General features: G+C 44.0%; 2 protein-coding genes across 2 annotated transcripts; both read right to left on the minus strand.

Moving 5' to 3' along the window:
- Positions 1-11763: 11763 nt before the first annotated feature.
- On the minus strand, positions 11764-14318 carry POU4F1 (POU class 4 homeobox 1). The gene is made up of 2 exons (XM_037378559.1): positions 13783-14318; positions 11764-12836 (listed from the first exon to the last, which is right to left on the minus strand). Exons 1-2 carry the CDS (start codon positions 13903-13905, stop codon positions 11787-11789), a joined length of 1173 nt encoding a protein of 390 aa, XP_037234456.1. The 5' UTR covers positions 13906-14318; the 3' UTR covers positions 11764-11786.
- Positions 14319-23556: 9238 nt separating this feature from the next.
- OBI1 (ORC ubiquitin ligase 1) lies at positions 23557-47213 on the minus strand. Its single transcript, XM_037377113.1, has 6 exons — positions 47060-47213; positions 42115-42250; positions 41061-41152; positions 39174-39422; positions 35848-35936; positions 23557-25905 (listed from the first exon to the last, which is right to left on the minus strand). The coding sequence occupies exons 1-6, from the start codon at positions 47129-47131 to the stop codon at positions 24402-24404; spliced, it is 2142 nt and encodes a 713-aa protein (XP_037233010.1). The 5' UTR covers positions 47132-47213; the 3' UTR covers positions 23557-24401.
- Positions 47214-71613: the final 24400 nt, after the last annotated feature.

Genomic DNA, 71613 nt, shown 5'->3' on the forward strand with positions numbered 1-71613 from the left:
CAGCTCTTTGGAGCGTTGCTTTTACTTGCTAATCACGAAGGGGCGCTTAAATAATTGAGAGTACGTTTAAGCATAAAGCAGCCAGTTTCTAATCTTTTCAGGGGAAAAGGGACTAATCTGCACCTGCTGTGAGAGCCCTTTTTTTATTTATTCTGTATATTACTTCCACTCCAAGCTGGACGTGATGGCTCCAATTACAGTTGAGACCTGCGGAATCCATACCCTCCCTTCTCGCAGCCCCTTTCTCTGCTCCTCTCTTCTCCGCGGGTATAAACTTTTCCTTGACAGAAAAGAGGGCGCGGGGGGGATCTTACCAGACAACATTTACCTGACATTATAATTTTTTATTTTTTTTTTAAAGAAAAGCTCTTCAGAATTCCCGAGCTCTCCAAATTTGCCTTCTTTCTATTGCCTCCACTGTATCGCATGCATGTTTGTAGAAAAGAGAAGCATACACTGGCTGCCACGGTGATCTGGATTATTTTTTGATAGGGTATAGCTCGAGAGTAGGGTTTTAAAGCAGATTTTCTCCTATTTAGCATTTGGGGGAAAATTGTTTAATACGCCTTTCTTCTTACTACCTATTTTCGCTGCCGAGTTCTTACATCGAGTAGAGGCTTCTCGGAGTATTGCCAAAGTTAATTCCAGATTTATATTTCTGTAACCTATTTAGGATGCAAAAAGAAAAAAAAATCCTGTCAAATTAAAGTGAGTCCTCCTGTCTTGCCTGCTCCCAGCAAATAACTTGCAGCACCTAATAAATCCAGATGGAGTTCCTCATATAGCCCGGTGCAGAAAATAATTATTGTCCTGGCTTGTTTCATGTCAGAGGCCTCTTCGGCTCATCTGTCATGAAACCAATTTCACTTTATTTACATCCATTTGCTAGTTTAATTACTGTGCTGATGAATAGCCTGAAGGAATTAAGTTACGAGTCTTTGGAAACCTAAAACGACAGATATATGGGTTACCTTTTAAATAGAGGAAGAAAATGACGGGTGGTGTGTGCACCAAAATTTAAAGGTAATAAGAGCCTTTCCCTAGCTAGGTGGAAATGCAGAATCAACTGACACTCAGCCCGTGCATTTACCTCTGTCTTGGTGCAAAGTATGGCTTAGAAAGGCTTTCATATTTTCTGCAGGTTAAATGCAATCTGTATTAAAACAAAGGTTCTGGAAGACGAGTGCCAGATTTAGATCTAAGCACAGATGCACTCATTATTTTTCCAGTCATCAAAAGGGGAAAAAAGGTCAGAAAATAAGTCTGTCCAGAAAATAAGACTGACTTCAACATAACCTATGCAACGTACCATACAACACAGTCAATAGGGTTACTATGCTGTGTCTGCAATCGCAGAAATTGTCTCAAACGCTTCTTCCCTCCAACTTCCCTCTCTGTGATGCGCTGTACCAACAGAGGGAATTTCAACCAGCTAGAGGATCTTGTGCTTTTTACGTAGACCTACGAAAAGCAAGAGTTTATCCCTGTGTTCCGTGTCCCTGCTCTAACCCACACCGTTCTCCCTTTCTCCGGGTGTTTTTCAACCATTTCCAGCACATTTCCAGTGCGTGCCACTTGCCCTGGAGGTCAGGAGTAGGAGATCTGCCCTACCCGCCTGCCTGCTCCCCACGGAGGGACCCTGCTGCAGGGTGCTGGCACACCGAAGCAGTCCTGTCCTCCCCCTCCTCCACCACTTCATAACTTTCCTGAGCTACTGGAGCTACTTCATAATAACCTAGAATTTCAAAACTTTATGCGGCATCTGCCTGAGCGAAAGGTCAGTCTCTTTAATGTTCCCCCTCATTCATCGCGAAAGGAAAGAAAAAAAAAAAAAAAAGAAGGAAAAAAATAATAATTTAAATCCAGCAGTCTCGGAATTAGCCTGGGAGTGTTGATTGCCCGGGCTGCGCCCCGACGTGGCACCTACCGACTGGTCAACGGTGTCCAGGAGGAGCCCGTGTGAGCATGTAAATTCTAGCCCTGAAAAAAAGTCACCCCAAACACCCCATCTTCCAAGGAAAGAGCAGAAACCAGAGCCGGGAGCCCGTGCATTTTCTCGGGCGCTAAACCCTGGCCTTAGGTACATCGGGACATCTTTTTTGTGCCTGAACCGCAGAAGTTCAGGCGGGCCCGCCGGTCCCGTTTTGAGGGCTGCCTCAAAAATTCGCCTACACAAGGGCTTTTACACCGCTTTCCTACACAGGCTACTTGTCCCCCTGCTCCCGGTGATTTTGCGAATCCCGTACTTTTGTGGATCTCAGGGGTTTAGTCACCTTGGGGCAAACCTCCCGTGGAGAAACGACGTGCTGCGATAGGCAATAGGGCACATGTAGGAGTGGTGAGGACGGTCAGAGCTCTGGCTGCCTGTCGGGGGGCCGATCCTTGGCTGGGTAGAACATGCCTTCCCATCGGAGGCGCCCTCCGCAAGGAAAAGGCTGAAGGGGCGGACAGAGATCCCCTTTGTCACAGAAGTTGAGCGGCACTTTAAAACCAAATCCTTTGCCGGGGGAAACGTGACACATTTCCCCCCCTCCTCCTTCACATCTCGCCACCGGCTGACCTGAGCTGGTTACACGAGGGTATAAAAGAGCAGATCAAAAGAGAATTACAGCTGTGTGTTCGAGGTACTCACGGTCTTTATATCTGAGAGAAATGAAAGGAGAAAGTATACAGCAAAATGGGGTGGGGTGTTAAAAGCTCCCTTCCCCCCGCCCCCCCCCGCCCCCCCCCGCCCCCCCCCCCCCCCCCGCTGCCTCTTTCCTCTTCCCTCTCTCCCTCTCTCCTCCTTTGATTAATAGATCCATGTGGCTAACGGCCTGACATATGGTGTGCGAAGCAGCTTGAGATGGTACCTCGGGCATACCCTACGGCCATTAACATATTACAGGCTTCTGTGCAGCCAGACAGACAGCCCTCACCCGCGCCGCGGCCCGCCGGAGCTCTCCCTGGTGCTGAAGCGCCGCCGCGCAGCCCCCGCGCCGCCCCCGCGCAGCCCCAGCGCAGCCCCAGCGCAGTCCCCGCGCCGCCCACGCGCAGCTCACACGCAGCCCGCCCGCGCCGTCTCCACCGCGGTAGAGTTCAAAAAGCAGGCGCACACGCGCGCACGGATTTGAAAGTCGTGCGCCGCTTTCGAACGGAGAGGTGGCAAGCGATACCGACAGCACTCCTGGCCCGTAAAGCAGGGATTCCTCTCGCTCTTTTTTTTTTTTAATCCAGAAAAAAAAAAGTATTGATATCTATAAAACCTTTACTACAGAGAACACAAAAACTGCCTCGTGTGGACACCAGTCGCATTGAAAATGCAGTGCCAGCTTGCAGAGCAGAAAAGACAGTTTTCTGCGAATAACCCAAAAGTTAGGTAACTCGCACCTGCAGCACCTGGCAGAGGGGGAGCGAGGTTACTCCCAGCCGTCTCGTTTGGAAGCGGGAACTACATAGTACACAATGCAGTGGCTGAGAATGCAGCAAAGCCTAAGGTTTATTTAATCCGTTCCAAGGGTTCTGACAGAGGCATAAATCACTCCCTGCACTTTGCCTTTTAGTCTCCTGTAGATAACTGCCCTAGCTCTTTTGAACTTTGTCCTGGCTGTTTTGTTGGGAAATAAATGCTAACATTGGATTAAACGTTTCAGGTAGCTTCATCTTCTGATTTCAGGAAAACAGTGTTAATAAGGAGCTTTGATGTTGTTTTGCTTTCAGACTGTATGCCTTAAGGCAGAAAAACGCATAAAGGTATCTGGGAAAGTAAATTGCCAGAAGCGAAGAGCACCCTTCCTTTCAAAATCCTGTAAGTACTCCTCTCTCCTACATCAAACTGATCCTATGTAGAGCAGCGCTGGCTGGTTTGAGATTCCCTGGCTTTTGCAAACATCTGTCATTTCAACGCACACACGAGGGTGCGTGCGCCTGTGTAACATGTTGTGTGCGGACTCGACTATCACCGGTTGTTAATGAAACTGAAGATTATAGGGGGAAATACGAAAGCCTCGATGCAATAGCTGTTGTTTGGTTTGTTTTTTTTTTTTTATTTCTTTTTCCTAATAAGAATATAAAATCCCGTGGGGAAAAGGATCCTAGAGGTTTGCGGTGAGGAGTAAAGCCAACGCAACGTGAGCAGAGAACTGTAGATCTGCACCACGCTGAAGCAGCCCAGAATAAAAGTTTCGCGTACTGTACATTTGGGGTCTTTCTAGCTATTCTGCCAGTAGCTTCCTCTATTCTTTCGTGAGCCCAGCACATCAGCATCGCGGACTCCTCGCACACAATCAATACATTTTGCATAACACGAGTCTCTCCCGCACGCTCTCTCCTCTTGCTCTCCCTGTTTTTGTTTGCCTCTCGTAGGCGGACGGGGTTTCTACAAGGGGGTTTTCTTTAAAGAAATCAGCGCCGGCCATGTAGAGTCTCAAAAGCAAGCCGCCGCGCCGTAGCTGCTGCTAGTCTCTGCTTCCTCGGGTCAGAAATTTCGCTGGAGCTCACCAAAGCAACCTTCCGAGCCTGCGGTTCGGTTTCAGACAGACACAGCTTGCCTCTCCCCAGCCTCTCCTTTCACCCCCCCCCCCCCACACACACCTCTCCCCCCCCCTTTCCTCTTACAGCCGTGCTTTAATAAAGTCACATAAGTGATTGAAATTAACATAAATCATTATTAGTTATTAGGATTTGCTCTAAATTACTCTGTGAATATAACACCAAACCCCATCTGCCACTCCTGCTCTAGCAGCAATAGATTGCAGATAAAATAAATGTCCTTACCCCATTAGAATGTTCCTGTCTCTGTAGCCAAAAGCCAAACAAAAGCAATAAATACAGAGCTTTTTTCTCTCCACTATTCAGCTGTGACTGTTTTCATCAGCTCTTCCTCTAGAAAAGCTCGATAGCTGCCTGAAAATATTGCATTTTATATCACCAAAGGGCGATTAATATTGCATTAACTGTATTTAACATTTTTTAAGCGCGAGTAATCTGAAATGAGTAAGTTTCTGTTACTAAATACAGGGGATGTCAGAGCTGGTGAAAACAGCTTAAAATATCTGTATAAACAGATTATTTGTTTCATACTTTGTATTTTTATAATGTTATGGTATAGTGTGCTCTGTTTGAAGTAGAAGAAGCCATGCTAATGGTCTGTTTAAAGTATTCTGACACTGTCTGGAGACATCCAAGTCTCTGCCTTCATTAAATGTTTATTGTCAACACTTCAGTGAAAAAAAGTCTTGTGTAAGTGAATTTCCACTGCTGGATGCTGTCAACACTTTGTTTTATTCTGATCCGCGTGTACAAAAGTTTGTACACATTATGCTGAAGTGAAGAGAGGCAGAGATTTAGTGAGCTATAATTAGTTACCAAACAAACTTTTGTTAGTCATTCGGTTTACATAATGACCATAATCAAGGGCTAAGTTATGTATATCGGCACCTTGTCTTCTTTCCACGCAGCCTGTGAAAAGATGCATTCACGTTGAGACGCTCTCCTCTTGTCAGGGAACGCCTTTTTTTAAAATAAACTAAAAAAAAAAAAAAAAAATAAAGAAAGAAAAACCAGACCCACGGCTTTTACGTATTTTAGCTCTGGCTTACACTTTTAAGTTGCTTTCTTTTACCCGGGCGAGGGCTGCACGCCCGCCCCTGCCCCTCTCCGCAGCGGGTGTTGGCAGCCCGAGCCGTGCGCTGCGGCGCGGCGCTGCGGGGCTCCGCTGCCAGCCGGGTTCGGCCCCCTGCCCCGGCACCGCAAACCGCAAACCGCTCCCGCCGCCAGCCGGAGGGTCGGTGTACGCTCCCGCGGGGGGACACTGCGCCGAGACTTCTACGACTCGCTGGTGAAGGTCGACGCGAAGTTACAATTTATCTTCAACGTACAGGGACAGTGTGTCTTTTTCTCATTATTTATTTAATTTTGATATAAAGTTTTTAAGTACTTCAGTCCTTCGAGTGACTAACGCCTTGCGACATCAAGTTTCTCGAAGTAATTCTCCACCTGTCTTCCCGATGTGTGTTTTGGGTTATGTGTTTGGGTGTTTGGTTTTGCTTCAAATAATTTTTGTTTGTTTTTTTGGTTTTGGTTTTGTTTTGTTTTAAAGAGATGTTTAACAACTTTCCCTCCCGAGTTAGAGATGCTTTGGTGTACTTGGGTGAGCAGGCTGGAGGAGTGAGAATGCAGTTCAGAGGAGGACCCTTGCTTTCCCAGAGGGGCTGTGACTCCGCCGAAGTCCAGGGACCGATTTGGGACGCAGATTTTGCATGCGCAGCTGCCCCTTGACGACCAGCCGCGGCAAGCAAGCTCCCAGGCAGGGTTTGACTGGTGACACGGCCATAGGTTTGGCCGGTGACACGGCCATAAATCCTCACCGCTACAGCAGACCCGGGCTCCCCGGGCCCGTCTGCCCGCGGAAACACCGCGCTGAGTCCGCCTTAAAGTTGCATCTGAAACTAGCGGGGGGGCCCCGCAGGGTGCTGCCTGCCCCCGCCTGCCCCCAGCCGCTGCCTGCCCGCCCGGTGCAGGCGCCAGTTGCTGCTGCTTTTAAGATTTATATGCGACATCTTCTTTTAAATTAACTTTTGAGCCCTTGGATTTCATTCATCCATACATACAACCACCCACCCACTGCCCACCTATCTGGCTTGCCATGATGCAAAAAGACTTGTCTGCAGTGTTACCACCACGGTCCCATCTCTGGGACCTATATATTCAGCTGACCTACATATCCATCCACTGCTTTTCTCCCAAACTGAGCCTCCTTCAGGTGCGAGGGGGTTGCAAAGGAGGAAAAAGGACATGCTCTCCAAAAGGGGAAGGGGAAGAGGGAAGGAGGGGAAGCGGGGGGGGGGGGGGGGTCGTGCAGCACGCCTCCCATCAAGCTGTCTTGACAACAATTACTAAAGTTTTTAATTAGCCTCTTGTTATAATTCATTTTATTAATTTTCTAAATCTCAGCCCATGAATTATTAACGGCGGCTCGGTAATTGTGTTTGCAGCAGCGCACGTGACGGCGGCGGCCCCGCCGCGCCGCGGCTGTCCCCGCGTGGGTCCCCTCCGAACCCGGGCTGGGGCAGGGGCCCAGGCAGCCGCGGTCTCCCATTTTTTATCAACTCTTAAATAACATAATTACCGATAATCAGACGCTCGTCTGGCAGGTGGAAACAGGTTCCCAAGCGGATTAGAATTCTGCTGCTGATCTTTTAAAAATCAATTAGGCTTTCCTCCGCTTTGGAATCAGCAGGTAAATATAATATAGCTTAAAAAAACCCCAAACAAACAAACAACAACAAAAAACACGCGCACACACACACACAAACAAAACAAAAAAAACCAACAAAAAACAAAAAACCCAAGCAAACCCCAGCGCCGGCTGAAGAGCGAGACATAAATAACTGGAGGGATTTAAAATCGTTTGGGAAATGCCAGAATAACACAGAGCTGCGGCGGCGATATCAAGCTTTATGCGCTCGAGTCCGTCAGAGTTAAAATAATTATCTTTCGACAAATCTATTTCTCTTCGGAGGAAAGGGGGGACGCGGGGAGGTGGGGAGGGAGGCACATAAACCATCGAATCTGTGCTGTAGGACACTTCATTCTCCTTCTGGGGAGCCTTTTTACTTGTTGAACCAGGACCGAATTAGTCTTAATATCACAGGAGAGTAAAAATCAATACGATTGTGGCAGCGGGTGTCTGTTATTCACTTATGATGGCCTAATCTAAGTTGAAAGCAATCGGAGAGCAAGTGTTAAGCAGAAATTCCGGGAGCCAGCCCGGGTCTTGCGGACTTAGGACTGGAAAATCACACCAGGAAAGCGGCGAGGTACCTCAGGTGCGGAGAAAAAGGCCATTCGAGGGACGGCAGCACCGAAGTGTCCTCGGCGAGGGTCACAGATGCTGAACTGGCTGAAGTTCAGGAGCCAACAGAAACGCCAGCCGCCTCCCGGCAGCGGCCTCGGCCCCTGTCACAAGAAGGAGGGGGAGACCTATATTTTTTGGGGTCACAAATTGCACTTCTGTATGCAGGAGGAGGCATACTGTTGGGGAATAAATGCGAATGTATTTTCTGCCTCTTCGTCTTTTCTCACTTTTTTTTTCCTCGGATGCAAAAGTTTTAACAGCCCTTGGGTTAGACCTTACAAAACCAAATAGAAACACTTTCCTTCCTTCCTTCCTTCCTTCCTTCCTTCCTTCCTTCCTTCCTTCCTTCCTTCCTTCCTTCCTTCCTTCCTTCCTTCCTTCCTTCCTTCGATATTTTTAATGAGGCATTTATTAAAAGGGCCTCCTGAGTATTTCGTGGTTTTACAAACTGTTCAGATTCATCCGACGGAACGCAGGACATTCCGGTTTTGCACAGTTTCCTACCATGAAAAATAGGAAACTCTGCAAAGCTTTTATTTTCACCATCTGTTTTATTAACATATTATTTTTTCTTTGTACTCGATAAGGATTGTACTTATTACAAAACAAACTCCTTAACTTTTCAATACATACATCGGTCATTACTGTATAATACAAATGTGATAGAACTTGTAACATTTCAGTCGTTTGGGGCAGATGAAAAAAACCCCAACATTTGTAATTATTTTTATTTCTTCATTCCTGACTCTCCAAAAATGATATCCGGTAATACTTTTCTATAAAATAATATTTTTACAAATGCATTTATTAAAAATTCTGATGACATTTCAAGTTAGTAACAACAGAAACAAGTCAATTTCTGGTGGACGAGATCTATGGTTTTTTTAAAAAATACCTTTAGTGCTTATTTTTTAACATCAACAGTTGTTTAAAATCACAGCTTTTTGAACGTATTATTCTTTTCTGAACATCACATGTCTTAATTCACAGATTTACCGGCGAAATTAAAAAGATTTGGCTAAAATATGTCTACAGAAGAAATAATCCCAGCTATTAAGTAACTTTTTACATTTGGCATCTGATCTGGTCACAGGTCATCAGAAAATAGAAAGAGGTTCTTTGATCACTTGAAGCAGTAGGTGGCATCCTATACGTTCCTAATGAACAATTGCATTTACAACATAAGGAGAGATCAGTTTAGGATTTTCATATTTATTAACCCAAAATAAAAATAAAGTATCTTGTTACATAATTAAGTGCAATTAGGCCAGTCAGAACAACATATAAACCTGAAACCACCCAAGCTTTTGTTCTTTATACATATTTTGTAGGTGCATAATCCTTTCCAGCAAACTGAAAAGAAATACTTCAGAAGTCCTTCTTAAAATTTTACTTTGATTTATATTCTGCAGTCATAGAATAAACTTCAAGAAACACACGCAGCTAATATATAGTTAATTTTATTCAGAGCACCGATTTTCACATAAGAGCTATCTCAAAGTAATGATTTCTGGATTTAGCAGAAAAATACATCTCTCACTATTTTCTTTTTGGTAGAATTAGTCGTATCGTCTAACGGCCATACCTTGAATTTACCAGCCGTCTCTCGGAAATATTTTATTTTTTTAAATGCACCCAATAATAATAACTATTCTGTTTTCACGTTTGTTTTATTTGTAAGTATGCTGGGACGCATCTCCCTGTTGTATTTTGGCGTACAGAAATATTTCTGATAGAAATAAAAGTAATAAAGACACAACCAAGGAGAAAGCTCAGCAAACATACATGGACAGGTAGATTATTCAGTGAGACATTTCGGATCCACACGTGGTAGCAGTTTAACCTTTTTGTGTGTGTGTGTGTGTGTGTGTGCATTAAAGAAAATATTTACAATCGTCTTTCTTCTCTTTTTTTTTTCTCCTCTTTCCCCCCCCCCCCCTCTTTTAAATCTAAATACAAGAACGTGACAAGAACGTTTGTGTTTTCGGTGAAAACAGGCAGTTAAACTGTGAAATTACACCATCCACAAAAGATTCTACCAGAAGCTAGTCTATTTAGTGCTCAGTTTCAAAATGCATAGAATGTTTGCGCTGCAAACAATGATACACAAAATAATAAAAATATTCGTAATAATACTAGTAATAATAATAATAATAAAATAAATAGATAAATAAATAAATAAATAATATCGAGACTTTATCACGGATCTTTCTATGCCATTTTTTTCCTTTTCTTCCTTTTTTTTTTTTTTTTTAGGTCAGTCTATTATTTGTTTTGATTTAAACGGAATGGTATTGTCTTTTCAGAAATTCCTTGTTACTTGGAAGCCTTAACAGTCGTTCGGTAAGAGCCAGAGCCAGCAATGGCTTCTGCTCGGAGCTGGCGCTTTTACCTAACGAGCGCTGAGAATTTTTTATTATTTTTTTTTCCAATCCGCGAGACCTATAATGCACCTTGATGAGTATTTGTAGTACCAGCATCGTTATTACGGAATAACATCATCGCTTCCAATCCGGGAGACTGTGATAGTGCAAATTGAAACCCCCCCCCACCTCCACGCACACACCCCCCAGAAGCCACCCTCTACCTAACGTTTATTATTTACAATAAACGACTTTTAAGCCCAAGCGGGGGTTTTGCATGTTTGTTCTCAACATGCAGAGCCCTCAGAAACAAATTCCAAACCCTGCACTGGTGATTCCTTTTGCCCACCGGGTGCAATAACCCCTCGCCCTCGGAGCAAACCAAGGCAGGACCTTTTTCCCACCGCAGACCGCTGCTAACCTAAATCCAGCAGATTTGGTAGGGAGGCCGCGGGGCATGCGGTGGGGAGCAGGGGCAGGGGGGAGGAGATAGTTAACTACAAGCCTTAATGAATCTGAACATAAGCTCTTGGAGAGCATCCCTGCTCAGGCAGGTTTGGCATCTGCCTCCAGACACATCTCTGCAGACAGAGGCAGGGACATGTCCTTCGACGTAGATGGAAACGTAAACCAGGCAGGCGAGGGAAGAGAAACAAGGGGCCGTGGAGTAACTTTTTGTTTTGTTTTGTTTTCCTTGAGCTAGCTAGGATGATTGAGGCAACAGCGGAGAGGGAAGGGACCGCTCCCCGAGCCCCGCCGGGCTGCGGCCGCCTGCCCCGGCCCCGGCCCCGCTCGCCCCGCTCCCCCAGCATAGACAAGACCCATCGCCAAAGCCTCGCAAAAAAACACACTCGAGGGGGAAAAAAAAATCCCAAACAAACAACAACAACAAAGAAACTCAACTAAACACTACGAAACCAACCAACAACAACAACAACAAAATCCCCAACAAACAAACCCCAAAACGAAGGCAACCAAAGAAAAAGAGCCCCACACACCAAACCACCGCCGTTTTCATTCATTACCAAGCCAGGGAAAAAGAAAGAAAAACCAGAAAGTAACGAAAAGAGACCCAAACCAAACGTGGCATCATCACCGACAGTTTCATCTTCCGGATTTGTTGGTCGGTTTTGTTTTCCTTCGTAAAGTTGTGACTTAGGTTTCTCGGTTTGTGGTTGTTGCTGTCACGGTATTTATTGGTGTGTGTCTGTGTGTGTTTACGCTTTAAGTTGCTTTCTCCCGCTTTCTGGCGGGGGGCGGGGGGGAAGGGGGGGCAGAGGGGGGATGGGGCCGCAAGAAGTGACCCCCACGGGTTTCTAGAGCGTTTTTACCTCCTCTCTCCTCCTTCTTCTCGTTGGTGTCCCGGTGTCTTTCTGGTTTAATAATTGATAGCGCACACCCCCCCTCCCGCACGTCCCCCCCTCCCCTCTCATCGAGTAGTTCGCGTTTAATTTCTACATCGTCCCTTGGTCCCCAGGAGCTTCCCACGGCGTCTCGGACGACGGCGGCGGTGCGTGGGCGTCCCCCGCGGCTCCGGCCCGGCCCCCCCGTGCCCCCGGTGCCAGGGCCGCCCCTCCCGCCCGCCCCTAGTAGGTGGCGGAAAATTTCATCCGTTTCTGCTTCTGTCTCTGGTTGCAAAACCAAACCCGCACCACGTTCTTTTTGAGGTCCAATTTCTCGGCGATGGCGGCGATCTTCTCGGAGGAGGGCCGGGGCTGGACGGCGAAGTAAGCCTCCAGGGAGCGCTTCTCCGGGGCGGCGATGGAAGTCCGCTTGCGCTTCTTCTCGCCCCCGTTGAAGAGCTCGGGCTTGTTCATTTTTTCCCGCTGGGCGCCCTCGGCCTCCTCCAGCCAGGCCTGCAGGATGGGTTTGAGGGCGATCATGTTGTTGTGGGAGAGGGTGAGGGACTCGAAGCGGCAGATGGTGCTCTGGCTGAGGGAGCCCACCCCCGGGATCTTCAGGTTGGCCAGCGCCGAGCCCACGTCGGCCTGGGTCACCCCCAGCTTGATGCGGCGCTGCTTGAAGCGCTCGGCGAAGGCCTCCAGCTCCCGCGGGTCCGTGTCCGAGTCGCAGATGGAGGCCAAGCCAGCCGCCCCCACCACCGCCGCCGCCGAGGCCACCTGCCCCGCGGCCCCGTGGTGCGCGGCCACCAGCCCCGGGTGCGGCAGCCCCGACGGCATGTTCATGGCGGCCGGGTGCGAGAGATGGCCCAGGCCGTGCATGTGCGAGTGCGGGTGGGCCGAGGTGGAGATGAGGCCGCCGCCGCCCCCGCCGCCGCCGCCGCCGCCCCCTCCGCCGCCGGCCCCGCCGCCGCCGCCTCCCGCCCCGTCGTGGCCGCCGCCGCCGCCTCCGCCGCCGCCGCCTCCGCCGGGCATGAGCGCCAGGGAGGGGGAGGTGATGTGGTCGAGGAGGTCGCCGGGCTCCAGCGCCTGGTGGTGGTGGTGGTGGTGGTGGTGGTGGTGCGCCAGGGGCACGGTGGAGGTGGAGGTGCAGGGCACGCTGTTCATGGTGTGGTAGGTGGCATCCGGCTTGAACGGGTGGCTCTTGCCCTGCGAGACGGCGATGTCGACGGCGGCCAGAGCCTCGGCCCGCGCCAGCAGCGTCTCATCGAGGCTGGCGAAGATATTGCTCTGCAGCTGCAAAGGGACACAAAACAGAGCGGGGTGCGGGGAGAGGAGGGCAGAGAGGGGGCAAAGCGAGGAGAGGGAAGGGGACAGCGGGGGCAGGTGTGGGGTTGCGGGAGCGCCGTGGGGAAGGAGGAGGAGGGGGGGGCAAGTCGGGGGAGGGGGAGCCCGGGAGGAGAGAAAGAGGTGGGCAAAGTTGGGGGGACCGTGCGGGGGGGAGCCGGCAGCAGTATGCGCGTGTAAGGGGTACGGGGGGCGGGGAGAGCCAAGTGAATGGGGGAAGCGGGGTACAGCAGGAGACAGAACAGGGAAGTGACAGAAAATAGGGGATGGGGTAGAATAAACAGAGGGGAAAGCGAGGAAGGGGAGTGAAAGAGGAAAAGAAGAAGCGAAGAGTGGAAAGGGCAGGAAGCCGGGGGGTGGGAGGGGGGGGGGGGGGGGGGGTGGGTGAAAACCGAAAAAGAGAGGACGAGGGCGTAAGGGGAACAAATAAATTAAAAAAAAAAAAAAAAAAGGAACGAAAGAAGAAGAGAAGGGAGGAGAAGAAATGGATCTGTAACTCTCAGCTGGGGAATTGTGTCAAACACAAGAGCACATAAAGCGCATTCCTTTTCAGAGGCCGAGTCATAAAAATTAATACAGAAAGTGGATGAAGTCGGAGACTCGTGTGAACACCGCTTTCAAAAAAGATCACAGGCGCTCAGATGATTGCAGAGGAAGACATGAAAAAAACATTAAGCGCCGCTTGTCAAAATGTGCCTCGCAGCGGTTTTTTTATTAATGCACATACACATACATGCAGTATACAGAAAGAAGAGAGAGAGAGAGAGAAAGTGTGTGTGAGAGAGAGAGAAAGAAAAGAAAGAAAAAAGAAAAGAAAGAAAGAGAGAAAGAAAGAAAGAAAAAGAGAAAGAAAGAAAAGAAAGGGAGAGGAGAGCTGCAGCTGCCTGTCCCTTACCGGAGGAGTTGGTAGACATGCTCTTCTTATTGCTTCCGAGCTGGAGTGTAGAGAGGGGTATTTGTGCTCAGGTAGGGTGGGATGCATGGCAAAATGCGGCTGTTTGCTGTTCATGGACATCATCTTGAAGGCTTGGCATGTAAATCCACAAACACTCCTAAAGTCAGGGGAAAAGTGCTCTCCGGGCGCTTCCCTCCCGCCGGGGGAAGCCGCGAACGGCGGCGGGTGGCGGTGGCGGAGCCAGTGGCGGCGGTGCCGCAGCAGACCCTGCCCCCGCCGCCGCCGCTGCCGCGGTGGCCGGGGCTGGGGTGGGTGGGTGAGCGGGCGGCGAGGCTCCCTCCGGCCCCCGCCGTCTCACTCCTCTGCCAGCCGCTGCCCGGCGCCGGGCGCGCTGCGCTGCGCTCTGCCCGCACCTGAGCCCCGCATCCCGTGGCTACCGCCGGGCGGGCTCTCGCGAGAGCGCGGCGGCTCCGGCTTTGACAGGCATCAGCTGTCTCCCCCCCTTCCTCCTCCTCCTCCTCCTCCTCCTCTTTTTCCTCCTCCTCCTCCTCCTCCTCCTTTTCCTCCCGCCGCCCCCGGTCCCTGCCTCCCCGCGCCTTGTTGCATCTCCCGCAGCCCTCGCCCGTCTCGCCGGGGCGGCGGCGGCGGGGCCGCTCTTATAGCGAGCGACGCCGAGCACCGGGCGGCTGCGGCACCTGTGGCTGCCACACGTGCGCGCTGCGCGGCCATCGGCGCGGCCCGGGGCGCCCCGACGGGGCGGGGATGGGCGGCGGGGCGCGGAGGCGGCGGGCGCCCGCGGGGCGGGGCCGGCCGGGGTGCGGGCGTGCGCCCCGTCCCTGCCCTGGGAGCGGCGGTGGGAGCCGGCCGCCCTCGGCACCGAAACACAACGGTGGGCTGCCCCTGCCGGGGGCGGGGGGCGCGGCGAGTCCGCGCCGAGGCCCCGCACCGCGGAAAGGGGCGTCCTCCGGCCGCACCCCGCTACTTTCGAGAATCACTTACACCGGCTCCTTGGGAAGAACCGCGGTGGCAGACATTTGTTTGAAGCACTCAGAGGCCATTGGCTGCCACAGCGTTCCGTTCCCCCCTGCCCCGGGCAGTTCCCCTGGAAATACTGTTGTGTCAGGCACCGCGGGTGACAGCCCACGGGGAGCGCGGGCTTCTGCACGGGAGGCTGCGACGGAGCCGGCATTGCCCCCCGGCTGCCCAGCCGGCCCTCCCTCCTGCTCCGCGGCAAAGCCCAACTTTCACTGGCGTGGTCTGAAGCAGAAAACATCCACCAACAGCGTGTTCTGTCTCTCTGCCTTTCTGTTTTTATCTGTCTCTCTCTTGCTTGCGCTCTCTTTCCGTCCCTCCTCTCCTTGCCCCATCTTTTTATTGCTACCCAGGTATCTCTTATGCAAGAAACGAGTCGATTTCACCTTATACAGCCTGAAAAAAAAAAAAAAAAAAAAAAAAAAAAGGAAAAGTAGTTTGAAAAATGTTTTTTTTCTTCATTCCCCCTTTCTTTCCCCGCACCCTCCACCCCCCGTCTTTTTGCCTGTCTCACTGTTTTCTCCTTTTTCTCTTTTCTGTGGTTTATTCTTTGAACACTTGTGTTTGAATCAAAAGGTTAAGGAGTGACTCTGGAGTTAATAACGCACGCTTGTTCTTATGAGTGGTTCGGGGTTACTGTCCCGCTTCAGAGCAGATATATATATATGTATATACATATTTTTAGCTGCTTGTGAAGTTGGAGGCAAAACTGTCGAAGGAGTGAATCTGCTGCTGTGCCTGTGGGATTAGTGTGCATCTCTGGGGAACGGCCCCGGTGAATTCCGTCCCCTGGGGCAGGCTGGGGCCGTCCCTCGGTGACCGAGCAGATGCTGCCTTGTTTGTTTCAGAGGCTGCAGGCAGGCAGGCGGCGGGGAGAGGCAGCGGGGTGTTTGGATCAGGGATGTGACAGCCTCGGAGTGCATCGGAATTGCTCTGTTTCTCCTGAACGCCTCTTATTTATGCGCATAAACACAGCCGAAAGGGCAGGCAGGCGCGCACACACACACAGAGCACACACCACGACCCCAGGTAAAGTCCACATTTGTCTTCATAAGCCCTTCCCCAGCTCCCCATCCAGTCCGGGAGGAAGGAGGGAGCGGCTGCCAATTACTCGTGCGAAAGGGAGCCAGGTCTCCATCCATTACCGCGTCCCCTGGGGTGGCGGAATGCAACTTCATCTCTGAGGGGGGTGAAGTTGAAACTGAAAGACACGGGTCTGGGCTCTCCTTATTTATCGAAATCATTGCATCAGAACAGCTAAATCACGTTTTATGTAGATTTCTTAAAAAAAAAAAAAGCCTTATGACTTATTCTAGCTATTTCTAAGCTACCGTGCCTTGTAAACAGAAAGGCTCCTGGAGAAAGGATGGAGAGGAGGAGGAAAGTGGGGAGACACCAGCGCTTCTGGCCAAGTGGCTGAGAGGCGCCGAGCTGCAGGAGGAAGGCCCGAGCCGCCTGCCTTCCCTTACCGGTGGCGGAGAGCCAGCCGGCGGCAGGCGCGGTGGGGCTCCCGGCTGATCCCGGCGGGGGAGGGAGGCGGAAAGCCGGGATCACTTCCTCACCCCGCGGAGGGAGGTGTGGGATGCTGCTCTGCCTGGGATGCGTGGGTGTTTGTCTGCGCGCGGCTCTGCGCGGCCCTCGCTCTCCAGGACGCTGTCAGGCCAAGTTCATCAGGTTTCTCCAAGGAAAATGCTGAGAGCAAGGGGAAATTGCGCAAGCGGCGACGCAGGCGGCCGGGGAGTGAATTTCTGGGCTAAGCGGTGACCTGCCTCTGCGCCCGCATGCTGCCTGGCTTGCTTTGCCTCTGCGGCCGGGGTCTCTAACCTCTGGGCTGGCAGAGGCTGGGGGGCGTCTACACGAGCGCAGGCGGCCCCAGCCCCGGTCCCGGCCCCAGCCCCGGCCCTGCCCGCAGCAGCAGCAGCGCGGGCAGCGAGGCGGCCCCGGCCCCGCCGAGCCAGCGGGTGCGGGAGCGGGAGCGGGAACGGGGACGGGGACGGGCGGCTCGGGCAGGCGCTGGTGGCCCAGACCTTCTCCCTGGCCAGAGGAACATCATACCCCTCCAGTATTTTTAAAACGACCCCTCCTGTTCAAGTGCTGCTTTTTTTTCCGGCCAGAAAGGCAGAAAATTCAGCCCCCCTCCCACCTCCGCCTCGAGCGCTGGCCGTAGGCTGATGCGGTGAGGACCTCTAGATGTTCTAAGGGTCTTCTGTCCCACCTCCCCGGTATCTTCTGGAGGCAGGGGTGGGGGGTCGGCACGTTGCCTCTGCAGCTTGCGACGTGCATCCTGCTGGATTCTCCTCGGTTTGGCACACCCGGGATGAAGCAGCGCCGCCCGGCTGGAGGGGCACCCCTGCCCAGTGCTCCGCAGCCCCTCCTTAAAATCACCGCGGCAGCTCGAGGGCGGGGGGCGGCTGCGTGCCGGGGGGGCAACCGCCTCCGGACCCCGGGGAGGCGTCGGGCTGCGGCGGCCCCCGCCCGGTCCCCTCTGCCACCCCGGAGCAGAGCCTGCGGCAGGAGGCGCAGCCAACTTCTCCCTCTGTCTGACCTTTCCGAGGTGCGAAGAGGAGAGGGCGGGAGGAGGAGAGGATTTTTTTCAGGCACACTTTAGTCTGCCGCCCGAGAGGAAAAACTTTCCTCCGCAGTCCTTGGGACACTTTTTTTTTTTTCTTTTAATTTATTTTCTTTTAATTCTAAAGCAACGCTTAAACTTCCAGCCCTTCCCAGTGCTGTCCCGACTGTAACGCCCGCTGCTGCGCTGCACGCTGTAGCCGGTCTCGGCGCCGCAGCCCCCTCTGCTCCCCTGCCCCGCCAAGCGGGGGGGCTGCTGCCCGGGGGGGTCCCCGGGGGCTGCTGCCCGGGGAGGGTCCCCAGGGGCTCGCCGGGGACCAATCCCCCTTGTCACCAGCCCCCGGCGGCCCCGGCACACACACATCCCCCCCCCCCCCCCACCCCCCCGCCAGAGGCAGCCGGCTCCCCGGGAAGACGGCTTGAGCCAGGCTCAGCATCGCACGGGCCTGGTAATAGATTTTATCTTAATGTTCGCTGTTATTTCTATTCCTCGTGGGTACGTCCAGCCTCATGAATACTGATGGCAATAAACTCGCAGGCTTTGAGGAGCGAGTTCATTGGCGATACGACCATGCTGTAGCCCTGCTTTTATGGCCCAGGATGCTCAATAAAGCGAGGGAGGCATATATATATATATAACGCATTTACTTGTCTCCCGTAGTTTTCTCCAGCTTCAAATGCAAGAAATAGGCAGATTTCCTTAATTGACTGAACTGCCTATCTCGAGAAAGTAATAAAGTAACCCCTTATTCCCACAGTGAAACGATTTATAAATTAATTACTGTAACCCATTGTATTTGATTTCTCTTTTTAGGATTCCCCAAAGATGAATATTCTAAAGCTTGGGATATTAAGTATTAACGTCTGACCATAGTTTGCTATATATCCAGACTTTAAAAAAAAGTTAATGTGAATCTTACAGAAGTGCTCGCTCTAAACCTTCTGGATATTTTTATTTCACCAAACGTTAGCTTTACATTCTTTAGTCGCGGTATTTGTCCTACCCTGAGTATCAGTGGGAGCACCGAGAGAAAACCTACAGTACATGTGTTATTTGGTGAAGTTCACAGAAAGTCAATATCCCATTTAGTGTAAAAGCTATTTTCCCTTTAGATGATAAAAATCAACCTTCAGAAGAAAAAAACCCCCAAAAACAAAAAACAAACACAAACCGAACCCAACCGACCCTTTGGGTGAATGCACAAAAAGTGTTTCCATGTCCTAATGAGGACTTTCCTTACATCAGCAAAGACCTGCTAATTACTGTTGTACAAGCCACAATAATTGCTTTTGCAGCCAAAGTGTAGAATGTTGTCATATTAAAAATTGAAACGCTTGATGGTGATTTAAGTCCCAAGGTAGTTCACAACGTCCCCGTTCGGGAAAGTAAGGAGACCGGAGCAGCCAGGCAGGAGGTCCGGTGGAAAATACTGCAGGTCCTGTTCTAGCAAAGTTTCTCGAGCTTTCTGTTAAGTGATGAGGAGGGATCATAAGGCACACCGAGAACCCCCGCCAGCAAAACACCCCCAGCCCGTGCCCGCGTCCCACACCGCCTCCGCGGGCAACCCCCCCGCCGGCTCCCACCCGCGCCCACCACCGCTCCCGCTCCCAGGGCTCCGCGTCTCGATGGGGTGGCCGAAAGACGCTGCCTTCTGCCCCTCAGAACGACCCGAATGGGGGATCGGAGGGGGCAGGGGTCGGTCCTCAGCCGAGTCTCACCGCGCTCCGGGATCCGCTCGGCTGCCAAAACCGGGAGCAGAGCGCCCGGCTCCCCCCGCCCCCCCGCGCGAATCAAAGCACCTTCCGAGGGGCTGGGAAGTAGTTGCCTTGTCATGTAACACATTGCCCTGATTTATTATAAAATTTTAACGAAATCATGCATATTTTAACAGCCTTTAATCACTGCATGAAAATTTAATTCATGAACTGTAGCGCGTTTAAATAAATGAAGTGTTAATTCATTAGGATTAATTAATTTGTTAAAGGATTGTGTGCAAGGTTAAGGTGGAAGAGAAACTCTTTGTTAGTTTCGCGTCTTAATCACCAGGTTTTGTTAACGGTGAAGGGGGAGAACCCCCCCGCGACGAGGGTTTACGTGGGGCGGGGGCCGGGGCGGCGGCCGGCCCGGGAGGGGAGCACCGGACTCCCCCGGCCACCTCCTCCCGGCTGGGGCGGGCCCTGGCGCCCGGGCCGGTTCGTTAACTTCATCCGAGCCGGGCGGGGGAGGCGGGCACCGGCGAGCCCCGGGCGGGGAGTGGTGGTGGCAGGCGCGTCCCCTCGTTGCCACCCTCCGGGCAAAGGAAAGAGGGCTCTGCGCCGCCGTCCTGCCAGCGGCTGGCAGCCGGCGCCAGCACTTCGTTCCCCCAAATTTGGGGAGAGCTGTTAAGGCGGCGGGGGGAAAAAACCCTAAATCCCTGACATCATTTTTAGCGAGGTCCGTACGGCCGTGCAGCCGCTGGTCCCGGCCCTCGGGCATGCTGCGAGGGCAGTGACCCGGGATGGAACGGGGACCTCTCTCACCCCTGCCCGGTCCCCGGGCTTCCCCGGCTTGAAACCAGCCCCCGACGACATGATGAGCATCAGGTACAAGTGGTAGCTGCCCGATGGATTTTGAGATGGTCCACCTGGCTTCCCTGAGAAACAGCAGATAGCACCCACACAGCCTGCAAGAGCATTAGAGAGAACTTTCTGCTGAGAAAAGCTGAAAAAATCAGGAATACTAAACTTCATTTATTTTCCAGCCCACTTTCATCCTCCCCTGCTACCTCCCGCTACATCCAGAACTGTCAAAGTGCACGCAAGCTTTCCCCTGTGCCAGCTGTGCTTTTCCCTTCCATCCTGCAGCTAGTGAAGGCGGCTTTTCCAGTTAGAGCTAAGGGACACTGAGGCAACAGCTCGATGCCGGCCACCAAGGCAGTACAGACAAGCCACCCCTTCAGGCCAGGCCTGACAAACCGGCGGCTTGTCACAGCAGTACAGGACTGCTGCAACGGGCCAAGATGCAGGAAGGGCCAGACCTGAATTAGTAGCCAGAGGCGCTTGCTTATCATCTCTGACTGTGGGCAATCCTTGGAATAACCGTGAACCCCCACATTAAGTTACCTCGGAGCTGCTTTTCCTCTGATCCACACCTGGGAGGGGAAAAGCTTTAGTCTATTTATGTGGGATGGTCCTATGCCAAAAGCAGCAAGGAAGGAGTGTCAGCTTCACAGGTTGTGAAACACTTACCGTAACCACAGTACAGAAGGTGTGCGTAAAGACTCACAGAGCCTGCGAAGAACAGGCTGGCCAGGGAGGTGGTGGAATCCACCATCCCTGGAAGTGCTTAAAACCCACATAGATGCGGTGCTTAGGGACATGGTTTAGTGGTGGACTTGGCAGTCCTGGGTTAAAGGTTGGACCTGAGACCTTAAGGATCCTTTCCAACCTAAATGATTCTACGACACCGTTTTTAAAGCCTATGGCTGCTGCGAGTCAGAGGCAGGACTTTGATGCTGTGGAAGAATTAGGATCAGACCTAGCTGGTTTAAACTACTTTTAAATGGCATTATTGGGGAGGGAAACAGTTGTGAGATGAAGGGGGAAGACGCAAGTTAGCACACCTTGTGTTGCATATATAAGCTATGCATTGTCCTTGCTCCCTTTTGCAAGGTATTTTAAGAGCAGACAATAAAGCACATTCAAAACCAAACACAGCCCAAGCCAGGATCTGGTGCTGATGGGCAGAACTATTCCAGCAGCCTTTCATATGAGGAAGCAACAGCAAGCAGAACTGGGTTCTCACAGGGCCTTGAGGGAATTGCAGAGAAGCAGGTCACTTGCCAGGCTGCCTGTAGGTAAAACTGCCGATAACAAAGTGAAACCCTGACCTTGGTGTTCTTGCTCCTAGATATAACCTAACAGATTTCACTGGCAACGAACTGAGGCCGGTAGTAATCTCACTCTCTTGCGTTACCAATACTCTTGGAGAGCGTTCTCTTCTGCTAAAACCTGCAAGTTGCCTCATATTTAGTAGAGTAAGTATTATTAGATGAAGTAAAAATTTTATGAGCTACTAAATATCATTAGATGTTATAGATCTCATCTGTACATCACTTCGAAACATCTACTGTCTTAATCAAAATTGTAATAGCTAGATTTTAAATCTTCTGTATTCCAGTTCTACATTACTACATAACTAGGTAGCTATCATAAAAAATTGACAGCAATGAACTCTTGTTTAGGCCCTTTTATTCAGAGAGCATAGTTAAGTGCAGCAAGAGATTAAGCACGCACAGCATTGACAGAATACAGCCTGGAGAACTGAAACCCCACGTATGGCCAAAAAATTTATAACTGAAAAAAACTCTAGTCATTACATATAACTTAAATTTTTGATTTGATAGTGCACCAATCACTCTGTCCAACTTTAAGCCAAAAGGAATACAATCTACAGTAACCAAGTAAGATGCAGAATTCAGAGTGTGGCAGTTGTTTTAAAGGCACTAAATTAAAAAAAACCAAACCAAACCCAACCCCCCCAAACAACAACCACAAACAAAACAAGACTAAGATACAAGAATTCAGAACTTGTGAAATGTAAAATGCTCCTACCTATAGCAGTGGGTGCAATCACCGTCTGCTCACTGCATCTGCAGCAGACATCTGAGAGTACAGGAGAGCTTGGAAATCAAGTAATTATGGATAGCTATGACAACCCTTCTTGTCACAACATAGGAAACAACCAGCCTGGAGATGGGAGGCTGTAGGTGACAATGTATGTGCTCCCACAACCGTTCCAAGTGAAAAGCCAGTACCTGGCCTGCAATGTTTCACTCTCCGTCCCCACTTGAGAATAAGATAGCAAGTTTATGACTTTGGTCTTCAGCGGTTTTTTTAAACTTAGGCTCAGCCCTTCTATCCATTCAAGTTGCATGACATGTAAAGTCAAAATATCCATATTGAAGGGCAAGCTCAAAAGCAGCTTTCCTGTCCAAAGGACTGGAGAGTAGCATGAAAATTTTCCAGTGTTTTCCTTTATTCTAGTTTGATTTCAGGTACAATACCAGTTGTATTCATGTTTCCATCAGTGAAAATCATTGTGCATCAGAAGTGTACTAGAGTATAAAACGAAGCCCATAAATACCCCCCCAACCCCACAATGAAACAAACCAATGACCATAAGATTTGTTTACTGCATATTTGTGATTGCTTTGCAATACAAGGATGTTTTAAGAAAGTATGAGACATGTTTTGAGAAGCCCTTGCCTCTTCTCCCGAGAGTTAAATCAAGGCAGCACTTTTTGACTAGTAGTAAAACTAGTCAAATCAAGTAGCAGCTCACGTCTAGATGGCTTTGCCAGCTCCCTAATTTTTGAAAAATATGTTAAAATTGAACAACTATAATTTTTTGTGACGATTAAAACTCAGGTGGTATACTGAAAGTGGTATATGAAAGCACAATGCCATCTTGCCTGTCACCAGGAAAATGTCCTTGTCTTTATGGCTTGAACAATGATTTTTTGGTAAAAGCTGTTTCTCAAAATAGTCCCAGTTTAGAGTGAACAGGCCCATTACACAAATGTACGCACACATTACAACGTGAGACATAGCTCTTGTTCAAACCCCTTACAGGACTTTACAAAAGCCAGTCTATTGAAATCTTCCAAGCGGCAGTCACTCCTTTCAAAGGGACAAAAGGCAGCATATGGATTTTTCATACCACAGGTATTGATGAAGCGAGGACAACTGTTTGTAAGAAATGCCATCAGAGGCCTATATAGAAAGAAAAACCTGCATCTTGCAATTAAATATGCCCTTAAAAAAAACCCCCAAACTTAAACACAATAATGCAAAGAAACCAATTTTGTTCTGCTGCTTAATTAGGTCTCCTGCCTCTAGTAGGCCATCACATTATGTTGACCTATGCAATACTTTATGGAAGAGTCACCTCCAGAGAGGCCGAAAGCCATTTCCATCAACTGTATCGATGCTGACACTAGAACGGTAATATGTCTAACAAGGAGGAGGAAGGAAGATTTGAGGTTTTTTTTGTGGAAAAGCTCACATTCATGTTTTACGAAACTAGATACAGATATGTATTTTCCAAATTGGGGGGGGGGGGGGCGGTGATGGACGGACACGGACAACATTTCCCCATTCTTTTTTTACTCATTCAGTATGTGAGGCAACATCAAGGATTACACTGCTTATATTTTATTCAATTCACATAGAAAAGCATGCAGTATTAATGTAAAATGGTACAGTATTAATGTAAAATGTTCAGTGCACATTAGGTAAACAAGTCATTAGCATACAAACCCATTTTTATGGTCTATACAGGCATACTGAACACATTTAGAATAACAATGCTTTTGGGGAACTAAATTAAAAATTGTGCTTAACTTCAAAAAATACAAGCCACGTTTGCAGTGTTAAAGAAGAGATGTTTTCTAACTGAAGTGCTGTAACCCTGAAAAGAGGCTGCTACTTTACACCCACTTAAAACAAGACTTTCAGTACAGTACAGTGCTATGCAACAGCCCAAGCAGCAACATTTCCTCTGGGAGGCAAGTTTTATGGCAAAACTGACATTGTTTTATGGCAATTTCATGAATCCATATGATATATAGCCAGTAGCTGCCTTACACACACAAAATGTAATCTTTAGGAATGGGAAACGTAACCTTTAAACCAAATTTCTACATAAATGACTGATTTGACAAGACCACTTAAAACTGTCCTGTTCAAGGGAGCCATTAGCTGTGTTCACAATGGGAAGATCGTGTAACCTGAAAACTTAAAAGATCATCCAAAACCCCAAACCCCCTAAGTAAAGAGAACACCCAGCCAAAGAAAAGAGTATGGAATGGTTCTTCCCTAGGAAAGAGCTTGTAATGGGCAGGGGAATGTTCAGTTTTCACATAGTCAAAAAAGACAGGATCAGATTGCATGGAGGTCATTAAAAATTAAGTTCACCTGTAAATATTAAACATTGGCAGGTTGATGACTTTTGAGTCACATTTGATTTCCAAGCAGAGTCAGTTTTTGGTGGTTTTCGACGGACTAGCACTGGAAAGGCTGCTTTGAATTTTCCTCTTGGTTGACTGACTGACATTCTTATTTTTCTTTTCAGCTATAAAGGAAGACACCCAAGGAGGATTAAGCTGATTGTGCAGGTCAGACGACATCTTTAAAAAGCAGGAACTGAACTTTTGCTCCTCAAACAACTGTTGTGAGTTACTGAACAGTAAACTCTGGGAAAAGTCTCTTTGAAATAAACAGTTTGGAGGTTTGATATCACTAGCCACTACATTTTGGCCTGTAAACAGCGGAAAGTGGTCATTCATATCTAGCTCAGATGGGGAAAGGATGGAAAACATAGCAGGTTTCCAGCCAGTTCTGTCAACTGCTTGATCAGTTGTCTCTGGACACTTCATACTCTGTTCCTCATTCATCTCTTCCAGTTTCTTCTCAGTTCCATTCAGAAGCTTAGAGCACTCTGTTGACTTTGAAGAACTATCAAGATCTGAGGACTTGAAATTATAGCATGGACTCTTGCTGTTGTCTGATTCAGACATCATTGAGTCCAACTCGGAAATTTTATCAAGGTAGGCTGCATCCATAGATGCCTCACTGGAGGTTCTTGTGCGATTCATTTCGGAAGAGCAAAGAGTATGTAACCTTTTAGGTAAGCAAGAATTTGTTTTATCACTGGACTTTGCTGATGTCTCATCTGACCGACCAGCTACTGAATTTTGCGCTGATTCATCAAAATCTAAGTTCTCAGCAAAATTTGTTGGGCAGGTCCCCCAAAACCCTGATTTTCCTGTAGTAAAACAATTTAGCTTCTTTTCGCTATTACAGCTGCTTCTGCTGTGTTCAGGAGAATCTTTGCTGCAATCATCTGAAGTGTCAGAAAACTCTTCAAATTTCAGTTTTCTCAGGAACGTTGATTGTTTCCTTGCATTTTCTTTTCCATCAGGAGTGTTCAACTGAAGGCGACTGAGAGAAAGAAAAGGAGTGCATGGTGGCGGAAGATCATAAAGTTCTTCATCCTTATATGGCGTACATTCCTCAATTTTATTCCACTGCTCTTCTAAGCAGGCATCCATATTTGTGGTATTTTCATCTAGAAGAACCCCACGACATCCTGGAAATAGTTCTTTCTTTGGGGCGCCCTGGATGTTTGAGCCATTTGAACCATCTTGACTAGAAGAGCTTAAACAAGTTCCACCACTTGTCAGCTGTTCGAGACTGTCAGGACTTTGACTGATAGTCAAAGCTTTTTTGTCCTCAATGTGGGTTTTCAAACATGTTGTATCTTCACTGCTCTCAGCTCCTTTAGCATCCGTGGAAAGCGCTCTCTCACTAACAGCACTCACTGTCTGGGCTCCTTCGCCTGCATTTTTCAGCTGTAAAAGCTGACATTCCATTTCTTCTATGTATTTATCACTTCTTTCCAGTGCCTTTTTAAGACGGTTAATTTCACGTTCACTTTGCTCTACCTTCGACTGAAGTGCAGCTACTGTAAACCTACCAAACCTGCAAGAAGTAAAAAAAAAGAAAATATTAAGCTGGAAAAAGACATTCTCATGGTGCTTTGTGATCTAACTTCAGAAAAGAACAAAGCTATTAAAACACTATGTTAATTTGAAAACAAAAGTCAGAACTTTTCTCTGCTAGTTATAAAAAAACCCCGAAACATTATATATAACGTACAAGTGGAGGTGAATACTGAAAAGCCAAAATTAAACTATTAGCAGTAGTAAGGCAGTAACAAGCAGATTACCCTTCCAGGGTCTGGTTCTATCAATTCAACTCAAATATGCATGAAGAATTATCCCCTAAAAGAATGGCAAAGATTTATGATAACATTTGAACAGTGGTCCACATCTTGAAATATTTACATTCAATCATTTTCGTACAGTACAGCAGTGCTTTACAATACATTTCTTACACAATGTCACCTTGTCAAACATAAAATGTCAATGTGAAATTCAGAAATTGCAATAGTCCTTTGAGGTGGTTTAAATGCTTATATAGACCATTTCAGTTACGTTCCCATTAGATATACAGCTTTTCCTCAGCCATCATGTGGACAGTACTTCCACTGACTTCAGAGCTACTTGGTTTTTTGAGTTTCACAACCAGAACAATCTGATTTCTTCCTTGGCTGCAATATAAAAAGCCTACCACTTGTGGTTTGTGAAAGTTGTGTGCTCATGGGGCTTTCCGCTTGAGCACATTTTCAGCTGCCAAGATACGGACTTGCCTTCCCCCCATCCTCCACCAGCTTTAAAGATTGACCTTCCCCAGAGGGCAGGTGAAGGTTTCAGCTATATGCTGTGACTAATTCTAACCTGTCACTGACAGGTGGGCACCAGGGAATTCCCTGCTCCATCCATGGCTTTCAATTTACAGAAAGAAAAAAACAATTAAAGTTCTGGTATTATTAGGAAGGACCTGCAGCCACCCTACAACTCTGACACTTAAGGTTTTATATCACAAAGAAATGACAATTCTCTGTGTGGGCTTACACTAGCTTCCACTTTCCACCTTCCAGCTCCATGTTACAGCAGAAGTTTACTCTTCCAGTGCAAACACTACCTAGTCTTTCTACTCTGCTTCTTTGTCTGTCTGGCCCTCCTTCAGAGTCACAGGAAATTCCATTTTCCCCATTTCACCCCCTTACCTCTTCACAAAAGGCTCCCACTGCAAACCCTAGACCAGTGAGGTCTGAAGATGGTATATCTGGAGCCAGTAACTATGCTGGCAAAACATCCATGAATCTGTGCATGCATTTCCAGCAAAGAATTAAACTGTATTTTGTTTCTTCAACTCCTGAGCCCAAAGCAGTAGGAAACTACTCTATGCTGACAACTGCAATACAGTTAAGTGGGTACTTGGGGAAAGGAATAGGGGGTATCACAAGCCCCAAACAAACTGTGTACGAGTGACCAGATCTACCGACGTTTTTCACCATTCAACTGCTTCTGCACACTTAATGGACTCTGAGGATTTTGATATAGATAGTTCTGTGGTGGGTAAGATTCACACAACAGTCTAAGTCAGTTCTTTCATAGCACTCCTACTAGACCACTTTTAAAATCATATCAGCCTAAGCTTCATAGCTCTGGTATGCGACACTTACCGCTTGGTAGACATGAAATGGCAGGGTAATAGATTTTATATTTATAACAGGAGTGTTCACTTAGTTTTTTTTTTTCCCCTAAAAGAAGTTGGCTGGATTGGAACTCTTGTTGAGGCAAGAATCCCTCCACCTCTACATTACCTCTACCCAATTACCTCTGTCTTCACAAAAAAGACGACGGACCATTTTTCATTGCTTACTCTGTAGGTAAGCAGTTTTCTCAACTGATTATAGCAGCTTCTCCATTTCTGGTCACATGCAAGAGGAAATGGGAGAAAAGATGCACAAGACTTCTTCACTCTCCCTAGTGAAACTAGATGAAAGCAGACAGCTCAGGAATGTTCCAATTATATTTTCAGGTGAAGAGTGTTACAATGAAGTAAGCATCCTCATATCCAACACATTTTGGCTTCATCCCTCCTTCAGTAAAAGGAACTGAGATTTTGGTTTAAGACATTGAAGGAGCCACTGTAGCACATCAGGGCCCAAGCAAGACCTTCCCCAACTCCTAGGGTGATCCAGAAGTATTTATTTTGCCTTTTTCTAACAGACCTGTTCACACAGCCTTACAGGAGCAAACCCTACACTGCTTAATAAAGTATATCAAGATGATGCAAAAAACCAATTTAGCTTAATAGCCACATGAGAGACGGGGAAAAATGCTTATGTAAAATAAGCAAGATTTTCTAGAATCTGCTGTTACAGACACTTTGAGATAAAAATTAAACATGTTTACATTTATATGCATACCTGGCAATTTCTTTTTAATGGAAGAATGGTGTAATATGTTTATTTAATGCAGATAGCATTAGTGACAGCCCGAGATTTGCTTATGAGGAAAAAGCACTGTATTCTCAAGTGCAACTTTTATAACAAGTGTCCTCAGGTTAAAAAAATACAGTACGTTGTTCAAAGCCAAATAGCATCACTAATATGTTAACTGTTGCAGAGGTATGTGCTTGGGAATTTCACTTTTCAGAAATGGAGCATATGACATGCTGCCTACAAACAGTTACCTCTGCAGTTAAGCACCAGAACAGTAGTTGCTTTCTGTTCCTGCTTTGAGACTTGCATGCATTTATTTCCTAAATTTTCAAGACAGCCATATTAAAATGCACATATTTAAACCAACTACACCAGACCAGAGCATGACCTGGCAGGTCAGCAGAGAGTTTAAAAGACATGCATATTTGGTTAAAGAAGCCAGAACCCTCTCCAAATCAAACCACCCTCCTAAAAGATTTCCTCTTCTTTTCCCTTCAGATGTACAGTGAGCTGTGCTGTAGCCAAAAATTTACGGTCTGATGATAATAAGAATAGAATGCAGTACAGTCACATGAAAATAACCTGACACTCTAGATAAATTATTTTGCTGAAGTATTTGAACCATTTCACATTTGGTAACAAGTTGATACATTCTTCAGTAAAAGTTAAGATATTCGGTATACAAGTAGTGAAGCGCTTTTTTCATATTCTCATGCAAGGAAAAAATCTTTGGAATGTTAGGGTCTTTTCTTTAGTTTTATCACTTAATGAGTTTGTATCTTACTGTATTTGTTTCAAGTATATCCTTTCTATAGAAAACTGAAAGCTCAGAGAAACTAGTGGTCACTCATAAAGTAAACAGAAAGACATTTCAGGTGGGATATGGATCTTTCAACACCTAGTGACATTTCAGATGGCCTAAGGTCTTTTACATGACTGTTGGCCTCCAGCTATCATTCCAGAAGGATACAGGTGTCTTATAGGTCCTGTATCACAGCTGCCAGCCCTAGGCTGGTATACTAGATATGTTACAGTGTCTCAGGTGACACTGCATGTCTAGATGAGCACCTGAACCCCATATCTCAGGATCTTTCCTCAGAGTCCTTCTTCTTGTCCCAGCATGATTCTAACTTGACACCAATCAGAAAGTTGCAGTCAGCTCTCACCTACAATGAGCAAGAAGAACTAACGTTATAGCTACAATGTTTGAGTAACCCTTTTTTTACATTATTCCCCAACTACTCCCTCAGTTATATTTGAGTGTCCCTGTCCTGGTTAATTTTCTTCACAGTAGCTAATATTAGGGCTGTGTTTTGTATTTGTGCTGAAAGCAGTGTTGATAATACAGGGATCTTTTTGTTATTGCTGAGCAGTGCTTACACAGCATCAAGGCCTTTTCTGCTCCTCACCCCAACCCACCAGTGAGCAGGCTGGCGGTACCTAAGAAGCTGGGAGGGGATACAACAGGGACAGTTGACCCCAAATGACCAAAGGGATATTCCATATCATATGATGTTGTGCTCAGCATATAAAGCTGGGGAAGAACAAGGAAGTGGGGATGTTCGGACTGATGGCATTTGTCTTTCCAAGTCACCATTATGCTTGATAAAGCCCTGCTTTCCTGGGGATGGTTGAATATCTGCCTGCCAATGGGAAGTGATTGAATGAATTCCTTGTTTTGCTTTGCTTGCGTGGGCGGCTTTTGCTTTACCTATTAAACTGTCTTTATCTCAATCCACAACTTTTTTCTTTTTTACTCTTCTGATTCTCTCCCCCACACCACCAAGAGGGGAGTGAGCCAGTGGCTGTGCTGTGCGTAGCTGCTGGCTGGGATTAAACCACAAGTCCTAAAGATGTCCATTTAGAAAGTGTTTAGGAAATCTAATAGTCTTTCACCTACAAGAGAACAAATGCCTTCAGGTGTTTCTTCTTATCTATCAGTTCTGCAAATTCAGCTTTAGTGTTTTATTTTCACATATCAGTGACCACTGACTTCAGCACGTCTGTCTAGTCGAGCCCTTAAGTCATATCAACTCACTTTAAAACCACACAAACTCATACAAAAACATTTGTCTTTTGGGTAGTAAGCAGGCTGGAGCAAATAGTTTTCCTGTATAACCATTTACAGAAGACTGGGGCTGCAAGGTTGCTATAGAAAATGACTCTCCAGTTCTAATCACCTGATGGCCCGGACTGGGGACCTCCCTGCAGGCTAGATACATGAGCATGATCTATCCTCCAAAGGGAACAAAGGGTGAGAAGTGGACAATGACAATGTACAGTCAGAAGCTGTCACAGTTCAAGATCAGGGCAACGCCAGAGTACACAACCAAACCCAGTCCCACCATTTAGATATATTTTCACTGGAGTTCTGCAGTTAGATGGGAAGAAAAAGGTAGGAAATCCAAGAACAAACCAGCTGAAAGCCCTACCAGTTTTACAGCCCTTCTGTGAAATCGTGTACCAGATGCAGCTGGATGAGAACAAGTTCTGCAATCATTCTCTACATCAACTATGAAAGTGATCTGCAGCAACAACTTGACAATATCCCAGGTTATATACAATTGCCTTAAGAGCGCGTCGTATTTGCATAGGCATGTTTTAAGAAGAAAAAACAGTTAATGGGAGACTTTTCCTAGCAAGCCAAAAAAAAAAAAAAAGTCAAGAGAGACACCTCACACGGCTTGCTCTATTTAAGACCTGAAGCCAGAAAAAAATAAATCAGTAATGGGATTTGGTTGCACTGAAGAAGAAATCCTGGGTATAGCCTATTACTGCTTTCCATGCTGCAGACCAGACCAGCCGATAGAAGAAAGTGTACAATGCTCTTTCTTGAAGGAAGTAGTAGAAACGTTTGCTATAGCTAATTTTCTAAGCTTGTAAGAGAACAAGTTATTTTAAATCTAAGCAAATACTGGGGAGTAAATCCCCTTCATCACACAGTTCACAGAGTACAAACCAATCTAAAGATGCCCGTCCTCATGAAATCTCTTGTGAGCATCAGGGAAATCCACTTTCTTCACATCATGTGAATAAGGCTAAGGTTTACTGTTTGTTGGATGACTGTAGAGCAGCAGGATTTGAACAGAATAGCCAAGTCAAGTACATTCTTTGAAACAAGCTTCTCCTTCTGCCTAGGGAATTGGATGAATCAGATAAATGTGCAAAGCCTCTCCAAGCATTTTAACATCTTTCAGAGAAGCAGCACTAGTCCTTCATGTAAGAAAGCCAGATTATACCCAAGATCGGTGAACAGCATAAACCAGAAAGGATTACTTCAGAATTACTACAAAGAAACCCACCAGAAAGCCCACAAAACCAGTGAGTGTGATCTAAACGTCCTTACTCATCTGCTTAAGGTTTAAATCTTCACACCTGGAGTGGGTGCTTCCTCAGGATTTAACGCTATGACTCAAGAACTCAAAGTTGTTTTGAATTTCTTCTGCTACTATATTGCTTTTTCTCTTATATACTTTTAAGGCCACACTGCAGCTGGTCTTTGAAAATGGCCACTCCTCTGGGACAGTGAGCTTGCAGGGAGGTGAGAAAGTAGCTGTTTTCTATCAAGGAAGATAGCAGCGTTCTTACCCTCTGCACCCTCGACACAGGTTACTAGAAGCCTATTTGTAGGCTGAATGAAATGCAGACTGAATTAAATTGTCTGGCATGAGCGGAAATATTTGAGTTAGATAAAACCAGAATGTTGTACGGAATGACCTAAAAAGACAACAGCCTTAAATTTCAGTGTGCAGGTACCTGAAGTCACAAATAACAGTAAAACCGGAAAAAGGGAAAAAACCCTCAAAACACAACAATACAACACAAAACCAGAGAAAAGGGACAATGCATCAATTTTCCGCATGTTGTAGATACTTTTTCAGACTGGGATTTTAACTAGCAGAAGAAATTAAAAATTTAGCGAAAAGACTCCTAGGAAGCCTAGAAGTCTGGTTCAAGCTAATTTGAATCTAACCATTCATAAAATACACTATACCCTGGAGTAGATGGACTTGCTAGTTATTTTCCTTCAGGTAAAAAGCAAACATCCCTTTGCCAAAAATGCTTTTAGATTCATTGTGCCTTGCCAACAGACCTAACGTTTTTGTAATTTTAAGTAGAGCTGGAAGTAATAGGCCTTTGTCATCCTGCAAAACTTAAGTTTTAAAAGTTTTCCTGTTCCGTATCAGGAAAACAGAAGTCACTGAAAATTTCTCAGCAAAAAGGGCAAACAAAGAGCAAGCAACGGCCACCAAATAGTGTTATTTGCCTTAGAAATGGGAGACTAGTGCAGGTCTTCGGTAAAAGTCAGAGCAAGAAAATTCCCTCTATTTGCTTTTCAGACCTATGCCCCAACTATATGATGGTATGGTATTCTGGTGAAGGTCTATTCTCAAAAATGTTTAAGCTGAAAAAAATAATTAAATCTAAAAAAACATGTACAAAATGCCTGACATGGCAGCAATATCAATTTTATGGACATGACATTTTCCAACAGGTTTTAATGGATACTAACAAAGAAAAGAACAACTCAAGACTATGATAAAAGGAAAGTTTTTTTTATTTACCACTGAAGGTCAATTACATTTTTTTTGGTGATGTCAGAGGTAGAGTCTGTGTTACAAAGGGATCATTCACCTGGCATAAGTCTTCCCTTTGGTGTAAAGCAAAGCTTACTAAAGTAACTTAGGTTGTGATATTTAGCTCCAGTGCCATTATGAACAAAGTGAACTACATTTGGGATAAAAAGACTGAATACTGGGAAAGCCTTTCAAAAATTATTTGATACAAGTTTTAGTTAGTTACCGAGCCAGTTGTTTAAGCGGGTTATGAATCCATACCCCATGGATTGTAATCTGAAGCTAAGAAATAGAAGACAAAATGAAACAATGTTGGTGACACTAAATTACAAAGATTCAATTCAGCAGCTATTTTTAAATTGCACTAGAGAGAGCCATTCAGAAACTTTCCAAAAATTACCTTCTGAACAAAATACGCAGAAACAACTGTACTAGCAAATCCACCTGCGGAGAAAGGTTTAATTATAGTGACGTTGCTGGGCTCTGATGTTATGCCTTCAATTATAATTTGATAAGCGGGTAAGAAAACATTTATTGCAACCCCTGTTCAGTGTATGAAGCCTAGCTGAAAGACCTTTTAGATATTACCGAAGTTTGCCACCAGAACTGGAAGAACATTTAAAAAATATCTTGATGTTAGGTGACTAATGACTACAAGGGTGAAAGTTAATTTGCTAACAACACTAAGATGGGAGAGACTTCTTACCACCTGAAGGACATGACCAGAATTCAAAAGAATTGTTTTAACTTTGATATGTGCATCAAAACATCAACCTGAAGAAAGCCAACAAATTGGTAAAATCCCATGCTTTGGAAGGGGACATTAGCATTACAAATGCAAAATGAGGCAGAAAGGTAACTTTCTAAGTAGCTATTTAGCAGAGGTAGTGCTGGGCTAGTCATGCTAGAAGTGCCAGATAAAAGTAAGCAACAAAAAGAGTATTGCAAGATATCAATATAAGATGTTGTAGCAAGACACAAGACAGTTTTTCTGCTCTAGTTAGAACTACTGAGGCTTCTTTTGGAAGCTAGTAATCAGTTCTAAGCATTACTGCTTCAGAACCCCATAGACACTGGAGACCCCCGAGAGTACGGCAAAACCAAATAAATCAGAAGTTTACTTTTTCTCTTAAGTCACACTTACCTAAAAGAACTGGACAAATCCAGTCTAGAAGACACGATTAGGACTGAATGGATATAGGTAGGGTGAATCAGAATTGCTACATTTAATGTGCTAAAGGGTTTCTTCCAGGACAAATTCCTTATATATACTTAAATTCTTGTAGTACACAACTGAGCTCCAACTGAAACCAAAGCTGAAGATAGCAGAAGCAGGGTACAGACATGCAAACTCCTGAAGTATCTGAACTGGTCCTGGCCCAGTTTAAGCCTGATTCAACTCATGTCCTCAATTCCCATGCTCAATTCTAAAGTAAGCATGGGCCAAAGATAATTCCCAGCAGGCAGGCAGGATGTGACTATCTGTTCTGGAGACTAAAAAAACGCAAAGTTTAATAGTAGAGACATAGACAGGCTGATCTAGCTGGCATCTGCGTTGCAAAACAGACCTTGAAACTGTCCAATTTCTAGTAACATGTGGCTAATAACAATTGTGCTTCTAAAGGAGAAAGTGACTGACTGGTGTTTTAGGCCACGCTGGCAAAAGACGGGAAAGTGATCAGCTGGCAGCAAAGGCTACTTCTTCACACCCCTGTCCCTCCAATAGCTAATTTTTCTGACGAACAAGATGGTAAAGCATGCACAAGCTAGAAGAAACAGAAATTCCTTCCACTGAGGAGTTTACTTGACATCAGTAAAGTAAAAATCAAGTTAGATGACTTGGTCTCTTCTAGCTCTTCTTTTCTAGGATTTATTTGGTTACATCTATTTACTTTACAAGTTTGCCATTCTTGTCAATTCACTCTTGAATCCTATGGGAAGAGATATTCCATGGCATTAAAGCCCTATCCATTGCCAAGACCTTAAACAGGGTTCTATCTCCCTTATTAGGGGACTTCAGGACAGAATGTACTTTTATGCATTTAACAGCATAGCACAAGGATCATGCATCCTCTTTCCTGGGGTCTTGAATGACAGGCAGTCTGGCAAGCAAGCTCTCTATTAAGGACGCATTTCATTTTCCAGCAAGTGAGATGTGAACTAGAACAAAATCCAGAGAGCTCTCTTCTGACATTACACAGGTGTCCCCCAACCCCCTTCCTTAAAAGCACCTTATAAACCTTTGATCAGTGCTGCTCTTAAGGTTTCTAAGTTATAAACCAAAGAGAGAAAAAAAGGGTAGAAAACTGAAAGAACAGAACACAACTTTAAAAATATGAACATGGTGGTTCGCGAAGTACTTCCAAGGAGAGGTACCTTAGCACACCACTGTAATCAGTATGGCAAAGTTTCTGCTTTTTGAGGTCATTGTCATTGATGTTTTAACTGTTTAAGACACAGTACTAAACACAGGTGTCAGTTCTGCGAATTATGTTCTTATGCTGCAGAAGCTCGATTCACATATCTTGCCCAGACACAAAGCTATCAGGGACTTTCCCTGAACAGGGAGCCAAAGTCCACAGAACAAACCCTGAAGGCAGCAAAAGGAAGAACAAACCAAATCCAAATACAAACAACCGGAACATCTGCACTTAAAAACAAATCTTCTACTTCGACCATATACCAGATTTAGAAATTTCCCGGTAACAAAAATAAGTTAACTGTAGAATTCAACTAATAAATCCAGCCCTTCAGTACTGGCCAGGTAATAGAAGGAATAGCACTTCTAGTAATATCATATGCCTTCAGTGTATTTTTGTTGCTATTCTGTAAGTTGCATTTGTCACCCAAGTCTGTGAGGATAAGAACTCCAAAATTTACCTGGAGACACATATGCAACACCATGTACACCACCACAGTTTTAGGTTAAAGTCCTACAACAGTTAAACAGTCTATAAATAAAATACAGTAGCTTTTAAAATATTCACATACTTTTGGGGTGATCTACTATCAACTTCAGCTTTTAGTCGCAAATTCTCTCTTAAAAGGCTATTGTTTTCCATGCTCAGTTTCTTATTTGCCTAAGGAAAAGAAAAAGAAAAAAATAAGTATACAGTAAACCAGAAATGACTTCTAATATTTATAGGACAAGCTGTTACTCCTTTTTAAAGAGACAGAACTAGAAATGTGGAGGCAGGAAACAGCCTTCAGACAGGGACACCACTTAAAAATCACCATGGGAAATGGATTGCAAAACTGAATAGCGAACAGACATTTTTTATTTATATTCCCAAAATACATTGCAAGTGTCCTATCTTGGGAAATAAACACAGCTATGTTAGTTAGCACAGAAAGTCATTAAGGAGATGTACTAATGGCAATTTCATGTTTTTTTTTTTCCACATGACTAAATATGTTAAGTACATTAGCATTACAATATGCAGGTATCAGCAAAACTAATGTTGAACAGCTTCCTCCATTCCAGATTACAGTAAGATTACTTTGGGTTTTTTTGGTTTGTTTTTAAAGCATAGTTATCCTGTGGATGTAAATCCATTACGACAAGCTATTTGCAGTCTTTCTTCACTTTCTTCCAGGACGCTGTGATTAAGACTTCTGATTCACAATCCTTACTTCTTGAATTGAGGTCAATTCCTTCTTCTCAGATCAGCAGACACCCTTGTTAACAAGATACTTCATACAAAGAGAAGTTTTCCTGCACCTTGTTTCAGAACAATGAATGCCTCTATCCTAACAGTAGAAAATAGTCTTTGCACTTCACAGGCAGCTCAGTCTCCCTATCCTGAAAACCGCATCCCCAGTCCAGGACTTTTAATTCATAGCCTCAATTAGATGACACTTCCACTGCATAATAGAAGTCTGACGTAGAGTTAGATCTGAGGGAGAAGCTATGCAACTGGGCTCAGTAGTGAAATGTACTTTTTCAGAAGCATCCAACAGTGCATGAAGAGAGGCAGAAAAACTCTAAACGCTTATACAAATATCCGCAGCAACCTTTCCCTGCGAGGCTAAGACAATGGGAGGTAGGGGGAACGGAGCAGAAAGAAATAAACACTCACACTCCCCCCACCCCAACACCACAACATTCCTAGAGGCAGAAAGATTTACTTCTGGTAAAGGAGGAATGGGAATGGTGAGCCCAGGGCTTGGGTGCCTGAATGCCAACTATTTGGTGTTTAACAAATAAAAGCACAAAATCTTGAAAGCAATGAGTAAGAATCTAGGACACCTCCGTTCCAAAGGAGCATCAAACCATTTCACAACATGGCCAAGACCTTTCTCTCTTCCCAGTCACACAACCAAATAGAAAATTATGTTACTTGTGTAGAGTCTGTAGATAGAGCATCCACCTGGCACATGGTAAGACAAGACCGAATCTCTTTGGTGTCCTTCCAGAGAGTGCTCTACCCTCTAAGCCAGTAATCTGCAAGGGATTCCCACTTGCAGCACAATGTCTAGGTTAGGAAGTTCATGTAACCACATTATTAATGAGTTTGTCTAGTATTTCTACTACTGGGTTTATATCACCGCTTCCACACTTGTTATGACTTCACTTAAAGTAGTAACACCTACTTTGGGAATCTCTGCTCCATGACATTATATGATAAAGGTTGCTGCTATTTCCTGACTCAGTCTGGTCTTAAAAGGAAAGTGATGGCAACCACATCTAATGAGGGACCCTGTCTCACTAGGAAGCAGTAGGTGGTTGAAGCTCCTGGGTCAGGTACTTTAGGAGTAAGAAGGTTTCTGGTTCCAGACTGAGTGTATATGGGAAGGGGTCTTGCTGTTTAGATTGGGATTGGTCAGTGCATGCTCTGAAGGGAAACAAGTTTTAAAAGAAGAGCCAACAGAACTGAGAAGCTGTTGAAGAGGGAACAGATGGGAAGAGAGTGTTGGACTCCATGATCTGAAAGGTCTTTTCCAATCTAAATGGTTATATGACCACTATTTAAGGCTTGGTTCCTAAAACCCATTTAAATCTCTATTTGTATCTAACCCTTAAGCAAATTCAGAGACTCCATAAACTTAAAACATTTTTCTTGCTAAACCTGATATTATACTGAACCCCCTCTCAACACACCCCTCCCTCAGTCCCTGCTATAAAAAAAAGTCAGTACAGTTTAATTTTACGACACACACATACCTCCCCAAATTAGGCAGACAAGAACTCTTTGCTGCAAGTCCCCTTTTACCAACTACAAGTGACTCTGAAGCTCCTGGGATCCTCTTAGGAGGGCAGATGCTGTGTCCCAACCTGTAAAGTTGAAGTCTGAGTCTAGCTAAGCTATCGAACAAGCAGATTTTGGAAACTCAGTTTGTTCCTTTTAGTGTTTATCACAGTCCAATCAGGGTCAGAATTTGCTTTAGACTACACAGAGGCAAATCTAGAAGTGTCCCAGTAATGACAACAGCATAGCAGAACAGTATAATGTGGGCCTCTCAGTCTGTAGCACAGGAAAAGCGTAATCACCGTTAATACTTACAAAGGAAGAAACCCGTACTAAACAAAATGCTTCAGTTTTGCAGGAGGCAACCCAGGATTGTTAATAGAAGAAATAAAGACAGCATTTTAAATAAATGCAAGTCCAGTTCTTTCCACCTTGCCTTTCAAATGAATCTTGAAATTTTGCTCTTCTGTGTTTGAGGAGATCCTTCTTGTGCCTACAGGTACATTTTGCAATGTATTTTTACTTAGATGTATTGTCATATGCCTGTCTTCTGCATCCCTCCTCCTGCAGTATCAGGTTTTCTTTTATACTGCATTCAAGATGTATAAAAAAGCTGCAGGTTTCCAGTAAAGGATCTTCTGGTCATAAAATGCTGAAGCTTGTCTATTTTCGGTCAAAGGGTCAAGTTACCCTGTCTCAGCAAATTGCACCAAAAATATCGGCTATCAGGGAGGGCAATAGTGCAAAATCTGCCTCAGCCAACTGTACTGTGTTTGGCCACTGAATGTTGTTAAATAGATATATTATATAGATTATTGCAAGCCTGAAAAATCTGGTCATCAATACTGGTGACAAGTGCTACTATAATCCAATTACCCAGTCATGGAGTGACAGAGGAGTTGAAGAAGAGTCACATACAAGACTCACTAGAACAAGCAATAACATCTGACACTTGCAGAGGCTATATGGAAATACTATGATACACCAACAGTCACTGGAATTCAATTTTTTTTTTTTTTTCTTTCTTCTGGATCTATGAAGTACCCAGAGGTCATGCTAGCTCTCGCTCCCACTTAACTAACATGAAACAGTTACAGTATAAGATAGCTAAAGAAGTGTATTTATTACCTCCTTCAGCTTTTCCACATTATCCACCACTTTTTCATATATATCATTGGCAGCTTTCAGCTTTTTGCTCCATTCCTCTGGGGTTTCTGGGCCACTGGTACTTGCTTCATTTGCTGACTGGCTAGTTTCCTTGTTTTGGCAAGACAAAGCTGATGCTGTAGGATCCAGAAGAGATTTCAGCTGTGTCTGTAAACTGAGATTTTTACCTCTCAGATCTTCCACTTCTTTTTGCAGGGATTCTATTTCATCCTAAAGGTGTCAGAAATTCACAGGAATTAAAATAATGCATGAGATTAATTAAATAATACTGGCAAGTTCCCACAGCACTTTAGAAACATGGGTTCTGGCAAGCCCAGACGCATGCCTTCACTTACACATACATCTAAGTATGCTTATGTATTGTGCTCTAGGCAGGATTTTAATCAACCTGCACACTCAAGCATAGTGAACGTTTTAGTGAAGGGAATCCCTTGACTACATAAAGGACCCTGAACAAACTGTCGGGCAGACCAAAAGCTTCAAAGCATTCAGCAACATGAATCTATTATTAGGGCACTCTGTGGGAGGATTTCCTGTATCAAGTGTTCTTAAGGTCGTCCTCTGCTGACTCATTTGCTGTTATTTGGAAATGATCTGATGAAACATTCTGAAACATCACATATTCGGATGCTGAAGGTCTCAAGATTCACAATGGACAGAACACTGCCTGGAAGAGGCTGCCCCAGCTACATGAAAGTAGCAACATCTTAGGAAGGACTCTCAAAATGCAAAGAACAAAGCTCTTAGCTGTATTGGTCTGAAGCCACAGAGAAGCAAAAACCTTCAAAAGCCTGTTGTTGTAGGCATAAAAGTAATTTATCCTGAAAACATGTTGTCTACACTGTTCACCAACTCAAGTATTTGAGTTGCTCAAGGTCAGGTTACTAAAGGAGGCCATCTATGGCATTTACATAAACCCAAGGCATAGTTGCATGAATAATCAAGCATTTTTTCCCTCCTCCCAGCATCAGAACAACAATTTTAAATTTAGGTTTTTGAAGAGATTTATGTTATCCTATGCCTACCTGTGTGATTTTGGAGTTGATTCAATAGAAAGGCGGGAAACCTCCTTTTCCTGACTCCTCCTTTCATAGAAGATGAAAGAAGCTGAGCTATAGGCAAGCTTGTCATAAGAAACAGCCCTTACTTCCCCAGTGTTAAGGATACATACAGTGCCCACTTCCTTTCTCCCATTCTCCTCCCTGAGACAGGTTTCCTTGCAAAATATGCAGTCTTCAAACTGCTACTAAGGAAACAACAGCTGAGAAAACATACTAAGCATATTCCTTATTAACACCTTTTCACCTTGTTCCTAAGAGAGTATTTTTCCAGCAGGAGGGTGGAGACAAACTTCCAAACATTCACTCACTTTCAGAAAAGAATACAACAATGATAAAAATTAACCTATGCCAGAAGGTTACAGTTGGCAATATTCTTTAAGAAGGCATTTAGTCTCCCTGAGTAACAGGGAATTACTTCAGAAAATGCTTGCATTTGTATCAAAGAAAAACCAAAAAGCTCCCAATATCCAATATGCATAAAGAAAACCTCCCATACCACCTGAGGAGGGAATTCCCACTAAATCATAGAACTGGCTGTACTTGGCTACCTGTAGCATAGAAAGAATATCACCATGACTTCAGTAGGAGCACTTCAACCACCAGCAAATGCTTTCTTGTAACCTTAGCCAGAAGGTAGGATTTCAACGCAGCCGAGTTTCATGAAGATGCAGTATAAACCTTCACTCAAATTAAAAACAACAGGACTCAAAGCAAAAGGACCAGTTGTATGCGGTAATTTAACAGTTGCAGTTCACCTGGAAAGTCACAACACTCCCCATGTCCTTACCTCATATTCTCTGTGGAGCAATTCAAGCCTTGTTTTACGCAGGTGTTTTCTGACTGTTGGACTAAATATCGGATCACTTTCACTCGTTCCTCCTAAAGCAGCATAGGATGAAAAAAACACTAATATTGTTTCTTCTTCAGTGAACTCAATACTAGTAACCCACCTTATAGCTCTTTTCAAGCATCAACCACAAATACAACTAATATTGGACCAATCTACGACAGATTTAAAGTCCTTTCATTTTCAGAGTATCTATTAGTGATGTTTAGAAGTCAAAATCCTGCCTCACAGCAGGAAGACAACTTCTGAATTTTTCAACTTTGTATTTTCCTTGACAAATCCTGTATTATTTAAGGCCATATTATTAAAACACAGCTAAGAGGGGGATGGGGGGGGCAGGCAGGGAATCTAGCATATGTTTAAGTAGTACAAGATAGTGTAAGTTTCTAAAGGGAAATTGTTCAGACATATTTTTCTCTCAGAACCAAACAGCAGAGTTGACATTTTATATTACATAAAGATCACAGTACTTCCTAGCTCTGGGGAAGTTCAGAGCCTTATTCGGGTGTAGCTTTGTCTTATTTCTGTGCTAAGAGACATTTTCTTAAAAATAAAGCAAAAGAGAGGAAACTGAAGAAAACAACAGCAAAAAAAAGACCTCATACACATTAAAGATGCTGGATTTAAGTACTCTATTTCTCAGCTAAATGCTATTCTCTTAGGTCAACAGGTTGCAAGGCATAGGTAGAATACTTCAAGTGAGATGCATGTTTTTCCGGTAAAGGCACCATCCAACCAAGATTTAAGAAACAATCATTAGAGCTATGGGGTACTTGCTGCCTTTGAATAATCTAGCCATTAATACACACATCATCTTTGGCATGTTTACCCTGTAGCTATCATGTATGTTTCTGGAAAGATTTAAAGTCAGATTTTCCTTAGATGCTGGTAAAAAACACACAGAGGAAAAAAATCTAGACATCTTTGGACTCAAAAGAATCTCCTCCAGCAGTAAATACCAGAAAGATATTTCAAAGACTAGAGTTGCCCTTACCTATAATTTCCTTGCAAGGATTTTCAGGTGTGATGGGAATCCTGCAAGCTGGGCACTGATTATTGTTCTTCAGCCACACTTCAATACAAATGGAACAGAAGACATGGTTGTTGACACAGATGACTGGGTGACGGACCTTTGAGTATTCAAGAGAAAAAAAAAAAAAAAGAAAAAAAGGAAAGACAAACAGAAAGACACTATGAATACTTTGAAACTCTTTCAGGTAACAGAATAGGAGAATACACTACTCCATCTCTCAGCACAAGTCTGGTCTTGCAGGAAAGAGACACTGTTGTTTCACAGAGCCATCTAGAAGTGACCTCCTGACTCATGATACCAAACTCCTCTATTACTGAAGGCACCAAAGCTATAACCATTTTTGCAAGACTAAGGTCCTTGATTCCAGGAACTCATTAATGCACAGTATGGCAGGCACCCTTCCTTCACCTCACAACCTCCAAGAACTGCAGCCAACCACTCCAATGAAATGCACTTGCCTTCCCAGGTAGAAGGAGATCAAAAGACACACATCTACAGATTTCCAAAAGTGAGGGAATGAGGGACTGCTCCCGGCAACAACCAACACTTTGCCTTGGAAGAGGTGTCACTGAAACAGGTAGTGTTACAGATTACCTCTAGCCTATGCATAATCAGCTTCATGAAAATGAGCTTTAAAAAGGGTAAAGGCCAAAACCACAGAGAAGAAACACGAACCAGCAATCACTAATTCAAGCCTCCTGCTAGATATGCATTGCTACTAAATAAGTAATTACCCAAGAATGGGGCAGCTAACTGAAGGATTAAATATTCCAATCAGACACAGATCCTTTCAAGAAGCTTTTCCTCCCCTTCCAAAACAGCAAGGTAAACAAACTTCTAGAAAATATTAATGACAATGCATTATTCTCTCTTGTCATTTAAATACAAACCCCATTTGAAAGTGAGTGTGCATAGAGGGACCGAACACGATATGGAAGAAAAATACTTTCTTCTATATCTATGCCTTATTGCAGTTTCTGTTACAGCTTACCGTAACATACACTCTCAGATCTCTTAAGACTGCATTAGGGGTCTTAAAAATAATTATTTGTTTTTCCTCCTCCCCTATCTCTGCCCAAGAAACGTGCTTTGAGACACAGAAGTATCAGTATCTATTACTTTATATTCTACTGTGTTGCACTTAAACCCCAAGTTTAAGAGAATCCTTTCAACTTTAAAAGAAGTTCTCATCATCCCCAAGATCTTTCTCTTTCATTCTATTAGTGAAGCAGTCAAACTAGAAAGGAAAAATGAAATGTGGCAGGGAGAAGCAAGCAACCGGGAAGGACAGCCAATAATCACTTGGGAAAACAGATTAGATGTGTCCTGCAGTAATCATACCCATACAATCGGTGCTGGACAAGCTAAAACCCAAGCATTTTACCACTGAAATACATATGGATCTGAATTAAGGCCCAGATCTGTCAGCTTCTTCTCCAATTTACTATTTATGCCTCTGTCACATTACAGGATTCACAATATTTTTAAAATCTCCAATATGACAGTCCGGGGTGCCAAAGGATCTATCTATACACAAACCAAAACTCAAGTTATTGAAGGTGTGAATAGAAAGAGATGAAGCTGTTTCTCTAAGTGTCTGCATACTTTCACTTCTGATTAAAGAGGCTTTCTTACTATTAGTGCAAGCTTTAGCACACCAATGCTCTGGAAGCGCTTAAATCTTACAATTTCAATTATATATATCTCTATATAAACCACCTTGTTATTTAGTGCTTTTCTTTACCAAAAAAAAGCTTTCTCCAGCTTTCCCATCCGCAGCTAGAAGAAAAAACCCAAACATTTTTTTTCTCTAGTTGTACTTCTTTCTTACTCAGAAGCAGCTTGAGAATAATTATATGGATGGCGATGATAGGATACAGAGCAGAATAACATAAAGTAATCCAAACAGGAAGAGACATTTCAGGAGTGCAGGTCTACCCCCTGGGGAGCAAAAGACCCTCAGTTACCCCAAACCTGACAGGGAAGCATACTTCTTGCAAGTGAATGATTACTCTATATCTCTAGCAAAATAGTAAGTCACATTTATTACTCTCCAGGGTACAGTGCTTCTGATTTACACACCTTTACAAGTTTCATTTCAGCGCTGAGGTTTATACTTTTGTTGGCTCACGATCCACACAAAGCAACCCATGCGACAACAGCAGAAGCCGCTATTGAAATGTCACACAATGGCTGGGGGTGCCGCTGCCCTTCACCCAGTCACTGAGCCACTGACTGTGAGAAGCCCGGGGGGGTGGGGGATCAAAACACACTCGTTACTAAAAAAGCATTTCACTTGAATTACAGCAGTTTCAGTTCCTAACTAGACCATAATGTCTAGAAAGACTACAGCTTATTTGAGAATGCTTGATGAGCTAGGTGATTCTGAACAATTTCCTAATTTTTCCCACACATATAACGCAATCCCTATGCAGATCAAAATCAAATCCTATACACATCTATGTCACTTTGAAGGCACTTCGAGATCTTCAAGCAGCATTAATAGAGGACCAGGCACACTGATACCAGTGAACAAATCCCCAGACGTTGTATGTCTTTCAACACATACAGAATTCTGTGCCTGAGCCCAAGCAAACTGTCAAACCCAGAACTAACAGGAAAGACCTTCAGTCATTCTAGGATGAGTAAACCTAACAGCCCAATGCAGATGACTTCTGATCTGCTCACTAGTTATGAATACAGATATGTTAGACGGTAACCCCAGCTGTGTTAAAAGAGCATTCAGGGAACAAACATGGAAATTTATCCAAACAATTATCTGTTATTATAAATGGTTATTTGCACATCTTGCCAATATACTTTACAACACTGTTCAAAGGCACAAAACAGGCTAACATCATGCACCGTGTGTCATGTTTCCCCCACACCAAGATTTCTGTATCATTAAAAACAATGAGTGTTTGACATTATTGAATGAGTTTCTCTTTGATATCTTTTTTTTTTATCCCCTTACCATTATGCACAGTGAACAGTTTCTATTTTGCAGTCAGTCCCTTGCAAATTTTGCAGAGACAGCAAGAGGGAAACTCTGATTGTAGGTTGGGCCTTCTACTCAATTTGAAGCCCACGCTACAAACCACAGAAGTATTACAGTATGTCGGCCCTCCAGGACACTTTCTGGTCCTCCCTACAAGACAGGGCAAAACCAGCAAGATTTTTCCTTTAATTTAAGCTAAATAACTGTTTCTTCCTCTAACCTTACTCTTGCAAAAAGCTTTTTCTGATTAAGTTTTTCAGTGAAGTTCCAAGTTAGAGACAAATCTATGTACTTAAAAAAAAAAAAAAAAAAAAAAAAGACAGCCAGAGCCATCAACTTCGGCAAAATTTAAACAGCTTCATGCATCTAAAAAGAAAGCCATTCAAATACCTTTATTACAGATATCACCAGATTCACTTATCTGTTGATCATATATTACCTCAGCGCAAAACACAAAGTAAGAAGAGTGTGGAAATCTCTTCCAGTACAAACTCGGGAACATCAATTCCTGATCAACTCCAGGTAACAAGCACAAGTATGAAACAGTGGCCTGAAATAACCCAGTGGCTTTATAGCAAAATATGAGTGAATACCTAATGAATCTATCAAGTGTTTAGGTTAGAAAGTCACTAGGCTCAGATTCAAATAGCAAATACATTGTTGGTTTGATTTTGCCCTCTTTTTCCAAGAGTAGCCACCCTGCATTACAGACACAGTAAATCTGTGTTTTCCTCTATTTTCATTAAACAGATAAATGTCAAAAGGAGAGGTAACAGAACCACAGCTGGGAAGTCTTGCTCAACTTCCACAGAAAAGCCAAGAAATGAGTAAACATGGTTGCTAAATGCATCATTGCAAGAATTAAGAGAGCCGAGAAAAGGGAGATGTCAGACTACTTTCGCTACCAGCGCTACACCAACTTTTATACATCAAACGTGCCTGTTCTTTTGTTACCACTCCAGCACAGAAAAGGTCTTGGAGTAAAGGCCACGTGAGGTAGAAAGAAATCGGACAGTAAATGCCAGAGTACAAATATAAAAGGCTATTTCTTCCCTTGTAATTACTGTTGGGCTTGAAGATGTTTGATTTGTTTTGGAGAGCAAGGGAACAAGGGGGGTGGGGGTGGTTAAGAGTGGTGGGGAATGCGCAAAGAATTTGAGAAGCAATTAGTGACAGCTATGAAATTAGCTCTGGGGCTTTTAGAGAAGCACAGGCTAGCAAGAACCCCCCACTTCCCGCGGGAGAAGAGGAAGAGACTGGGAAAGGGTCAGAAAGAGGAAATGGAAACTTTTTCTCCGGACCGCTGCAGTTTTGCTCGACACTTTTTAAATCCACTCGGTTACACACCCCCTCTTTTGTTCCACTGCTCCTCCGCGACACAGCACCATGCTCCAACACAAACTCACCCAATATTTTACAACAGATTATCCTACCGGTAGCCGAAGGAACCCCCGAACCCCACCGCCTGGGCCCTGGGAGCCACACACCCACGCTTCGACGCGGGGGCGGGCTCGGGGACGGGGCCCCAGCCCCCGGACGCCGCCGTCGAGGGGGAGCACGGCTCCTACCACCCCAACGGCGGCAACAAACCTCGCCCGCCCCGGGGAACGGCCCCCCGGGGCACGAAGCCCCCCTCCTGCCCGGGGCGGGACCCCTCACCACCCCTCGGAGAGGAGACCCCCCCCCGCCCCTCGGAGAAAGGGCCCCACACCCCAACTTTCTCCCCAGCGCGGAGCCGCAGCCCCTTAAAAGAGACAAACGCGGCGGGGTCTGGGCTGCGGGCCACGGCGGAGACCCCCGAGCAGCCGCCGGCCGAAGCGCGCCGGGCCGAGCCGGGCCTTCCCGTACCCACCGCCGGGCCACCCCCAGGCGGGGGCTGAGCGGGAAGGGCAGCGGCGGCGCCGTTACCTTCCCCAGGCAGATGTGGCAGGTGATGGGCAACGTGAGGGACAGCGTGACGCTGGGCCCGTGCTGCGCCATCGCGGCGGCCCGGCCCGGCTCCGCCAGCACGGAAGTCCCGCGGGCGGGCGGTAACGGCGGCCCCACGGCAGCCCCGCTACGGCAAGCCGGCGAGGCCAAGCGGCCGCCCGGCGGAGGGAAGGCGGCGCGCGCTTTTGCAGCGCTCCCCTGGAGGGCGGGCGGGAGCCGCGGCCCCCTCACCGCCCTGCCCGCCGCCCGGCCGCTGCCGCCCCCCGCCGCCCCCCCGCCATGCCCGTGCCGTGCCTCGCCGGCCCGAGGAGGCGGCTTGCGCGGCCCGCCGAGCTCCTGGCCTCCGCGTGGCCCTTCCTGAGGCGGAACACCGCGCCATGGGGAGCGCCCGGGTAAGGGCCCTGGCAGGAGGAGGCCGACGCGGTACAGGGCTTTCACCTTATTAACCTGTCCCTCGCTCAGGTTTCACTGCGCTGAGCTAAATACACGGGCTGTTTTAATGCTTTTAATTCCCCCGAGTCTTCCTCCGAGATTTTCCCTAGGACTCTTTTTTTTTTTTTTTTTTTTTTTCCTACTCCAAAATACGATACAGCAAATGGGAACATATTCCAGGGGGAAACTCTGGGGCACACACTCCCCTTGCCCCCGCTGCTTTATGTCTGGCTGCAGCAGCCCATGCCCGGTGGTGCTCTGGTGCATGGCGTGGCCCCCCGGCTCCCCTGCTGCCCTCCTGTAGCGCAGGTGGCTCGGCTGAACTCAGTCGCTGCTTGGCCCCAAGCATTGCCTGTCGGCTCAGGTGGAGCCAACATGGCTGCAGCTTTGAGGGCGACGAGGAAATGAGGACTGTGGTAAGCCCCGTGGCCCTGCGACTGCTGTGTGTGGTGGTGCTTGCTCCGTGATGCCTGGTGGGAATCCTGTGCTGATCCATGGAAATTAAGGGGTCAAATCCACGGATGAAAATTCTTGGCTGCCACCCAGCTTGCGCTGATGTTTTTCCAAATCGCAGAGCCTTGGTGTTGTGTTTTCTGGGCTGCCGGAGAGCAGCTGAGAAGCGGTGCTGGTGGGACGGGAGGCTCTTAGGAGTTTGCTCGTTTGACCTCAGTCCCAGGATTCCTGTAGTTTCTTGTAAATGTGCCACAGCAGGCTGAAAATTATAGACCTGAGTGATTTAACATTATACCACATGATAAATGCTCAGAATGCTGAGCAGCTAATTCAAACAAGTGTAAAGTTGTGGATGCAATGATTAACAAGGAAAGTATCTTAGGCCGACATAGCGGAGCTGCACAGATGCATTTCAATTTGATATAGGTAAGTCGCTGCAAATAAAGCAAGCAAACTAATCCATGGTGACATTCCAGCATAGACAAGGCGCAGCGGCTTTGATGGTATCATACCCTTAGGTGGGAAAGCACAGGTTTGAATAAGGTGCGCTTGATAAAGATTCACTATTTGTGTGCTAAAACACAACACTTTTTTTATTTAGCAACATAATAGACATACCATTAATTATCATAAGCTGGAGTGAGTGGACATCCACTGCGAGGAGATGCGTTTAGTCCTGGCACAATTGACCTAGCACTTAGGTAGGAGGGTGCTCACAGAGTTTCCGCAAGAGAAATGTAAAATTATTGGGGTTTGAGCTTTAAAAAGAACCACTGGAGCCTGAAACTCGTTGAGTGAGTTTATTATGCAGCCAGCGAACTGCTCAGGAATACAGCGAATCCCTGTTATTATCTTTCTTAGCTTTATTTTATATTGATTTTTATTGAAAAAATGTGAATAGACAATACAAAGAGCAGAAAGGTTAAATGCATGAAAAAGAAATCAAAAGCAAGGAGATGCATCTTACAGCTGACATGTGAAACTCTTTTAGATGAATCTGGGATAAAGCAAGAACCCTTTCAAAGGCATGACTTCCACTGCTTCAAAAAAGTGTATGTAACTGGAAAGTGACCTGTTGGAGAACAAGCTCTGTTGGGATGAATATATTTTCTCTCAACCAAAAATAGCTTGTAAAGGAGCTTATTTTTCTGAATAAGCTGCTAAAAGGAATATGTTTTCTGTGTAAGAAGGTTAAACTTGTTTGTTTAGCAGATTTCTGCTGAAGTTGGATGCCTAGTCAGTGAATGAATACTTCAAAAATTATTTGTGATCTAGTAGTGCCTGAGGTTTAGTTGAAATTTATGGGATGTTGTTACCAGCTCTTCAGGGGCATGGAAAATATTTAATTCTGTAGTGCTGAGAGAGGGAGAGAGATCGCAGAGAGTGAGGAGAACAGAGCTGGAGGGGTAACAGTCTGCTGCAGCTAAGGGGAGCTGAGAAGTATGATGTGACTGCAGGGGGTAGCAAATGTTTAAGAGGTCCAGGCTACCTAACACAGTAGTCTGTGTAGCATGGAGGGTGCTTTTGCAGTAGAGCTGAAGCCAGGATGAAACAGATAAAACACTTCCTGGAATGCCTGGCATGTAGAGGCACTGGGGTGTAAGGATCAAATAGGCAGGCAGGAGATGGGTGTCTGGCCACTGCTGTTAGTAAATCTATAGAGAAAGGATGGTTAAAAAGATGGGTTAAGAGTTGAGAACCTAACCATGAATGATCTCCCAAGACTGGGGCTTTATCTTTGAAATGCCTCAGCCGCTTCATGACCTGCTCTTGAAATCTCAAAGACCTTAAGATGGTTAATGGTGAAAATATGAAACATTGTCTGTCACAGAAATGAAAAGTCCTATGATGAGAGCTTGAAGGGAACTCACATGGGACAAGGTAAACTGGTCAGAGTACTATGAACCAATTAAGTCTTTTCAACTTGAGACTTACATTGTTTGATTCATAAAGCTGAGCAAAGTTACCATATTTTTGGCTTAAAGTGCATGTTGCCTATGTTTTGGATCTGTGCACGTTTCCTAGCAGCACACTGAGCAGAGAGGGTGAGGAGCAGGTGAGGGTGCAAACAGTGAAATTTGTGTCTACTTGGCTGGCTAGCCCTGCTGATAAGCAGTAACTAACTAATGCGGTTGTATTTTTTCAAATAATTTGGGTATGTTTGGAGGTGTGGCTTTGTGCCATGACAGCCTAACTTGAAAATAATTGTTTACACCTGCACAAATAGATGTAAAACACGGATTTTTTTCTCCCTTCTTTTTCTTTTTTTTTGCTGAGGTAGAAATGACTGGAAGCTGCCAAGTGGTGCCAAGCCAGGCTATCCACTCTCAGAGTCCACTTCTGCAACAGTGAAGTCTGTTTGAGTTTGCCGTGATGTTTCCTCTTTAAGAAACAAGGCTGGATTTTTAGCTTTTAAGAAAGATTTTCCATGATTTAGGGGAACGTAGAATGAAATTTACCTAAAATCGAGAGTAAAGAAGCTTGGGAATTGGGTGCCTAAATTCAAACTGGTGGTCCTTAAAACATTCTACTTTTCTGAAAGGGTGAAAACAGGTCCCCCCTGCTCAGGATTTTACTGTTGACGAGCCCTGCAGAGTGATGGCCTTGCTGGTTCCTGTTGTGAGGCACTGTCTCAGGAATTTGCCGGCTGCCTAATCCCTTCTTCTTGATGCTGTTTATAGAGGCCATTCATCAGAAATACCCCTTGTATTTGCTTCCTGAGTACAGTAGGCTGCTCTTGCTACTTGCTCTTTGGGGGTTCCCATGTGGCTTTAATTTTAAAATGAAGGCAAATTTCATCTCTCTCTTTAAAGCAATGTTTTGGCTGTGAAAAAGGTGTACCACCAGAAAGGAAATAATATGAATCCTAGAGGCCAGAAGGTAAATCTCTGGCCGTTGGGTAAGTGAGCTGCGGGCAGAGTAAGAGCATAGCTTTGGCAATTTAATAATGTTTGAGATTGATGGTCTTGTGTAAGCTTGGTGCTGTTAGTCTTCTTCACATGAAACAGGAAAAGATGACAAATCGCTTTTACACATGCAGTTTTTGTTTTGCGTTTAACCACTGTAACTTTATCACCTCTTAAACTAGAATATGCTTGCTCTCAGGCTTCATGGTCCACAAAGGAATTCAAAGTGACTAGCTCAGACCTAAACATCTTACTTTTGGGCATCCAAAGTTTATTGAGAACAAGCCTGTTCTTTATGACCTTTTTTAGATTTTTTTTTTTTTTTACCTTGCCCTTCTGATACTTTCCATTTTTCTTGCCATGTGTCAGCAAGGAGCCAAACAAGTAAATGGAAATGCTGGGTTATACCTGAAGACAAAGCAGCTTGCATACCTAGGATGTTAGGCTATGCCTGTTTTTCTTTTTGAGGATCATGCAAGAGGTTGATTTCCTGTCAGACTCTTTTTTTTTTTTTGATGAATATTTTATCCGAACAAACTGAATTATACTAGAATGACATCTGAGGGCAGGAAGAAGCTCTAGAAGTATTATGCTGCACAGGTGCTCTCTAACCCACCTGTAGTGGTACATCTCAGCCTAAGAATATCTCTATGGGCTTTTCAGGAGACTGTCTAGGGGAAGGCTGGTTGCAGTGAGCCAGGGGTGTACCAGGCAGTGTCCTGACCATCAAGAGGTATGGATAAACAAGCCGTGCTTTGTGTTCTGTGCTTATTTTATTTGCTGGTGCATACTGAACCTTTGTGAAATAGGCAATATAACAGAGAAGAGAGGTGAAATTTAGTTGTTTTTATGTGTAGAAGATCTCTCTCTAAGCCTTACATCCAGAGAGATTTAACTGACTTCAGGAGAACAATGCTTCTATCTAACCATGCAGGGAACATCTTCAAGTTTGGGCCATTATTCTGCAAATTTTGGTTGCTGCCTAACCTCTGATGTTCAAAGTCCTTACACCAGAGTTTGAGCCATGGAGTATGCTACTGACAAAATATATGCACAGGTGCAACAGGTCTTGATTTACGTTGTAATTATGATGGCATTTCAGTACACCCTATGCTACCAGCTGAGGATCTGTCCACTGGGATGTAGTAAGGAATAAGGCAAAGCACACAGCAAAAATTTTTAAAAAGTTACAGGGATCACAGAGATCACGGACTTTCTTTTTGTTTTGGAAGCAAGGGAAGGCTGGCATTAACAGTGTAAAATCTTAGTCAGTATATTGTGCTGAGCAGTGCGGTTCACCTCCGTTATTCTCCCAGTCTCAAATGTTTACCAGCCAATCAGAGCATTCCTTAAAACCAGAGATTTATAATGAAAAGTCAGCCCTAATTGAATTTCTTTATTAAGAACACCATCAAACAGATACAGAACACCTTACACCACCTTGTTTAAATTAGATTCATTTTTCTGATTAATTATTAAAAGGAAAGTTCAAAAAATCATAAAATCTTAAGTGCTATTAAAAATTGATTAGGAATGCATTTTTTCATTGACCCAGTTTGTATTTTTTTTAAATTTTTTTTTTTTTGTCAAAGCTAATACATTTGAGTAGCTGCCTCAGACAGAAGTTTGTAATCATTTGGTCATCAGTCAATTAATCACAGCTTCATAAATATTGATCTCAGATTACACTTATTCCTCATTCTTGAAAGATAGTTTTTTATTAATTTAGGCTCACTCACATACATTGTGGTTTATGCTGAAATTATTTTTAAAAGTTCTATTAAAATTTAATTTGAGCAGCCAGCCAACAGTGCAGCCACTGTGCATTGTGCCACCTTTCGGCAGGTTTATCGCCTTCTCCTGAAAGGTCCTGAGCACCCACAAGCTCACACTGTAGGGCTTGCTGGCATCTCTCCCCTATAAAACCTCTTCAGCTGGAAGTTGCAGGTCACTGTCATCCTATGCAGAAGGAATAATTTGAGAGTAAGTGTGGGTCTTTCTGAGGGGAGAAAAGAGGGCTCTGGTGTTTCCTGCTCCACCCTTGGTGGTCGTGTCCTGATTTCTGCTAGTCCATCACAAATGGTGGTGCCTTCCTGATGGCTGTACAGGGCTCTGGCTGCTCTTTGGCCTCTCCCAAGCATCAGACAAGCTGTGGGAGGGGTGTGTTTGTAGGTACGTATGTTGAATGTCCCAGTCCTGCTGTAGTCCCTGTCGTGGAGGTAAATACATGAGGTGATGACCCAACCCAGCACAGTGAGGATACCTGAGGGTGTTCTTGCAGGGTCTGCTACTATTCTTTCATGCCTGGGAGTAAACCCAGTACTTACTTTTGCAGGAGTTGCATTTGTAAACAGAAACTCTTCAGGATTTTTAAAGAGAGGTGCTGTGATGAAAAGCCTTGGCTTTTTGGTCTCAAGCATCTGGAATGGACACAGTCCTTCTCATAACATGTTCACCACACTTGAAGCAGTACTGAAACAATGCAAGCAATGTTTAATATTCCTGGTCCAGTTGCAGCTAATAACCTCCCTTTTGGCAATTAAATATCTTTTTCTTGTTGTTGTTATTTATGCTTGGTGTTGTAATTTAAAAAACACAGAGATGGATGTATCAGGGGAAAGAGCACACAGCTGAAGAGTGACCTGAAGCCTTCACTGAGCAGAATGAATCCTTTTCTACCCTATACTTCGTGTTTTACTTTGAATATTGTGCTTCATGCTGAGCATGAAAAATTTCTCCAGGCCAGGAAGATCTGAATGGTAGACTTGCTTCAGCTTCTGCAATACATTTGGCTTCTCTGTCTTACTCTCTGGTGAAAAAGCATGTTAAGATAAGTCACTGTTCCCTAAAATGTCATTTGACTGAGGACTTGGGAGAAATGGGATCATGTAGCAACTGCTATCTTTTACATCTCTGAAAAATCCCATGCCTCATCTTTAAGGTCTGAAATCAAAACTGATTGCCCATTATTGTCACTCCAAAACTCTGTTTATTCGGGCACAGCTCTTCTGAGATGCTCTGAAATGCAGCTTCAAATCATGGGCAACAAAGCGTCCTGGTGTGCCTCTCAGCTTCAGTATGGAGTCATGCAAACCCCTGTCAACATTCCTTATTTTTGCTGACATTGGATATGTGTAATATGGAGAATGGATCGTTTTTATGACTATCCATGTATCTAAGATTGAAAAAAACTCATTTAATTTTCAGAGTCCTATTCCCCAGTAAACGTATACTACTAATTTACCATATATTCTGCTGTAATGTAACATCCTTGTATACATTTGGCATATCCATAGCACTGGAAAAAAATGAAGCGACACTACAGAAAGTTTTCGGACCCCTTCCTTTAAATTTCAGCCTTACACAGTGCTTTTGTGCCCTTTCAGGAAAGTCATCCTGTAAGGATCATGTCAGAGACAACATGTGCAGAAGGCACCCAAATAACCCATTTGTTTTACAAATAGCTGTGCTGGCTTAAGATCATACCACCTCTGAGCTGTTTGCCACCCCTGTTCTCCTTATCTGTTTGCTGCAAAGTCAAACTAATTTTTGCTTTTGTTGTCCGTGGGCTGTCAAGATGCTGGGCAGAATCTGTTTGTTTTGCATTATGGCAAATCAAGAAGGGTATTGTCTGCTGCAGGGACAATAATTTCCAGCAGAGAAGTGCTAGCAAGTGTATGTAACAGGGGATGTGTTAAGTTACTCCAGTTATATCCTTAAAAAGATGCCTGCCTATTCTCTATATGTTGTGTAATCAGAACTGGATTCTGAGTCCAGTTGCAGCTGACATCTTCAAACAGGAGGGATGCTAAGGAGATCTAGAAATACATCAATCATCCAGTGAGCATTTCTTTGCCATAGTACGGGAACCAGCTGTCTGTTTATCCAGCGATTTGACAGATGCTAGTGTGAATGTGAGCAGTGTGTTAAGTTTTGTACTGAGCTCAGTAATTCTGGACAGTCTATCCTGGCAGAAAAGAAGAAAAGGAAAAGCTGCAAAGCAATAGAGAGAGACAATTGTAACCGTGCCCCAACTCTTCCTGGCTTTTTGCTGCAGACACCTGCAAAATGGCCTAATTGGAGTTTTCCCACTGAAGTATTGTGACACTAACTCACTGCTCAACAACTTTAGCACTTCTGGGAATGAACCCGGTAGCTGTATATGAGCTACTAGTTTATGGAAATGCATCTTTCTTTAAAAAAATAAAATAAAATTCAATCTCTTCCTAAACACGCAGAGTTCTTTTATTCCTGAATGTACAAAGCTGTGTGTTTTAATGAAATTGTTTTAACTTAGTAATGATGTAAGAGAAAAATAATGTCTTTCCTGTGAGTATATGCAGTAGGTAATTCTCTCTCTAAATTTTGCATTCATTGGATTGAGATTATGTAATAAATTCAGCTGATCTTTGAAAGACTTTCTAATGGATTTCTTGTTAGAAATGTAAAAAAGTATTGTTTTGCATTTTGTTAATATATATGTTTACTCTTGTCTCAAAATCAGAGACAAAGCAACAAAGGCATTGCATTTGGCTCCCTGCAGGACCAGGGATTTGCCAGCAAGATACATAAGATGCTAAAGATCCAAATCAGTCCCATGTCTTTCCTTCTTGACTTACCTCTGAAATCTGTAGTCCCAGTTTCTGTCTCTTCATTACAATAACCTTTAGAAAGATTCAGTATTCAAGCAATTTTTTTTGTTGTCTGTTATGGTAATGTTACCAGCTTAAACCAGAAACACCCCACTCCATTTTTAATAGTGACAATAGCTTGTCAGACACAACTTCAGAGACTTCGGAGTGCTCGTGGGACACTACAGCTCAGTTAAATGTAGACTCAGCCTCTGAGGCTAGTTTCAGGAAAAACAGTTAAGAATTCGACTGCTGTACAGATCTTAAATCGACAAGATAGAAAGGGAGAGAAGGATAAAACATACATCCAGGAACTGCCGGGGTTTTATAAGCTTTGTGTTACTGTTTTTTAAATCTATCCAGGGGGGTTATGTTAGGAGGGAAATGAAGAAACGGAAAAGCAAAGATAGAAGCAATTGGAGCGAGCAGCCAATAAACAGAGAGAGAGGCCAATGTGAAAACTGCAGAGATGTTCTGATGCTGTTATCAGTATCCATCAATTCTGGCTTGAGTGGCGGCTGCAGCTGTTCTGCCAGCTTCTCTCTTTGGCAAGCTTGTGTCTACAGGTCCTCCTACCCTCCTGCACTCGTGGGGGTGAAGGAGGAGGAGACCCTGCGAGAGTCCTGGTGGCCATGAAAAGTGGTGCTCTGAGTGTGCATGCACGTTTCAAGGAACCCATAAAGAGCCCTTTGAAGGGCATGCAGGGCATGCAGCTGGGTGTCTGAAAGATGAGTAAGAATTTTTTTGTTGATTCCTCTTCACCCAACAAAAAGGTGTAGGTATCTACATATGAGCAAATCTCAACAAATGCATCTGGGAGTCACTGTAGAGAAACAGAGCTTTTTAGGATATGATACGTCATATCTTCAGATAAACATCCTTAATGACCTGATTAATTTTGTTCTACAAGTGCCTAGTTTTTCTCTAATGCCTATAAAGGGACCCTAGGGTGAGTAGACAAGACATTGTAGATCTTTCTTAAGACTGATGAGGTGAACCCCGTACTTTTTATTGGAAAGCTGGGATGAAGAATCATCTGTGTTTCAATTCAATATGGTTCGCAAAAAAGGGAGCTCTGACTAGTAACTGAAGATCTTGATTTCTATGACATTTCTGTAATCATTTCCTAAGTGCAGTGGGTTTTATTTGCAGCTGTTTATTGTCTGGGGGAACACTAAGCCAGATTTGCTTACAACTCTGCTTTTCCTGAAAGCAGCCAGAGTCTTGCTTACTGATAAATCTATAAATGAACCATTCTGCCAGATATACTGCACCGCTAGCTTTCCTTGGGAGTCTCACTTGCTACAAAACATCCTTTGAAAAGGACTGCACTCTGGCAATAAAATTTATCTTTTGGAACCTTTTCCTACATAGTTTATTTACATTTTTTTTTCCTTAAGTGTTTTCTGTTATTCAGGAAAAGATTTTTGGTAACTTTAAAGCGGATAATAAAGTCAGTTGATTAATACATGTATTTGTTGAGAGTGCTTGTAAGAAAGCTGGACTGATAAATCATCTGTGCTGAAACAGAAGTGATTCATTTGCTAAGTGGAATCAGGAAAAATCAAGGACTATTTATATCTGGCTTCAGCTTTGATTTACTTGTTAAAGCTCATTGTAGAAAGTCAAGTAAAAACTTTGATCTTACAGCATTCTCCTGAAAAACCCCCAAATTTCACTGGAATTGAAGAGTGAGGAGGCAGCCTGCAGTGTCTGTGCCTGAAGGCCTCTGTGCTCAGAGGTGCTACCAACAGCAGTGGGAATTTTGCCTGAGTATAAAGGCATGAACATGAACCTAGAGTAGGAGCAGAGACCATGTTGCAGCTTCACCTGAAAAACGAAGCTTATAAGGACTGTAAAATGTTGTGGGTTTTGGGTTTTTTTTTTTGTGCTGTGTTGTTGTTTTTTTTTTTAAATATAATATGCTCCAGCTATTTTACATTCAGGTTGGACACCTTTAAACTGGAAGGAGAACCATACTTACACTGATAACTTAATAGCACATCTAAATGTCTTTTAAAATACTTCAGTTTACCTATTAAGACCAAATAGACTGTCTGTTAATTTGACAGAATATCCATGTTCCCTGAACTTAGGGCTATAAAAATTGTTCATCTGCTCAGTCACAGGCCATTTAATTTTGGATGCATCATTGCCAGTTGGTTACAGTAATTAGCATTCCCTGTATTGTAGCAGCTTCCCTGAAGCTATGCTAAGTAGGGTTACACTTCTGTATGGAAACATAAGCAACCTTGTGCAAATGAGCCTGGCCACCCATCTTAGAGACAGAAGCCCTAGCTACCGCTTCTTGGCTCAGGGTGCCCTATATGCCCACCTGCAGATCTTATTTACTGGTTATTAATGACATGAAGTGTAGGCAGCTGTGAAAGGCACAGCATGGCAGCTTAAAACCTCTGCTCCAAACTATTCTCTCAGCCTTGTTATTTCTTTGAGTGACACCTGATTTCCTTTTTTTTTTTTAAAAAAAAAAATCTTTCCCTTTATACTCCCTTTTAATGCAGGTATTAGACATAAATAAATTCTGTGGATATAAATATTGTGTTGTGTATATATAAATATATATGAAAACCTGTGAACTGAGACATAGCATTTGCTAATGCAGTTACTTGCTACTTAAAAAACAGGAGTTCCCCAAAATATTTTGATAAATCCTTTCTTGTTATGAACACATGCTGCAGATATTTTGGTTGGGTATGTTTTTCCATATCTCCTAATGCCTAAAATAGTATTTTTATTATATTTTTAATAGAAACACCAACTGCCAGTACTGGAATATGAGTAGTGCTGGAATTCTTTTGTAAAGGCTAGAATAAACAGCACAATAGCTAAAGCCATAAATAAATTAAAGAGAGGCCAAGATTTTTTGCCAGTTCTGCAGCCTATGCACATTTTCTTGTTCTGTGTTGAATGCCTGCGCTTCCTTTTCGTTTCCTGGGAAACAATGAGGGGTTGTGTGCACTGCAAGATGCACACTAAGAATAATTCTTCCCATTTAATCCACTCTGATTTTTACTTCTTAATATACTGGAAGATAACTAATATTTAATATCATGAAATGTATCTGTGCATGTTTAATGATTCAATTAATCAGAGAGAAACCTTCTTTATAATTAAATATGGATAGGCTATAGTCTTTTTTTTCTCATTGACTGATGCTACTGAGAATAAGGGATAAGAATAATTTTATACTATTATTCTGTGTACCTTTTATTAGAACCCTGAACTGTTTGGGTGAGTAAAATCAATGATAAAAGTACATTTTTTTCTTAGAGTTATGCACTCTGAAGTTTCTGTATTCCATAAAAATGTAACCATATGAATTTAGAAACCAGTCCTATGAAGACTTACACATATGTTTAAGCACAAGAGAAGTTCAACTGATGATAATGTGATTACTCATGTTAACTTTAAAGCCTGTGCTTGAGCCTTTGTATGACTGGCTTTTTCAGGTTCTGGAAGCGGCCTGATGTGAACTTGGTAGAGATCTTATATGCTTGATCTGTAAGTCCCAATTTGATTGTGATTTGCAGCCATAGCTCATTTCTTTATGAGTAGTAATTTTATTAATCTGGTCATGGATGTCTCTTGACTTGGTTGCTTAAAGAAGGGCTACAAATCATCACTACAACTTATTTTTCTAGAGCGCTATACAAAATTATATAAGTATAGGCTACAAAAAAGCCAACTATCTTCCATACAGTATGCAGATAGGGTGCATATATTGGCAAGTTAATAAAACAATGATGCACATGCAGGCAGACTTAAATATGGAAATGGAGATTTCCTGCTTCTTGACTTCGTATAAATTGTTGAATATATTTGTTTAATGATTTACACAGAGCCTCAAGCCATAGCAACTGGGTGTTGTTTACAAAAGTTAAAATGTAAGTTACATGCACAGCCTACAATGGGCTTCATTAAATGACCACTTCTGCTGCCAAGGATATCATCTATTAATAGTAATGTTGTGTGACCATACCTACCTGTTGAAATGCCTTTCTATATTTGCTTACCTATCTACCCATGGATACATGCAATACTGCTACATTGTAAGTGACATGCTACTTCTAATTTAAATATTTTAAAATGCCTGTGCTTTTAAGTTTGTTTGCACACAGATGAATATACCTAAATACTCAGAAATGAATGCTTAGGATTGCCTGTGCTTCCACAGGGTCTTTTGTATATTAAATCCATATGGGATGGTGAGCTGAGATAGCAATCCCAAGTTTGATTGACTGAACTTTCCACTGAAGGCACAAAAACTTCAAGTTTTGCACTGCTCACATTTCATATAGTCATATTTTTCAACATATGTACCTACCTTTTTCATGAGAGGATATTTTTCATTATCATTGTAACAAGGAAATAATTTGCAAAAAAATCGAATGCCAACATTTCCCCTTATAAATAGATTACACTTATAGTGGGTAATATGTGGCCAGGAGATGCCTAGTCTGAAGAATAAAGACATGATTATACTATTTCTATAGCACTTCAGTCAAGAAAGGCCCATTAATTTGTTTTTAGGATGACCTTAAGCCAGAAAAATAAGGCTTTGCTTAGTTAGAGCCCAGGTATCTGGTGCAGAGCTCATGCATACTAGTAAAAACACTTCTGTTGAGACCTTAGAAACTACGGGCAAAAACCTGAAATCAGTGAGGTATTACTGAGACTAGGTTTTCTTTCTTAGGGGTGGTAGCATGCTGTACTCAGGTGTTTGTTAAGACGGTGATGTTCAGTAAAAAGGAAACCAGTAGCCTTCTCGGGATAAATGACCCAGTCGGTATATAAGTAGGAACTGGTGCCATTCATGTAGTCTGGCTATCATGTTTAGAACATTTTAGTGCCTCACTGTATTTTACAAATCAGTTCTCAAGGCTTAAAGCATCCCTTCATTGCTGATGTTAAGTTTTCTTGAACTGGAGGAAACAACTGAAATAACAACATTAGAGAGTGAAAGGCTGTTGATGGTGAGCAAACGTGCCACAGGTGAGGAAGCCAACACTGCATCTGTTGTGAAGGAAGTTCTTGTCAGCCCTTACCTATACAAACTGCAGGATGATATGGTGAGGAGTTTTTAGTGTAGGTGCAGAGTCATCCGGTAGCAAAACCTCAAATAAGCTATGCAGGTAATTTGCAGATGAATGCTAATGACAGGTTTGGACCATGCCAAGCAGTCACATTGGGAAAGAGTCTAAGTCAAGGTATTTTAAGGGAGCTCACTGTTTTAGAGAGTTTTAAGCAATGTTATTTGCAGTGTCTCTGAAATTTCTCCCCTTCTGAAGCCACCTTGGGTAGCTCTTCTTCCATAAATGTACATCATTGCATGATTTTAAAGTGCATCATCTCATTGCACTGCAGAGTGAGAGACGCGTGAAATGTTCCCTTGGAAAACCAAGGTTCCCTTTCTCTTAAAATGCCCATTTCTAGCATAGGCAAGTTGGGAAATAATGCTTAAACCCCTAACACTTTTGTGTACAAAAATGTTATCACTCCAAAATGAATTTTGCACACTTGACTCATGGATATTTGCAATTGTGCATAGAACTCCACTTTTGGTGAGAACAAAAATTTTTAAGGGCAAATTTAATATGACTGACTATTGCCTGTTTGGAATGTTACACTTAGTCATATGGATACAGGAGATAAATATTACTAAAAACATTGTTATCACATGGTTGTGCGAGTTAATATTGCCATATATATGACATAGGGTATATAAATATCTCTTGTTCACGAGTATGAAAAGAAGTGTGAAGAATCATCAAACTGTTTTCTTGCTGGGTCCTAATATCAGAATATCTCATGACTGAAATTTTCCGAAAAAGGCAGAGTTGAGGGTAATTTGGTATAGTGGAGAAATGAGAAAGTAGAGATCTAATATCAGATAACACGGAATGTGAGATATATTGGGCTGTGGAAGAGTCCCTGAAAGAAGCCTGACTACTGAGTTCTGTTATAATCTGGACTGGGCAAAGCACTAAAAATACCCAGTAGGGAATGAAACTGTGTTGGCAGGGAGTTGGGAGAGGTGATCCAAGACAACTTACCTGTCTCTTCTTTCTATAATTCTATTGTATTACTGAGTATAAGGTATTCTTTATAAGCAATGCAGCATGTGGTATAGACTATACTGAATAAACAATTCATTCATGTTGTGGGGCTTTTGTTGTTGCTGTTGTACCTGGGGTCTTAAAATGCTTTAATCTGAGCTAGTGTGTAATCACTGATATGTAACCACCCTTGTTTCATGGCTACTGGCATCACTGTCATGGCAATACTTACAATTTTTATTAACTTATCTATTTAGATTTATTGCATTTATCAATATTTCTGACACTGAAGAACGGATAAGCAAATGCATGGAACACAAATCCACTAGAAAAGTAGGTTTGTGTTTTTTTTTTTCTTTTACCCCCAAACAAATCTTTAAGGAAAGCAGATACTCCATGGCCCAAGTGAAGTGCATCTACACCAAGGCACGCAGCATGGGCAACGAACAGGAGGAGCTGGAAGCCATCGTGCAGCAGGAAAGCTATGATATAGTTGCCATCACATGGCAGGATGACTCACACAGCTGGAGTGCTGCAATGGATGGCTACAGACTCTTCAGAAGGGACAGGCAAGGAAGGAGAGGCAGTGGGGTAGCCCTGTATGTTAAGGAGTGTTTTGACTGTCTAGACCTTGATGATAGTGATGATAGGGTTGAATGCTTATGGGTAAGGGTCAGGGGGAAAGCTAATAAGGCAGATATCATGGTGAGAGTCTGTCATAGACCACCCAACCAGGATGAAGAGATAGATGAAATATTTTATAAGCAGCTGTCAGAAGTCTCACAATTGCTAGCCTTTGTTCTCATGGGGGATTTCAACTTAGCAGATGTCTGCTGGAAGTACAATACAGCAGAAAGGAAACAGTCTAGGATGTTCCTGGAGTGTGTGGAAGATAACTTTCTGACACAGCTGGTGAGTGAGCCAACAGGGGAAGGTGGCCTGTTGGACCTGTTCTTTGTGAACAGAAAAGGACTTGTGGGTGATGTCATGGTTGGAGGCCATCCTGGGCACAGTGATCACAAAATGGTAGTGTTTTTGATTCTCAAAGAAGTAAGGAGGGGTAGGGTAGAGTGTCAGCAGAACTGCTACCTTGGACTTCTGGATGGCAGACTTTGGCCTGTTTAGGACACTGGTTGACAGAGTCCCTTGGGAGGCAGTCCTGAAAGCCAAAGGAGTCCAGGAAGGTTGGAAATTCTTCAAGGAGGAAATCTTAAAGATGTGGGAGCAGGCTGTCCCCATGTACCAAAAGAGAAGCCAGAGGTGAAGAAAACTGGTCTGGCTGAGCAGAGAGCTTTGGCTGGAACTCAGGGAAAAAAAGAAAGTTAATGTATGACCTTTGGAAGAAGGAGGGACTGCAAGGAAGTTCTGAGGTTAGAGAAATAGAAGGACCAAAGCCCAAGTAGGACTTAATCTGGCTGCTGCCATAAAAGACAATGGAAAATGCTTCTATAAATACATTAGTAAGAAAAGGAGGGCTAAGGAGAATCTCCATCCTTTATTGGATGCAGGGGGAAACAAGTGACAACGGATGAGGGAAAGGCTGAGCTACTTAATGCCTTCTTTGCCTCAGTCTTTAACAGTAAGACCAGTTACCCTCTGGGTACTCAGCCCCTTGAGCTGGAAGACAGGGATGAGGAGAAGCAGAATGAAGCCCCCATAATCCAAGGGGAAATGGTTAGTGACCTGTTACACCACTTAGACACACACAAATCTATGGGGTTGGGTGGGATTGACCCAAGGGAACTGAGGCAGCTGGCAGAAGTGCTCACTGAGCCACTTTCAATCATTTATCAGCAGTGCTAGCTAACCAGGGAGGTCCCAGCTGACTGGAAGTTAGCAGACGTGGCGCCCATCTGCAAGAAGGTCTGGAAGGAAGATCGAGGGAACTACAGACCTGTCAGCCTGACCTCAGTGACAGGGAATGTTATAGAGCAGATCATGCTGAGTGTTGTAACCTTGCATGTACAGAACAACCAGGGGATCAGGCCCAGCCAGCATGGGTTTATGAAAGGCAGGTCCTGTGTGATGAACCTGATCTCCTTCTGTGACAGGGTGACCCGCTCAGTGGATGAGGGAAAGGCTGTGGATGTTGTCTACCTGGACTTTAGTAAAGCCTTTGACACCATTTCCACGTTCTCCTGGAGAAACCAGCTGTTCATGGCTTGGGTGTACTCTTTGATGTATAAAAAGCTGGCTGGATGGCCAAGCCCAGAAGGTGGTGGTGAATGGAGTTACATCCAGCTGGTGGCTGGTCACAAATGGTGTTTCTCAGGGCTCAGTACTGGGGCCAGTTCTGGATGAGGGGATTGAGTGCACCCTCAGTAAGTTTGGAGATGACACTAAGCTGGGAGGGAGTGCTGATCTGCTTGAGGGCAGGAAGGCTCTGCAGAGGGATCTGGACAGGCTGGAGCTATGGGCCCAGGCCAGTTGTATGAGGGTCAATAAGAAGAAGTGCCAGGTCCTGCACTTGGGTCACAACAACCCCAGGCAATGCCACAGGCTTGGGGAACAGTGGCTGGAAAGCTGCCTGGTGGAAAAGGACCTGGGGGGGTTGGTCAACAGATGGCTGAACATGAGCCAGCAGTTTGCCCAGGTAGCCAAGAAGGCCAACAGCATCCTGGCTTGTGTCAGAAACAGTGTGGCCAGCAGGACTGGGGAAGTGATCATACCCCTGTACTTGGCACTGGTGAGGCTGCACCTCGAATGCTGTGTTCAGGTTTGGGCCCCTCACTTCAAAAAAGACATTGAGGTGCTGGAGCATGTCCAGAGAAGGACAGCAAAGCTGGTGAAGGGTCTGGAGCACAAGTCTTATGAGGAGCAGCCAAGGGAACTGGGGTTGTTTAGTCTGGAGAAAAGGTGACTTTGAGAAGACCTTATCACACTTTACAACTACCTGAAAGGAGGCTGTAGTGAGGTGTGTGTTGGTCTCTTTCTCCAAGCAACACGTGACAGGATGAGAGGAAATGTCCTGAAGCTGCACCAGGGGAGGTTTAGATTGGATATTAGGAAAAATTTCTTCACTGAAAGGGTTGCCAAGCATTGGAACAGGCTGCCCAGGGAGGTGGTTGAGTCACCATCCCTGGAGGTATTAAAAGACATGTAGATGTGGTGCTTAAGTACATGGTTTAGTAGTGGTGGACATGCCAGTGTTAGGTTTACGGCTGGGCTTGATGATCTTAAAGGTTTTTTCCAGCATAAACGATTCTATGATTCCAGTTTGGATCCAACCACATCCTGCAGTCTGGGTTTCCTTATATTGAATTCAAAGTAATAATAGCAGCATAAAAAAGTATGAGGTAGCTGCATGCAGTAGCCTAGTGCTCCCACTGCTTAGTTGAGATATGGCTAGAACATGGCCCCAGAGCTTAATAATGGGCAATGTTGTTACTGATACTGATTTCCTGGTATAAGTTCCGACTTAAGCAGTGTAAGGCAACAACCTGAGTATGCTTTTTTCTGTGATGCCAGCTCCCTTATGCTACTTGCTGTCTTTGCATGCTGCTTTGTAAGGCTTTTAAAGCATGGAAATTGAAACTGCAAACCGCACAGCACTTACACTTTCTTGTGCAGTTCATGAATCCCAGTGGCTGTCTTTCAGATTCAGCATTTTCGCAGTAGTAGAACTTCACACATATTTTGAACTTGATGCTTCAGCTATTAAGTCTAGGCTTTGAATTTTGGACTTCTGGATTAATGAGCCTTGTATCACAGATTTTAAATTCTGCCTGGGTTGTCCCATAGTTGCTCAAGTCTCTTTCTGGATGTGACTCTATAGCCATGTTTCTTTAACTTTTGCTCCACCATAGGAGCACTGTTCCATGCACCAGAACAGCCCTGGTTGAATTCATGGCTTCTGTAAACTCAGGTGTTTGGGTCAGCCTTCTGCATGCTAGAATTTTTTCTTAGATGACTTGCCTAGGACCAGCCACTGTTTTAGTTGTATCTCTCAGACAAGGAAATAAGTTGCTCTGCCATCCTCCCCCTTCCAAATCTGAGATTTTTCTTATTTTGAAATATGATTGTATGAATTGCATTCTTGTGTTTCCTGTTTGGACAGACTTATATTTTTATTTCTGTGCAATGTTATTAATTCTGGCCCTCCAGTGAATGACATTTCCATCACTAGCTTCTCCCTTCCCTTCAACTACAGAAGTAAATTAGACTTGCCCCTGAGAGCTTTCTGGAACAGAGGCAATCTTTGGTGTATTTCAAAGTGAGGTTATTGTATCTGATCAAAGGTTTTTGTTATGACAACAAAACAAATAGTGAATAAGTATGCTTTTAGATGTGCAAATGGATGTCAAAGAAAGCAACTAAGAAGCAAAAGGACCAGACCTGGCACTGTCCCTTTCATTTCCACTGGGAGCTGGGGAATCATAGCAGGGAGACTCTGGGAGCAGAAAGTAGAGCTGAGCCTCTGTAAAGGCTTGCATCTGTGTTATCAGCTTGCCAGGGAATACTGATGCCTGTACATTAATCTGAATTATCACAGTCAGTTTTCACGCATCATGATGTCTTTCCTGAATCAGAGGTGAATTGAGCCCAGCATGGTGGACGGACTAGGAAACCTAGAAGGAAGGAGGGACTAAAAATTAAGCGAGCTAGACAAATCAGAAACAGAAAAGAGACTGAGACCTGGCCCAACTTTCTTCTCACCTTAAGTTTTTTACACATCATAATCCTAGTTTCCTTCAGTACTCTCAAGTTCTTATCTTTTTCCCAACAAAAATCTCTGCATCTTTTGAGTGTCTGTGTTTTGTCAGTTTTCCCTAGCAACATATTTTCCTCTTTGTAGACAGGGTTCTTTTAAGGCCCTATCATTACCTTTCTAATTTTAAAATAATCTTCTTTTTAAGCCCATTTATTAATCTTAAAAGGCCATCCTATTGCTTATCATGCTTCATAATGCTTTTAGAAATGTCTAATTTGACCATCTATAGACATTTTTCCTTATGATGGTGTGATACGGCTTTAAAAACTCTTGTCCACACATGGAAATAAAACTTGTCAGGACTGAATAAAAACTTATTAAAATTCAATTTATTCTGTTGAGGTTTGGATCAGAGTTTCAGTGAACCGCAGTCTGTCCACTTTTACTCTTCCTTCCCTCTCCTTTTATTTCATACCTTTGACAGAAGTGCAACATATCATGACAAGGTGTCTACCCAGTTTGTACTGCATTCAGTGTTTCACATGTTGCTTGACAATTTTCTTGTATAAGGCCTTCTCTTCTCTTTTTCACTTATTTGAGAATCTCTGGTATCCTATGGGGATGTTTTGTTTTCCCTGTGCAGTTAGGGTGTCAGTGGTTCCTCCGTAGCAACCCACAAATCTGATTTTCCTAGTCATGTCTCTGAATGGTGTGTTGTGTTCAGCAAATATTCTCTTGATGGGTTAGAAATTCCCAGGCTCTGAGATAAGCATCATAACACAGATTTGGAGGGTTTTCAGAATCATCCAAAGTTTTGTGAGAGGACAGGAGAATATGTTGCAGTGCAGAGACTGAAGGTATTTGTTGTACTTTGTGGCTTTTTTTTTTTCTTTTTAATTGGCCAAGCACTCAGCGATTGGTCCTGATCTCTCTCCAAAATAACAGAGGGAACAAAGCTTTTATCTTTCCAGGATGAATACGTAGTTGTCTACTACTTCCTTTCTAAGGAAATGTGGGACGCTAGCTATCCTCAGCGTAGCAACTAGATTTGTTGGACAATTATGTAGCGTGGCTGAGCGTAGGTGCTGAAGGCCCATGGCAGTGAGAAAAGTAATAGCTCCCCAATTCTTTCTTACTCCATGGAGAGCAGAAATATTTATTCCCACTTTTAGAAATGCTTGTTTTTATTTTGTCTTTCTGTTTGGGTGAATGCTCTGATCTCCTGTTTTTCCCTTAGGTGGACACCCATCATAAACTTTTTTAGTGTCAGGGCTGTGGTAGCTGCTGTGGTGTACCTGATCTCATGTGCGTGGGAGGCTTGAGCAGTAAGTTCCCTTCATCACAGGGCTGTTGGGCAGCTCTTATCTGCACACATACGTGTTTTGCTTTGTTTTTGCTTTTGTCAGTGTCCTGCGATATTGTGCCAACTCCCGACCTCCTCCTGCAAGGTTGAGCCAGCTTCTCAGCAGCATCTGCAGTTGGAATCATTTGGGTGTGTGGCAATATTTTCTGCTGACATGAGCCAAAGGGAGTTTGGAAAGCACAGAGAATACTTGCAAACTGAGTACATAACACAGGTGGTTGGGATTTTGCAGAGAACTGGAGCTGGATTTTTAAAGGCACTTGGCACATCTCGTGCCTAGAGGGCTTTTCCAAACCAAGTTGAAGTAGCAGAAACAAGCCATTCATTTTGCCTAACTTTGGCTGTGTAATCAGCTAGCTGACTAGACTATCTCTGCAGAGTGGCAAGAACTTCCAGATTTCATCCCATGCAAAAATACGTGCCAGTCTTTAGCATCCTATTGGGTGAAGAAAGTAAGAGAAGATTGACTTGCAACCCCCCGTTTGTATTCCTACCATCAAAACAAAACCAGGGAATCGTGTAATTTGGAGATTATAGGAGGGCTAAATTGTTAAAATACATTTTTGCTGGACAGTGTTTTTTTGTTGCTAATGACTCTGGCCTCCTGTCCTACTCATATTGCTTACCAACCAAAATGCTTACTGCCATGCCTAATGTCAATGAGTATATCTAGTTGAAGGAAAATGCAAACTCAGGTAAGTCCAAATTAAATGTTCTTTCTGGGGTGGATTCATAAAATTGTTTCAGATAGAAACCAACCACATTTTTTTAAGGTAGCATATACTCATGTTACATTTTGTGAAAACTTTTTTTTTATGTCGCAATGACATATCAAACATTATTTATTTTTAGGTGATTGAATCAGCAAATAAAGTATAAATGTTTCACAGAGATCTATAGCTCAATAATAGACTACTTTTTGGAACTTACAGTAGCTTTGCAGGATGGTAACTGTTTTCATGCTTTTGCGGTGGTCTCACTAACCTGAAAAAAATCCGTTAAATTGTTTCAAATACAAGCAAGATATGTTCTTGCTACATCTGTATTGGTAAATAGCACTGGAAATCTTTCTGCCTGTGGTTTTGGCCCGTACTGAGTAATGGTTTCCCAAACTGCCTCTGGGGACGATCTGGTCACTGTTCATGAAGGGCACTGCTGATTCCCGACAGGCAGCTTGGATAAGGCCACCCATTGTTGAGTGCAGGTTGACCACAGTGCCAGGGAGTGCACTAGGGAACGTTTGACATACTGACAGAGCTGGGGCTTCGGAGCAGTAAGTACTTAACACAAGCCATGTTAATAGTGAACACAAGCTAAAAACCAGAGGAGGAATGCCTCCCCAAACCTACATTCATTCTTGTAAGAACACAGATGAATCTGGTAGCAAGGTTATATACCTAATTCAGCCACAGTGATGGTAACCAGGCTTCCAGCTCATTCTATGGTAAGAAGTGGGATTTATTTGTTCATGTTGTCTGTGATGTCCAGTTGCACATGATGGAATGCAGAGACTGTTTAGACACCTATATCCAAAGCTGCGCTACATGAAAACTTCTCCTAAGGATTACTACCTTGGGCTCTGAAAGCCCCTTATTCTAGAGAGTCATGTCCTTCCATTCCAGTAGTTTTGTGAGGGGACATTGTTCGAGTCTGTCTAAATAGGCTTTGGCCATCATTCCTTCTTTCTTTTACATCCATGTGAAATATTCTCCATACTGTTTAATCTTGGCCCAGTAATTTTAATATATGTTTTATTTTGTTTTCATTTCCTCCTCATGTTAAATTCTCCAGCATCTTCAATTAAGCTGCACTTGGCTGGCAGACTTAAAGAATGATCTCATTCCTGTGCCAGACAGACAGGGTCTCTCCCAAGTCCACCCAGTGTAAGTAATGACTTCCACTTTCAGACAACAAATTGAACTCTTTAACTGGCTACTGAACATATCCTTCAAGAGCAATTACTGAGCTAAATATTTTCTTGTTCCTTGCAGGTATCTTGAGGAAAGGAGGCTAAGGAGATGAAAACAGAATTTGGAGAATAAAAAAGATACATATTTACATACACACACATAGGTAGGTAAAAAGTGTTTTTAAATTAACAGACTTCTTTTTTATCATGCGTGGATTAGTGGGGAGTAGGAAGAGAGGAGGAAGATGGGGAGTGCATTGAGACCTCCCCTGCTGGGAGCAGAGCCTGTCTCTGGGTCTCTTCCACGCCTGTGTCCTCTGAGCCTGAACTTCCAACCTGTTAGCTTTCCACAGCGATTTTTACTCTGCATACAGTTTTATACACAAATCTGCTCTGTCCACACAATGCATTAGATTAAGAACTGTATGACTCTCTTTGATCGATGCTATATTCTGAACTCATTCAGACAGGAGGGTTGAGGTTATCATCTTGGGTACTGGTTTAGCACCAAAGATCTACCTTGAGTACGCCTGTAAAATCCATGAGGTTATTGTGAGAAGAAATACCACGCATTTGAGTGGGAATAGGTCTTCTAGTAGCAAAGAAAAATAAAAGGAAATCTTGTTTTAGTGTTAATTAGGGTTAAAATGGTAAATAGCCCTTTGTTCTGCTTTGACAACACTGTTTTGAAAAGACAGCCTCTGACCCGTGACTGATACCCACACCTTTTTTCTTTCTTTACAGACGACCACTTTTTTTTTTTTTTTTTTAGAGATCTATAACAATGTGGGACTCGGTTTGAGCTCTGTGATGCTGGTGTTCCTCTTACATCTGTTTGAATGAAATCAGAAGACAGACTTTGGGCTCTTGGGTTCAAACTGAATTTGAAACTGAAGGGCAAAAGCACATATTTGGTCTTTGATCTTGTATATGTGTCTTCCAACCACATTTTCAGTTTGCTGCATTATTTGATTTGAAGTCATGCTTTTTTTTTTCTTAGAAAGTTCACTGAGCCAATTGCATGGTTTTCATAGTGATGGGTGTTTACTTCCCAATTAATCCCACTGGGCCAGCAAGGCTATTTGTCTGAGAGCCCTCATCACCGTGAAAAAAACCCCAACCACCCAACACAAAACAATGAGGTTCACAATCTGGCCCTTTGCAATTAGCTCAACATTGTCAGGGTTTCACTTTCCTGCTTAAATCCTGTAATGAGCAGCCATCGGAAGAGGAGGTAAATAAAGCTGTCATGCATATTGACAGTAATACAATATCACTGCTCATTTTTTTCCCCCAAAGTTAGAATTGCAGAATTAGTGTGGCATATGATGTTCTCCCCTCTCCAGCAAAACACATACCAGCTGCAGTCTTTTAAAGTCCCCTATCATTTTGTTAGCACAATGACTGCCTACGTGAGCAAAAAAACATGGAAACTGCATCCTACCACAGTTGACAAGATTTTTTATTTTCATGATTACTTCTCTGCCTTTTTTTATTTTGCCTGCAGGCAAAGGTTGGCATACATGTCAAGAGAACATTCTCCAGCTGGGGCCTGCAGTATAGAGAATTGTATACTCCAGAGGGCTCATGGGACCTTAGGCAGATTATTATGGTAATATTGGAGACTGCTGTCCTTTCCCTCCCACAGCTGGGCCGCCTCTCTCATTTTAAGTATTGAAGCAATATGTTTTGCAAATTATACATTGGGAACAACAGGGACCAGGGAAAGTGAGGGAGAAAGAGAAACATGGCAAAATGTTGCCTTTAATATGGTATTTTTCTTGTTCATCAAGCAAAAATAAATTAAAGCTTTAATTTTTTTTAATTAAATGAGGATCATATATTGGGAAAAAACAGCTATAATAGTAAAAAACTTAATATTGATTTTATTGAGTGTGAGTTTTAAGAAAATATGGTTTATTATAGGGAAATTTCACATAGTAACCTGATGCAAGAGAACCGGAGTAAGATTACATAATAGCTTTTATTACAGATTTCAAAAATTCTTTTGAGTCCAATGAAGCTGGATTAACAAAAACTGCACAAAAAAATATCATTTTAATTAGTGCTAATGTGATCTCGTCATGGTCCAGCTGTTTCACACAGGATGA

The sequence above is a fragment of the Falco rusticolus genome, chromosome 2 (genome assembly GCF_015220075.1).
Source record: "Falco rusticolus isolate bFalRus1 chromosome 2, bFalRus1.pri, whole genome shotgun sequence".
Lineage (NCBI taxonomy): Eukaryota > Metazoa > Chordata > Aves > Falconiformes > Falconidae > Falco > Falco rusticolus.

Bases quoted from the DNA above. Each gene is read 5' to 3' on its own strand.
- POU4F1 (XM_037378559.1), bottom strand. From the start codon at position 13,905: ATGATGTCCATGAACAGCAAACAGCCGCATTTTGCCATGCATCCCACC. The intron at 12,837-13,782 runs GTAAGGGACAGG...GTCCCTTTGCAG, and splicing joins CATGTCTACCAACTCCTCCG to CTGCAGAGCAATATCTTCGC.
- OBI1 (XM_037377113.1), bottom strand. From the start codon at position 47,131: ATGGCGCAGCACGGGCCCAGCGTCACGCTGTCCCTCACGTTGCCCATC. The intron at 42,251-47,059 runs GTAACGGCGCCG...GAATACTCAAAG, and splicing joins GCCACATCTGCCTGGGGAAG to GTCCGTCACCCAGTCATCTG. The intron at 41,153-42,114 runs GTAAGGGCAACT...ATGCTGCTTTAG, and splicing joins TCCTTGCAAGGAAATTATAG to GAGGAACGAGTGAAAGTGAT.